We start from the raw sequence: 60,948 nt of genomic DNA on the forward strand, positions 1-60,948 counted from the left end.
TCTCTGGATTCCACAAAATTGCATACTTTTTTTTTTTTTTGAAGATTATTGGTGTATATAATGAAGAAAGGACAAATCTGTCAGATAACTGATTCAACTGATCCAGACTGATGCCCTCTAAAGTAGTTGTTAGCTAGTTAATGTCATCGAAGTCTATTTGCATTTTTCTAATTCAAGTTATACAATCTTAGTTACAAGTTATACAATCCTAATTACAAGTCTAGACCATGTGAAATGATCCCATGCATCAAAACAAAGATAAAACCATGTCACAATATTGTCCTTGGAACTTCCACGTATGACTGCTTCTGGGAGCCTATTCATATCATGAAGCCCCACAACCAACAGATTCCCAGTCTTCTCCAAATCAGAATGATAATTGTCTATCATGCATTTTCAAACATTTATAGCCATATTATACTCCTGAGAACCCATATAAATCCTAACTGCTAAACTGCAATTAACATGGTCTGGAACACACTCATTTTTAATCATCTCATTGAAAATCACCGAAGCCTCCCCTAACCTCCTGCTCTTCACCAAGTACTGAAACACCACTTTATAAGTTTGTGAATCCAGAAATGACCCATAATAAACCATCTCATCTAACAACCTTTTTGCTAAATATATACCCTTACATCGACAATATATATAAAGCAATGACCAAATTATACATCTGGGTATCGGGTCTAAAACCAATATCACCCACCATTGCGTCCCAAATCAATGCGGCTGCACGAGCGTCGTCTTTCTGTGAACACTCGTCGAGAGCAAACTTGAAGAACTTCACCCTGGATAACACCACTTATCCTTGATGTGAGGGGAGTAGAATTGAAGGATGGTGGTCATGGGGGAAAGTTTCACACTTGATCCTAGCACGTGACGTCCGTACGCCTTGCCTGACGAAACTACAGACGCAAAGTACTGTAAATCAAACTAAAGTCTTCGTTCGAACACACTGAAGACGAGGATCTCTATGATTTTACGTCCGGACAGTATTCGGATGGCAATGCCAACGAACTTCTCTGTGACTCTTCAACAAAAACCAGTTTTTAATACGTCACCTGTAACTCACAAAGAACATGTTATGCATGACATTTTGGGTTGTCAACTGCAGCTCGTCCGGACGTCCTTCAGACGAGGCTCTATGTGGCTCTACAGATACATCAATTTTTATTGGAAATTTGGAACGTCCCCATTTCTCTTCTCTGTGCTAACTTCAAATCCCCCCATTTTGACAACCACTCTTCACCACATCTGACCCTTTCATCTTCCAAAGTCCTCTCTTCCATAATGCAGCGCACCACCCTTTCTCTCTTTCTCTCATTAATTTTCTTCTTCTTCTTCTTCTTTGTTTTGTTTCAAAACTCCCCTCTCTCGCAGCCATAGCATTCGAAACCCACATTCAGTCATGGATCTGCAAAGAAGAAACAAAGATGTAGAGGCATAGGTTGGCGAGGCCTTCAAAAATGGGCGAGAACCAGAAGAGAAAGCGTGTGGTGACAAGCGAGGACTCCGCCATGGCCTCCATCTTCTCCTCTGCTTAATTTATTTTATTTTTTTACCTATATTAAATATTAAAAAGTCGGGAAATATATATATAAACAATTTATAAGATTTTTTAGGGTTATTTTGTTTATGTGGGACTCAACACTCGGCTTGTGAGTGTTGTGTCCCGCATTGAGAAAATATAAAGGAAAAGAGTAGTTAATACACTTAAGTAGACCTTAGCTTATTAGCTTAGGCTTTTGAGTTAGAGTTGTGTTCAACTATGTATATTAATATACTCTTGGTAATTTCCTCGGATGGGTGTCTAGACGCGTCGGGTTTGGAGTTTTGTCTGCATCCGCAACTCTTGACAAGAGACACTCTTGGAAATGTAAAAAGACTCACAAGGGAGGGGGGGGGGGGGGGAGTTGTGTTAATGTGAAGAGACTCACAAGTGAGGGAGAGATTGTTGTAAGTGTATTTGTGAGTGTTGAGTCCTACAAGCAAAAAATATAAAAGAAAAGAGTAGTTAATATACCTAAGTAAACCTTAGCCCATTAGCTTAGGCTTTTGGACTAAAGTTGTGTTCAACTATGTATATTAATGTACTTTTGGTAAAAACTCTAGAACCGTTTTATCTCCCAATATATAGGATGCGCAGGAGTAAAGGAAACATGGGAATCTCATATTCCTAGAAATCCTATCATATTTTTAATCATTCACAAACTGGAAATTTATATTGTCAGACATCACATTTTTAAGAATGTTGATGCTGAAGAAAATGTTAGATTCTGCGAAACAAACGCCACGTAACTTGTCACTGGTGACTGTCTTTGTTTTCTTTAATTTTTACGCCCTCTTGACAATTTAAAATCCCATTAACTCATCCTATCAAAACTTAGAAGTCACATACTGCACATACTTACCATTTTTTTTTTTTAATTAAAAAGTTGCCCTCCACCCATGGATTCAACATCAACACCATTGCCTTTACAACCAAACTCCACCCATGGATTCAACATCAACACCATTGCCTTTACAACCAAACTCCACCTATGGATTCAACATCAACACCATTGCCTTTACAACCAAACTCCACCCATGGATTCAACATCAACACTATTGCCTTTACAACCAAACCAAGGGTGCAGCAATTGGCCTACTAAATTTTTTCATTACAACATTGACATGGTAATTTAGAAGCCCTATTTAAGTTAAGCATCTTGATAATTTATTTTAAAAAATCATTATTTTTGTTTTTATTTGGAATTAAAATAGGGGAGACAACTCCCGACGTAGAATTGGTGTTAATTAACACATCCCTTAATATTAATTATCCTTTAATTTTCTTTGTATACTTGGATTCAACAATGGCATTTGACCTCACATACTAAGATATTTGCAATTCCCAGTGATCATTAAAACACTTGGGTGGCCAAAGATACTTTTAGTTGTTGTTTTGCCTACCGAATTTGACTTTTTACTAATCTAAGCTTAGGAGGGTCGATTTTTTTTCTTGGGGGTTGTGGTTAAGCATGCAGCTCACCAAATAGGTTATTTTGGTGGGCAAGATAACATTGAATAATCTAAAACAAAAACATGAATGGTGACGCTCTTAGGGCTTAACATGCATAAGATCATGGATTCAAGTCTCAAAGAAGCCGATTTATAGGTTGCATTAAAATGTATTAATATTATGTACAAGCATATGTTAAGTCAAAAAGAAAAAAGGACTACCATTGATTAGAATGATAGATTGAGGCACCGTGAACGTCAAATTTATAAGTGTAATAAAATTAACGGTTAAAGATTTAACCAATATCCAACGGTTTTAGAACTTTTGGATCAAAGGTATGCCCTTAAGATATGCATTTTTTTTTTTTTTCCCGTTTGGTTGTTTGGACAGGTGGAAAGAATGCAATGAAATGTTGATGATTTCCTTGATAGTTTTGAACATACTAAAGCATTTTCCTTTTCTTTCTTCAAGCAACTAAATGGAGTATAAATCTCCTTTGAATATAACAAGAAGGTGAACACTGAATAGCTAAAAGACACCTTAATACATGCCATGTAGTTTGGACAACAGTTTGTTACATAACCAAGTGTAGAGCAAGGCAATTGTGCTTATTATTCTACTTGGCACAAGAAATGCAAATGTGATGACCCCGTAAAAACTGAACAGTTTACATACAAATGAGGAAAATAAGTGTGCAGATAGCCATGATGTCAACCCCACACAGGAAAAATCAATTCCCAATGGTGTTTGAACCACCAGATTACCGATTTACGGCCGTACCATTATTTTCGGAAGAACATTGCAACTATAATCAGCACTTCTTCTAGCCTCCATCGCCGGCCCTCTCAAAGGCTCATGCCTGATTCATTTGAAAGGTTTCTCTCCAATCTAGGTGTTTAATCAAAAATTCATCCTCCTTGAAGAGGTAAAATAGAACACAGTAAATGTAATGATATCACACAATGGGTAAAGCATATAATTGAAGCAACCTGTAGAGGTGGTCATGAAGTCGGTATAAATATGACAATCAACAAGCCAATGAAAAGGAGTTCAAACCTTGTGGATTTCATGAAAATGAAATGCTTTCGTATAATAATTCAAGGCTCTAAACCCAATACATCTTCATCTGCTTGCTATCCTTTTCTCATATAATCCCTGTGAATGGTTATCATATCAAAGAGTATTTTTAAAAACTATGGGCACCGGCAATCAACAAGTGGCAGCTAAGACATTATGTCCAATGCTCAAACATAGACTGCCCAAGGAATTGTGATTAACCAACCATAAGGTCATAAGAACTCTTAAATCAAAGCGTTAATTTAATTGGAGTACCTTCTTAAATTCTTCACAAAATCTGGGCCCTCAGCTAAAGGTGAAGTAGAACGTCTGAGGAGAATTTCTGAATCGCGAAAATTGTGTCTTGACAAAGCCATGTGTTTTTGGTGAAAGGTCCTATATCAGTAGAAAGAAGAGCACGGGGCATCAACAAATATGGAGAAAAGAGCAAGGAACTACATAAACCAATAGGGAACTGACTATTGGAAAGAAATGAAGTCTTCATAATTCTTTGAGAGAGGAGATAATATAAGCTTTAAAATAAATGTAACAATTTACCAGTTGCAGGAAGCAATTCTGAATTGATCAGTTTGAGTATCATATGTCTCCAGTAACTTGCCATTCCAGCTGGGGTCCTCATAGGATGCACTTACTCGAATTCTCCTGAGAATTTCATCCGGACATCTTGAAGTTCTATCAAAACAGGAAGGGGTAACTGATCCGGCCGGTGGAAGTTTCTACCTGAAAAAAGGGAGAAAAATATTAGAATATATATTTTAAAATCTTGCTAAAGGTTCAGCCATACGTATATATTAACCTATGAAGGCCGAATATCTTGTCATAAACCATAAAACCACACACGTAACAGGTTTAGTGATTATATTCCTCATCACGCCATTAAGTCCATACTAGAGTCCATCTCAGACATGTAACTAGTTTAGTGATTATATGTCCCAACCAAGGCAAAAAGTAGTCAATAACAAAATTTGTCTAGTATAATGTTGTCGATATAGTGGTTCTTGATGACTGTAAACTACTTGATTTTCAAAACAACCTCCATATGACTGCATCTGTCTCATTTTGCAAATATTTACTTCTAGTCATAATTACTAAAATCCAAATTCATATTTAGGTTCATTTCTCTGCAGTTGGGTTTTTGTCTAGCTGAAACTTTACATGGCAAATCCACTAGAGCTACAGGTTTAGATTATAAAGTTTACAGTAGTGCAAAGAGTGGTATGCGAGTATGCATGCATTGAATATCTAAATAGCTGCCTTTTCTGTCACAATTCTCAAGTTTTCAGATTTACAAGCTGACTCCAAAGAACTTGGGTACATGATTGAAGCTAAGGATGCATAGTTACACGTGCAGGTTAATAATTTTCCCTAGAATACATTGATCACACGGAAGACAACCATTATTTTGCTAAGAAAAGTTTAATATTCCCAGATCGAAAGGAAAATGCTCCGTTCCCTTCAAATAAAACTTCAGTCAATTTAAGTGAACTCAACGAAGACAATAAGATATAAAAACTATAAAGTTTAATCTGACCGCTAACCCATTGAAAATGGGGTATGCATTCCCTTTAGAATCCCTTCTGGAGTTATTTTGTCTTTAAGTCACGCGGTTCTGCTGGCCGAGTTAGATTCTCAGTTGGATAGCAAGTTCAAGGTATTTTTAGGCACTTGTTTGTCCTCATTATATGATCAATGTCCTGTTTCTTTTGATCAGTTTTAACTCACAGCTGTTTCTTGAATGTGAATTTGCAGCCTGGTAGGACGGTTGTAAAGAACCGCATTGAATCTCTAATCGAAAGAGAATATATTGAAAGAGACAAACAAGACGGCAAATTGTACAAGTACCTGCCAAGATGTGGCCCTTTTGGCGATTTATGATTTGTTTTCCATAAAGTGACTTTTTTGTGATGTAATTCACATCAGTTTCACACCCGCTTTATGAACAATCATATATTTTGTAAAAGTTGCTCTTAATTGTCAAAAATGAAGCCTCCAAACAGCAAGAAATTACTATACTATGTGCAGGTTTATACCCTAATGTGGCAGCCACTGAACAAGGCATTACTGTTGTTGCTCTAATTGGGAGCCTTAAACAGTCTGTTGGTCCTGCAACACTGGGCCATCCTATTTGGTATGATGGAAGAAGAGAAGTTCACATACACCCTTCTTCTATCAACAGTAGTTTGAAAGCATTTGAGTACCCCTTCCTTGTTTTCCTTGAAAAGGTTTGCACTTTTATCCAATGGATTAATTATTTTTGCACTCCAAAATTTCATATTATTGCTAGGAAATGATCTTTTATCTTTTTTGTTTGTTTATTTGTGTTAAGGTCCAAAGATTTTAGATACTGTAAGCTAGGAAATTATGTTTTTTGCCTTTTGTTTTTATTTTTATTTTTTCTATCGAAAACAGGAACGAGGAAAACCTGAAAAAGGAAGCAACTGAAAACTTGATTAGGCACTAAAAGACTTACTTTTTTGTTTTTATCTGCACATAGCTTTATTTTACATCAGTTTGTTCTTAAATCAAGAATGGAGCACTCTGTTTAGGAATTATTGCTTAGGGCCTGTTTGAGATTGCATTTGAATAGTCTAAAAGTGCGTTTAACACTCAAAAAGTTCGTTTAAAAAAATATTTAGTAATTTAGTAAAAAATTAAAAGCGTTTTTAATGGTCCAAAAAGCTTTAAAAAAAGAAAAATGTGCAAAACACATTTTTGACAAAAGCTTAAAAATAAAGTTTTTTTTTTTTTTTTAACAAAAGCTTAAAAATAAAGCTTTTGCCAAAAAATACTTTTTGACTGAAAAACTATATTTCTCAAATGCAATCCTAAAGTGTAAAATGGGTTTTAATAGTATATAATTAAGGCCTAATAGTTTTTTTAGTGCCTAATCAAGTTTTCAGTTGCTTCCTTTTTCGGTTTTCCTTCTTCCCGCTTTCCATAGAAAAAAAAAAAAAAAAAAATCAAAAAGCAAAAAACATAACTTCCTAGCTTACAGTATCTAAAATCTTTGGACCTTAACACAAATAAACAAACAAAAAGATAAAAGATCATTTCCTAGCAATAATATGAAGGGTTCGTTTGTGAGTGCGTTTTTTAAAAAATAATCTGCATTTTTAAACCAAATCACAATTTTGAAGTGTTTGGGATTGCGATTTTAAAAACACAAATTTTAAAATCGTGGAAAAATCCGCGATTTCTATAAGTTGACTAGGGGGTGCTTATTTGAAAAAGTGCGAATTCAAACCTAAATCACGATTTCGCTTAAAACAATATTTGGTGTAATATTTACTTATTTGGCCATGAAACTGCAATTATATGCCAATGTTATCTAAACACTCAATTGATAAAAATTAAAAAATTAAAAATAAATAAAAAAACTTTTAACATATTTTACCAAATATCTATGCGATTTTAAAAAGTAGCGATTTTAAAAACACAATTTTTAAAATCGTGCTTATTGAAATCGTACTCCCAAACGGGCCCGAAGTCTCATAACTTAGTCGTCTACTTACCATCTCTCGGGTTATTACTGAATTTTGTAGTACTCTGTTTGGGAATTATTGCTTAGGACTTGTTTAAGTGGCCTAAAAGTGTGTTTAACACTCAAAAAGCTCGTTTGAAGAAAAAAGTAGTCATTTAGTAAAAAAAATTTAAAACGTTTTTAAGGATCTAAAAAACTTTTTTAAAAAAAAGCAAAACGCACTTTTGGCAAAAGTTTAAAAATGAAACTTTTGCCAAAAAAATATTTTTTTACTTAAAAATTTTATTTCTCAAACGCAATCCTAAAGTGCAAAATAGGAGAAAATTTTATTTTTAACAGTATATAATTAAGGCCCCTAATTTTATGGGAATGGGATCCTCTCCATTTCCTAATGTGTCAAGGGCTCGAGCTGCTTGTTGCGGGCTTGCACATTCCTGTCTACACGCCGCCTACGTCGCCCATGAGTTCCTTCTACGGCTCTGGTTTCCTCCTTTGGCGGGTTATACTCCTCATAGTCTTAGTGCTCGTACATTATCCTTTCGCCATACTCAGGGGCGTATTGCATGTCGTGGTTGACTAGCTCGTATGACTCCGCGTACTCCGAATACCCCCTGGCGTAAGGGTATAAATGCTTTCATCTTGGTATTGGCTACTTCTATAGAGTAGATCTTCTGGCCCACCATAGGGGTGATAATGACTGTAACCTTAGTGGCCATAGTTACTTTGGTAACCAAAGTCATCCTAAACTCTATAAGTACCCCAAGAACCGTGACCACCCTGGTCTTTGTAGGTGAAACCGCTATAATATTCTCCTCCGAGGGTTGACTCGTAGCTGTTGTGCTCACCCTGCCTATAGTACATTTCTGGTATGGCTCCAACATATTCGCGACGATCTTTGTCTTCCTGATCTTGCTCTTCGCTCCCCTACTGCTTTGGAGGAGGTTCTCTGGTGTGGGCTTGACGCGATAGCTCTTCATTCTACTGTGTGAGATCACGGACTCGCCCTCACTCCAGCTCCAGCTGGGAGGTAAGGTAGGTCACTTGGGGGTCATTGGCTTCGAAAATTCTGGCATCACCACCACTCCTGGTTCTAACAAAAGGTCCGGTTTGGGTAAAGATTGTGTTTGAGGGTGTTACCAAAGTGAAAGAGTTGGTAGTTTCAAGTTGCATAAGTGACGATGAAGCAGAAAGTCCACTGTCGTGCGCATGTTCTTCGGTGGCTGGCATACTTGTTTTAGTGGAAAAGAGCTACAGCGCTTTGCGTGTCTCTTCCCACAGACGGCACCAAATTGTTAACACAGTTTCCGGTCACCTTGGAAAACTCATGTTGGACTAAGGTGATGTGGTCTACTGAAGCGTAGTTTACAACTAGGTAGACATTTTAACTTGGGGTGGAGAAGGAGAAGTGGGAGCTTAGTCAGAACAAGAGCTTAGTTTGAATAGTTTTCCTTATCTTACTAGTGGTGCATATCTTTTATATATATATATGTCTGATTACGGCACGTCTTGCATACGTGTACATAGTACCATATCTTACAAGGAATGGTCGATATCTCTTATTTGGAGGGGCAAGGACATGCGTTTGTCAGGTTGGTCACCCTCCTTGTACGAGTGTCCTTGTGATTGGACTGGTATGGTCTTGCCTTGCCGTGGGCCCACCTCTGTTAGTGGAGAAGTGTGGCCTGTATCCCCCGTGCAGGAGAGGCGTGCTTGAGTTAGGTTTGTGCACGGTAGTTACTATGAAAGGCGGGATCATGCCATAAATGGGACGTGCTCAGCGGGGCCCTTGAGACATGTCTACTAGGCGAGGAGGACTTGATGAGCAACCTGCTACAAGCGACTCCGCGCCTCGCTCTTGGTGAACTAATTTTTTCCCCAAGATATATGTTGAGCCCAAAATTGAGATTCTCGATCTTCAATATTGAGTTACTCTTTTTGATTCAAATTCGTTCAAAATATTTTCATGAGGGACACTCAAGAAGTAGGGATTAGGACCTTGATACTAAGCAATGACATTTATTTTCTTTCAAAACCTGATATTTTTATACGGTAAAAATTAGGTTTGTATAATCCTAGATAGCTTCTATTAATGTCATATTTTTGGTACTGCGAAAAAATGGTATGTATTATATTATTGCTTCCATTATTGATTTAAGAACAAACTGATGTAAAATAAAGCAAGGTGCAGATAAAAACAAAAAAAGTAATAGTCTTTTTAGTGCCTAATCAAGTTTTAAGTTGCTTTCTTTTTCAGGTTTTCCTTGTTCTCCGCTTTCAATAGAAAAAAAATAAAAACATAATTTCCTAGCTTACAGTATCTAAAATCTTTGGACCTTAACACAAATAAACAAACAAAAAAGATAAAAGATCATTTCCTAGCAATAATATGAAGTCTCATAACTTAGGGTCTGTTTGGGATTGCGTTTGAGAGGCTTAAAAATGCTTTTAATACTAAAAAGTCCGTTTGAAAAAAAAAAAAAAAAAAGTATTTGTTTGGTAAAATTAATTAAAAGTGCTTTTAAAGGTCCAAAAAGCCTAAAAATGGCCGTAAAACACTTTTGGCAAAAACTTAAAAATAAAGCTTTTGCTCAAAAATTCTTTTTGACTTAAAAGCTCTATTTCTCAAATATAATCCCAAACATGTTCTTAGTCGTCCACTAACCATGTCTCGGGTTATTACTAAATTTTGTAGCACTCTGTTCGGGAATTACTGCTTAGGGCTTGTTTGGGATTGCGTTTGAGTGGCCTAAAAGTGCGTTTAACACTAAAAAAGTCCGTTTGAAGAAAAAAGTAGTCATTTAGTAAAAAAATTAAAAGCGTTTTTAAGGATTCAAAAAACCTAAAAAAAAAGTGTAAAACACACTTTTGGCAAAAGCTTAAAAATGAAGCTTTTGCCAAAAAAGCTTTTTAACTTAAAAGCTTTATTTTTCAAACACAATCCAAAAGTACAAAATGGGTGAAAGTTTTATTTTTAATAGTATATAATTAAGGCCCCTAATTTATGGGAATGTGATCCTCTCCATTTCCTTTGAAAGGAAAAGGAAAGGATTCAGTTAGTTTAGTTGAAAAGACCATTTTGCCCTCTTATTTTTGCCTTACCGGTTCCGCTAAATTTCAAAAGAAATGAAAAGGATCATTTTAATAATTTATGGTAATAGTAATTACTGATTAAAAGTCATTATTCATATTCATGGAAAGTCTCAACGTCCATAAATTTTTGAAAAGTTCATCATGTCTATTTTTTTTTTGAAAGTCCAATTTTTGTATGCATCAAAGTCAAACCTGCATAAAATTTTCCAACATGCATAATTTTTTCTCCATTTTTAAGTCCATTTGAGTTAGAAGAATATGAAAAGTTTCCATTTTTAAGTCTTATTATTTGGTTTGTAAATCAAGTGATAAGTCATTCTATATCTAATAAGTAATTAAAAAAAATGGTTTTAAATGAAATTTTACAAATAAAAAAAAGTGTTCTAATTGACATATTAAATTATATATATATAAAAAAATGTTGAGAGAAAATTATATAAAATATTTGATTCTTTTCTAAATGCTTTTTTTTTTTTTTTAGAGAAAATTATATAAAAAATTATTAAAATATTATATATTTATTTACTTTTCCTATTTTCAAAGAAGATAAATAACAATACTTGCTTGAGCTGATAAATAATTCACGGTATATTAAGTAAATATATTTATTTGATACACGGCCCCACCCTTCTTTACTTTTCCTATTGGGTTTGGTGTTTGATTTTCGCCGACTTTAATCTTCTTCTATAAAACACAAAGAAAGAGCCTCTGCTTTGGGTGTAAAAAACAGAGAAAAATCTGAGCCTTTGGATTGTTTTCTTCTTCGAGCCGCATACGCATTACGCACCGCTTTGAGATGTCAAACCGGCGTCGGCTTGGGCTTCGACTTCCAGTTCCAGACGATCTTTGGATTGAAATCCTGGTAAGCCTACCCGTCAAATCGCTTTTAAGATTCCAGTGTGTTTCAAAATCATGGAAATCCATTATCTCTAGTCCTACATTTATTTCAATGCACGCCCATCATAGTGAGAGCACCCACAATCACGCTCACCACCTTCTACATTGCTATGCATATCAAGAAGACGGAGTGATGGATATGCAATACCAATTATTCCATATCAATGATTCATTCAACGAGTTTCAAAAACTTGAATATCCATGCCAAATTAGTGGCGGAAGTTATAAAGTGGTCCTTGATTGCAAGAGACTACTACTTTTTGCGCCTTTGGTTAGAAAAAATGGTTTGGCGTCCCTAGTTCTATGGAACCCAGCAATTAGAATGTCTATGACTCTTTCTCAACCTTACAAGTTTGATAGAACCGACAGAAAATACCTTATTTACGGGTTCGGTTTTGATCATACAAGTAGTGACTACAAGGTGCTGAGAATGGTGTTAATTGCCGAGTTAGGTAGTAGATTATCCATGCCGCCGTTTCTATCTCATGCGGAGCTTTATAAACTCCGCACAGGCACTTGGGAGACTGTTAGGATTGCCGAAGATTTTCAATATACTATAGCAAATAGTAGGCAGGCTTTAGTGAATGGGGCAAGCCACTGGGTTGGATATCATAAAAGAGATATGGGGTCCGATTTTCCTGAATTGGTGGTTTTGTTGTTTCATATGTGTGATGAGGAATTCCGAGTGATGAAGCTTCCGGCTTGTCTAAGTAGTTTGGATGAACATTTTACTACAATTGGGGTTTCTGGTGGATTCCTTTCTTTACTGGAGGATAATTCGCAAGATGCCAACGTTTGGTTGATGAAGGAATATGGCGTAGTAGAGTCTTGGACTAAACAACTTACCCTTAAAGATGGTGGGTTGGTTTGGCCAATGTTCAGTTTTTGGAACAACAAAATGATTTTAGATTTGAAAAAGAGAAAAGGGTCTATGGGTTTGTTATATGATCTCAAGACTCATAAATTGATTAAAAATCTAAGAATAAGAAGTGATAAAGTCAACGGATCTCTTCATGCCAATAATACTTTTGTTGAAACTCTAGTTTTACTCAATGAAGTACATGCTATACGAGAGTGCGAGAATTGTGTAAAGAAAGACCTGTGGTGCGGCTCAGAGAAGATCGAAGAAGAGAAAAGAAAGAATTGTTTGAGAGGAGAAGGCTAATTAAGCAAAGCACAATATATAGAATAGGACTTTATGAAAATTCTGAAGCAATAACTTATCATTGTGTTGTTATTATTTTATCGGTTATTTAAGTTCATATAATTGCCATATTGCCTTGGCGTGAGGATCGATGCATAAAAAGAGAGAGTGCATACAAGAAAAATATGTATCGCCAAGAACTTTTAAATTGAATGGCTTGTTAAACCTTTATGCATGTATGTTTGTGTTATGTATTTATGTATTGTGTGTATATATGTATGAATTCAAGCTAAATTTTGGATTCGTAGTAAAAATTGTTTTATGGTTTCAATTGTTGGATCTATTACATTTGATGGAGGAAGATGAGGTTAGAGATTCAATGCCTATGACCTTTAAATGCCAGACTTGTTTTAAACAAAATAGCCACTAAACTATGTTAAATCTAGAATAAAAAACCATGTTATTTCATACAATTGTCGCATTTAGGCTCCGTTTCTTGATTTATGAATTGTCTATGTTTAATTTATCCTGTTCAATACACCAACGGGTTGGCTAGCAACTTGGTTGATACTTGATAGTCAAATGGTGGATATCTTAGAGAGCGGAAGAAGATAATTTAGATTGGTATTGCAAGTGTAAAGTCGGAGACTGAGAGGCAGTGAGACAGTTGATTATTTTCATTGCATCATCCTGTCACAAAGGAACATTGGTCATGACTTATGCGTATACTCGAACTATGGCAATTTCTATGATATTGTAATATGCATTTACTATGATGTAGTATGATATAATTAATATGCACTTTTAGTTTTACATTAAAAGTGTCATTTTAATGGAATATGTGCAAATTCCTGGTTAATAATTGATGATTGGTTAATAAATAGTTAATCATCTTATACCCTATAACACGAATCACATGAATGTTTGCTGAATGTTGAGTAATGTATTATGCTATGTTACTTTTTCTTGTTTGTTAGTGGAATATGGAATGGTGGAATGAGCCATAATCCGAGTTCAGGTGTACGTCTAGAGAAGTCAAATCATTTGTGCTCATGAGGTTGTTGGTACTTTTCTTGTTTTTGTCCTTTGTTAGAACAATAAAATGGAAATAATGATCCTGTGTTGGTGTATTTCATTCTCATTTATAGTACAAATATCTGAATGTTATCCGAGCTAGCTAGGTTTTGATATTATTTGTATATGACATGTCAAAGAATTTGGTTGACACCCATATAATCCCAACCCATGTCATTGTTGTCATTCTTGTAACGAGAACCATCCATTCACCTGTTAATCAAATAAGTAACATGTGAGATGGATATAACATATATAGAATCTCTGTCATGCCCCAATCCCCAAAGGCATGATAAAAGCTATATATGTCTGCAACAATGTTCATAATCAAATATATAGAACAATCGGAGCAACGAATAATTTCATCACATAAATTTCTATAACCATATATATATATATATATATATATATATATAAGATGTTGGACATCCATATTAATTACCAAAAAACCATCCCAAAGTCATCATGTTAGAAAATTAATATGCACAGCGGAATGAGTACCTTATTTGCACTGCAATCAAATTCTTCAATGAATTTCTTCCTTTTTTCCCAGTGATGGAATACACTACCAGAAATTACTGGAGTAATATTCACAGCATCTACAGTCTAAGAGCACCAATAATGAAACTATATTGAGAGAGAGAGTTGTTTTCTGTTTTTCCTTTTCATACGTACGTCTCTCAAACTATTCTTTAGGAGAGTATTTATACTATCACTCATTTTAAATGAAGATAGCAGTTTTTTCTTTTTAGAATAACTGACCATGTCAGTTTCCTACTTACAAGCCAAGTGTTGTATCACTTGGCTTTGTACACGTAGAGGCGTGCCTTTTGTGGACGCCTTATCATTATTTTCAACATCTCCCACTCGCACACAATGGGCACGACCCAGTCATGCATCTCTCAATGTATTTTTCATTATTCATACTTGCAAATAGACTGTGCGACCACCGAGTACACCTGCATAAGAAGGTTGGGAGCACTATACCAAATCTTTATCAAAAAAGACCAGCATAGCAACATCCCTAAAAAATGTCTCGTTATGCCTTAGACCCATTCGAAGACATCAGATCAAACATCTCTAATCCCTCTTGAGTTAACTCAGAATAATGTTTGACCTACCCATAAAATACCATGATGTATTCACAATTATGTCGCTATTATCATATAGCGCCTTAACCTGTCGACAGTGAATACACTCAGAAATGTGTTATCGAATAGTCTTCCCTTCGCACTCATGCCACTCAACTTTGGTCCAATCGCTTTCCCAGTTATGTCCCTTTAGACTGCATCAATCATAGCCATAGGCAACATACTAGAGCAGCAGACATAAAGACCTCCGTCTTATGACATAGTCAAAAAAGTCAACAAGGGCACAAAATATATATAGTCATGGAAAAATGACTTGTGGAACTCACATGGTGAGGAAATAGGGATTGATTCACTCACCTTCTCAATTTGGTCGCATGAGCACATGTAGTATGAAATACATGTTACAGTTAAGTTCTCTTAAAAAAAATGTATGTCTAAACTCAATAAACTGTACAGATCTTAGTCTAGTCGCTACACAAGCGCCTAACCCGAGCCCTTCATTTGCTCACCATCTTAGGCGCCAAATTAAGGTCTCACATCCGGCTAATCATAGGTTACATGAATTGTGGGTTATTCATGCATGGTCTAAACAACACTATAGACCTCATCTTAGCACCAACTAAGGCAACATTTGTTTGTGTCAACTACCTTTACTTGCTACACAAGTATCAAAGGGCACAATGTCTCATCTCAACTCGCTACCCAAGCGCCAGAGGCGATTGCTCATGTGAGTGAGCCAATCTAACCCTATTGACATACCTTTTATACCATGGAACCAATCATTTGGTAAGTGTGTGTATTAAACAATATGCCATATGATAATTCAAAAAACAAATAATGAATAACATCATATGCATTAATAAGTAAATATCCCAAAAGAGTACAACAATCGTCAACTGAATAACAAATGATTACATTCTACGCAATCCCAAACTCCTAACATGAGTCTGAAAAGCATCTCTAGCGATAGGCTTTGTCAAGGGATCTGCAATCATTTGACCAGTAGAAATGTGTTTCAGGACCACCTCTTTTTGCGCAATCATGTCTCTAATGTAGTGATATCTTATGTCGATGTGTTTGGTTTTCCCATGATACTTAGGGTCCTTAGCATAAGCAAGAGCTGCTGTACTATCACAATGAATTGTCACAGGATTTGGAGCATCCGCGACAATCTCAAGATGCTTAAGGAATCTCCTCAACCAAACAGCTTCTTGAACCGCTGCAGAACAAGCTACATACTCTGCCTCCATAGTTGATAACGCTATGCAGGGTTGTTTCTTGCTACTCCAAGTAATGGCACCATTATTAAGCAAGAAAGCATATCCAGATGTCGATTTGCGCTCGTCTAGGTCACTACCCCAGTCAGCGTCACTATATCCGACAAGACGCAAATTCGAAACCTGATAGCAAAGTACATAATCTACGGTTCCTTTGAGATATCTTAATATCCGCTTGACTGCTTTCCAATGGATCTGTCCGGGGTTAGATTGGAATCTACTAACCAGGCCAACTGCATAGCATATGTCCGGCCGAGTACACATCATAGCATACATCAGGCTACCTATGGCATTAGCATAAGGAACACGGGTCATCTTTTCTTTCTCATCCTGAGTCTTAGGACACATCTCTTGGCACAAATTTTCACCTTTAGCAATAGGATTGTCAATGGGTTTACAATCATACATCTGAAAGCGTTCAAGAACCTTCTTTATATAGGTTTGTTGCGACAAACCTAGAAGTTTCTTTGATCGATCCCTGAAAATCTTAACTCCCAGAATGTAGTCTGCCTCACCCATGTCCTTCATCTCAAAGTTGGAGGACAGCCACCCTTTAGCAGCGACTATCATATCCTTATCATTTCCGGCCAACAAAATATCATCAACATACAATGACAAAATGATGATACTCCCCTTGGACCGTTTGACATAAACACAATGGTCTTCTTCAATCATCGTAAACCCATTCAAAAGAATAGCTCGATGAAATCTTAGATACCATTGTCTAGATGATTGCTTCAGGCCATAGATGGACCGTTTTAGCTTGCATACTTTGCGCTCTTGTCCATTGGCCACAAAACCAATTGGTTGATCCATATAGATCTCCTCATCTAGTTCTCCATTGAGAAAAGCTGTTTTAACGTCCATTTGATAGAGTTCCAAATTCATAGAAGCAACTATGGCCAGAATCAGACGAATTGAGGCAAACCTTACTACTGGTGAAAAAGTTTCCTCATAATCTATTCCCTCTTGTTGGGTATAACCTTTTGCCACAAGGCGAGCTTTGTACCTTTCTATTGAACCATTTGCCTTGCGTTTGACCTTAAGAACCCATTTGTTCCCAATAGTCTTTCGCCCTGGCGGTAGGTTCACCAAATCCCAGACCTGGTTAATCTTCATTGACTCAATCTCATCATTCATTGCTTTAATCCACTCATCTTTTGCAGAAGATGAGAGAGCCTCTTGAATTGTCCTAGGCTCATCATCATCATGCGGAGCAATCATGAAAGCTTCCCCTTCAATCTCAAAACGACGACGGGGAAGATTTCCACGTTTGCTCCTACGCGGTTGAGGTTGTTGTGAATCCTCCAGTAGTGGTATGCTCCCACTAGGCGGCAAGTCGCTCCCACTATCCCTAGGAGTTTGAGGAATTTCTTCCTCATTGTCAACTAGGCCACTTAAAGCGCCTTCCTCTTGATCCAAAGCCTCATAAAGCTCTAAATTTCTTTCAACCTCACCTCTAGTTGGAAACTCATCTTCGATGAAATCCACATCTCGTGACACTATCTCAGTCACCCTTCCTTCTGTTTGTTCTCCTATCAACACATAGCCCTTAGAATGCTCTGAATATCTTAAAAAGATACATTTTTTTCCTCTAGGGCCTAATTTCCCATACTTATGAGAAGTGTCATGAACAAATCCCGCTGAGCCCCATGGCCGCAAGTAACTCAAATTGGGTTTCTTGCGGGTCCATAACTCATAAGGAGTAGAAGGTACTAATTTGGAGGGCACTCGGTTGAGAATGTAGGCAGCAGTCAAAAGTGCATCCCCCCAATATGATATTGGTAAGTTTGCTTGCGCCATCATTGATCTAACCATCTCTAGTAGAGTTCGATTTCTCCTTTCCGCCAGGCCATTTTGCTGCGGCGTACTTGGCATCGTAAGTTGCCTTTTGATTCCCTTTTCATCACAAAGCCTTTTAAATTGCTCAGAAAGATATTCGCGTCCACGATCAGTTCTTAGAGTTTTAATACTCTTGTCTAATTGATTCTCAACCATATTCATATATCGTCTAAAACAATCCAATGCTTCATATTTATGGGAAATCAAATAAACATGACCGTATCGCGAAAAATCATCTATAAATGTGATGAAATAGAACCCCCCATGTCTTGCCCTTACATTCATTGGGCCACAGATGTCTGAATGGATTAATTGCAATGGAAAAGATGCCCTAGTGGCTTTTCCAAACGGTTTTCTAATTGACTTTCCCATAAGACAATGTTCACATGTGGACATGGACACTTTAGCGAGATTGCCTAATAGGTTTTCTCTAGCTAATCTAGTCATCCTTTCTTGTCCAATATGGCCAAGCCTAGCATGCCATCTAATTGAATCAACATTATCAGAAGAAGTCAATAAAGCAAATGATTTATCATAGCTAGAATAATCCAAATCCAATATTAAAAAACCATCTGAAATAAAACCACATCCATAATATGTTGTTCCCAAATATATGTAAACACCATTATCAAATACAAACCGAAAACCAAATTTAAGCAATGTAACTACAGAAAGCAAGTTTCGTCGAATCTCGGGAGCATATAACACATCATGGAGTAATAGAGTGCGTCCACCTCGCAAGTCCAGCTTGTAGGTACCAATACCAAGTACCTCCACGCTAGCTCCATTCCCCACTTTTATATCTCAACTCCCAACAGGAATTCGACGGTACTCCACAAATCCGACCCGATCTCGAGCTACATGTTCGGTTGCTGCCGAATCTACAGTCCACATAGGAGAGGAATGAGCAACCAAAACATGGCTAGATACATAAACATAGTGAGAAAAGTCAGAGAGTACCTTCTTCGGCTCAGTGCACTCACGAGCGAAGTGGCCTTCCTTACCGCAGTTAAAGCAAAGCAGCTTAGACTTGTCTTTTTTACCAGCGCGTTTACCTCTCTTGCGCTTGTAAGCCTTTGCCTTCTTGGGCCCTGGTCCAGTAGCTCCATGTTTGTCATTGTTCTTGCGCTTAGGCCTATATGCCCTGCGCGAACTTGACTCAGCCAAATATGCAGAACTATTGGGCTTAGCAGCCTCTAGGCGCTCAGCTTCAAGTTCCAAATGACGCGAAACATCATCAAAAGTTTTAATGTTCTCATTGTGCGTCAGATTTTGGCTCATAGCTTCCCAAGAGCTTGGTAGTGAACGAATCACCGCTTGGACCTGCTGCTCATCAGTAAGTTGGTTTCCAGCTGCTTTGAGCTCGCGGATCATGGATGACATCACCCTAAGATGCAGCTTCATTGTATGATCTATGCGCATCTTGTAGGAGTCAAATCTCATGGTCAATCCGCGCAGTCTAGTGGCAGAAGTGCCACCAAACTTTATCTTCAGTGCTTCCCACATATCTTGAGCTGTTGGATATACCTCGAACTCACCAATTAGATCATTGTGCATGCTGCTTAACATAGTAAAGCGCGCAGATTGATCCTTTTTACGCCAATTTTCATAAGCAGCAAAATCTCTTATGCTTTGTTCGGTATCCCCTTGCATTGGCTCAGTCAGTGAATGGGACAAGGTCTCCAAGACCTCTTGTTCATTTAAAACATATCGAATCTTTCGATGACATATGTCATAATTTTCCCCATCCAATTTTTCCCCTTTATTCAAATCAGCAACAATACTTTTTGAAGCCATATTACTACAAAGAAATTGCGCAAAGGGATATTATACACACATAAAAAATTTGCAGCGATAATCTAAGTTAAATAAAATAATTATTAACACGTCGCGAGATCGAAAAATCGCTAAGCTTCATAATCATCTCCCGCGCCACAAGTGTCATAAATATTAATATTTAACTTAATTTTCGCACAAAATTATGTATGGGAGAAAAAATAAATTTAACTCAACCATAACTCCCACTATTTAAATTAATTCTAGGCAACAAACATAAATATCATGCCAAGAATAAATTCAATGTCATCATTTTAGGGGCTACACATGCTCTTAAAAAATTATCTCAACAAATTTTAAAAGAATAAACATGCGTTACATTTCTCCAAAGAAATAATTATGGATTTTGATATACAATACTTATATAAAAATAAATCCATAAAAATTACTTCAACCCCTAACAATTTTACATACATGCCACTAGACTGTACAAAAAAATATTTAACTAGAAATCTTTTTAACAAATGAATTTTCATTCATTTATGCATGTGTGTTATTATATTATAAATAACAAAGGGAACTCTAATTTCCAAAGAATTCAGTAGCCCACCCGTTAGGGTATCCACTACCCTAGTCACACAGCATGGGTTCAAACCCTCATGCCTCTATGTTTTTTAACTAAAGGCACACGTGGAGCATGATTTCAGTAAAAAAAAATTTTACCAAACCAAAAAACTGCGGGTGAGGGGAATCGAAACAGGGCCACAGTTATCATAGAAGCATCGCTTGACCATTAGGCCAAAGCAGACTCTTGAGAAGGTGCAACGGTTCAAATATAAAAAACGGTTATTTGAACCAGGCCTTCTTCTACCTCTGAACACCCGATTGTCGCCCTTATTTCCAGATTCACCTTTAAACTTAAATCCTTCAGATCTCCCTCATTATATGCCCGTTTTTCGCATTCCATATGTCAAATTAAACCTTATGACAAGTATAATCTTACCATATGAAAAATTAACGCATTTGATGATAAACAATTATCAGAAAAAAGAAAACAAAAATTCATGTTCTTCAACTAAGAATGTTATATCTCTCAACATACATGTCCAATCATCACCAAATTTTGTAGGCATATTCATATGAATGTTCTCTACAATATGTATAAATTTGGTGGTCTAATTCATTCATTTTCGAAATTTGCCATTAAAGGCCATATATTAACGAAAATGGTATATAAATCAGAAACTTGGTTTCATTGCAATTTCTCATGTATACAAAGGCATATATACAATGAGAAACACAGAAACCTGGCTCTGATACCAATGTTAGAAAATTAATATGCACAGCGGAATGAGTACCTTATTTGCACTGCAATCAAATTCTTCAATGAATTTCTTCCTTTTTTCCCAGTGATGGAATACACTACCAGAAATTATTGGAGTAATATTCACAGCATCCACAGTCTAAGAGCACCAATAATGAAACTATATTGAGAGAGAGAGTTGTTTTCTGTTTTTCCTTTTCATACGTACGTCTCTCAAACTATTCTTTAGGAGAGTATTTATACTATCACTCATTTTAAATGAAGATAGCAGTTTTTTCTTTTTAGAATAACTGACCATGTCAGTTTCCTACTTACAAGCCAAGTGTTGTATCACTTGGCTTTGTACACGTAGAGGCGTGCCTTTTGTGGACGCCTTATTATTATTTTCAACGTCATCATGAAAAACTCCATCAAGTAAAAGTCCACAATCAAAATTTCCAACCTCCTCTAAAAATTCACTGCAGAAAAGAAAGTCTCTAATGAGTAAACAATTAATAAATCTTGTTAGCTTTTTTTTTTCTTTTTTTTAAACAAACCTTACATTCAAAAACTTGTTAGTTTTAAATTGGCTCATTCGGTGGTCTTGTTGAAATCGTTCGAAAAGGAGTTCAAGACTGAAGAAAGATTACTAACATTGCCTTATCAGCATAACTTTGCATCACCTGTCTCCTGATTTTGTTGGACTCTGTTGCTTGTTGTTTGCTGTTATACAAGTTAAGTGACGATATATTACTCACCATATATGGCACACAATCATACATAGAACATTGTATAAATGCATAAGTCGCATAAAATTTTACTATATATCATAAGGCCTTTAACTTTAATTAGTTTAATCCATATAAATTAAAACATGTTAAAATCTTTGTTTCCATATGTATAGTTTAAAATTAAAAATATAAAGAAAAAAAAAATAGCGAAAAGAAAACTTGAATTGTGATTATTAAAGCATTAATAGAAAGTTAGTAAGAATCATTAATATTATTAATGTTATACTTACTATATTTTATACAAATTATAAAACCCATATAATTATGAGCCTTAAAAAAAGTACATAGCAAAATAATAAAAAATCTTTCCGTCAACAGCGACCCTAATAATTCAACTATAACATATAATATTATGTTATATACATATTAAAGTGATTAAACATAATAATACATAATTTGATTTGTATTACTTGTTTCCTTATTTGATTTTGATATTAATAATACTTAATTTATTGAATAATTTATATATAGAAAATTCTTCAAATATATTAAATGCCATTAATTACGCTAATTTAATGAACTTGTTTTTAAAGTAAAAATCGGTTCACTCTTAAAAAACCAGTTCACAAATTATGCCTTAAAAAACCGGTTTAGCATTAAAATAAAAACGGTTTACGTCACATGTCACAATATTAAGGCACTTCTGAAAGTGATTTGGCTTTTATATATATACTAGCCTAGAACCCGCGCTATGCACGGGATTATTTATTATAATTTGATTTTAAAACTTAAAACGCATCTCCATTGTATTTTTTATTATAGGTCAAAAAAATTATGTAAAAAAATCTATCATGTCTATTTCAATAAAAAATACAAAAGGTTATTCGACAGTATATTGTTGAACATAGTGACACAATTACACATAAGTTTGTATGAATATATAAATCACATAAAAATATACTATCATAAGAACCATATATAATTTTAGTTTTAATCCATATAAATTAAAACATATTAAAAAATTCCCATATGTGTAATTTAAAACCAACTAAAATGAGTTAAAACATAAGACCCTTAAATCATAAGACCCATAAAACATATTAAAATATTTATTCTCATAGGAGTAGTTTTAATTCTTTTATCAAAGAAAGAAATAAAAAATCGTAGAAGGAATATTGGAACACAAACAAACATAATGAACAACAAAGTCAATTAAATTTACAAAAGAACAATAAGAAATTTGAATGAAAAATAATATATAAATTAGAACAGAAAATAAGGAAAGAGTAACCCTAAACCTTATAACAATATATTGAGAATTGTATCAAAACTGAGAGTAACCCTAAACCCAATAGGTTTTTGTGTAATATCTATTATATTTTAATACAAATAAAACTCATAAAATTCTTGACATTTAAACGATAATACAAAGCAAAATAACAAATCTTTTTTTTTTTTAATGGCTACAAAAATGACAAAATCTTTCACTCAATATTTAATGCAATCAAATAAATCATTTTAATCTTCCCTTAGTCTAAAAAATAAATTAAAACAACCTAAATTCGGCCCCATATGTGTAGTTTAAAATGAAAAGCATAAAGAAAAAAAATAGGCAAGAAAACATGAATTTTGATTATCAAAGTATTAATATAAAATTAGCATAAAATTATAATATTTTTGGTGTAATACCTATTATATTTTAATACAAATAAAACTCATAATTCTAAACATTCAAAAAAGCAAATGAAAAAAAAAAAGAAAAAAAAAGTTGAACAAAAAATTTCACAAAACAAAATAGAAATATATTCATCTCTACCTAATCTCTAATTTAAAACGGTGTTTGGTACAAAAAAAAAAATTCTCAAGAAACAAACTAAAGATCATCAATTCACAACTCCTAAAAATTTATACATAAAAACACAAAGATACATTCATCTCGAATATCTCATACCTTAAATCATAGTTCGGAGTCACATATATTTCTATAAAATTGATCAAATAAACTTTGTGCAACCGTCAACTTCTATAGGAAAGAGTTTTGAAACGTTCTTGCCGTATAAGGAGAGACATGAGTTTAGAGTGAGAGAGATTGACGTGATTTAGGGTAAGAGAAATAAATATGTGTTAATAAAACGAAAGGTCAAAATGAATTAATTAAGGAAAAATTGTATTTTAATAAAGGGAGAGATACAATCTCTACCTAAATGAGGAGGAGACAGGGAGCATAAATCAAGGAGAAGTATTTTTGAATACGAATTTATGTGGGGCTGGTTTTGGTAAGAATAACGAGCAAGGGATGCATGGAGATAATATGGGGGATATTAATGAGGGGGGTAATAAAAGAAGATTTGCTAGTTAATATGGCAAATCACAAGTTGATTGATGAGGAGCTATTAAATGGGGAAAATAATGTTGCTTGGCATGGTAACGTCTCTTTCTCTCCAATTAAGGTGGTGGAAAATAGAAAGGAAACTGATGGAATTAATAAGGCACCAGTAATCAATGAGGCTGATTTGTTTGAAAATGGAAACAGCCAATCTGTATTGATGGATGGAAAATCAAGCCTTGATGACTTGGCAAAGGAGCAAGCCTCGGTGGGAGTTGACAGCCATGTGGAGGTTAATCGAGAGACACGTGAGCCCCATGGCTGCGTGGGTAACTCAAGGCTCTTGGGAAAATGTCATGGAAAAAGAGGGCTCGTGGGGGTCGGCTTCAAAACTCTGTCCAGCAGCAATCCTTGCAGCTTGGCCCACGCAAGGCAGATGTTGTGAAGTTCAATGATAGGGAATTCAGTTCGACCAAGAAGGGGAAGTGGCAGGAGGGAGTTTTCAATGACACTGAAAAAACGGCGGTGGCTGATTCTCAGCCCCGTCGAGAGCCATGATTATCTTAAGTTAGAATTGCCGGAGGCTTGGGAACCCCCGGACAGTTCGAGACCTTTGCCGTCTGGTGAAGGATAAGAAACCCAATTTGGTTTTCCTTATGGAAACCAAACTTCAAGCACACCGAATTGAAAAAATAAGAATCCGCATTGGGTTTGGGAGTGTGTTTGTCGTAGATGGCATTGGAAAAAGCAGAGGTCTGGCACTTTTTTGGACTACGGAGGTAAGGGTTGATATACAAAATTATAGCCGGCGTCATATTAACGCCGTAGTGAAGGAAGATGGAGTGGCTCAAGGGTGGAAATTTACAGGATTTTACGGGCATCCAGAGGTGTTAAAAAGAAAAGAATCGTGGACTCTTCTACGACACCTTAGCTCGTACCAGTCGTCGGCGTGGTTGAGCATGGGTGACTATAACGAAATCTCAAGTGATGAGGAGAAATTTGGAGTCCGCCGACAACCTAGAAGGCAAATGAACGACTTTCGTGATGCTATTGAAGGGAGTAGGTTGGTTGATCTTGGGTTTGTTGGGCCAAAATTTACTTGGAGCAACAGTCAATTAGTGGGGCATTTCACGATGGAACGTTTAGATCGAGCTTTGGCAAATGAGGAATGGAAGGAATTGTACCCTTTCCGTAGGGTGGAAGTGTTGGCTGCGTGTGCTTCGGATCATGCACCAGTAATGATTTCTTTTCACAAAAATGCGTCGCAAAGGCGTAAAAAGAAATTTATTTTCGGGTATGAGGTAGCTTGGCACAAATGTACAACCTACAAAGAAGTGATTAAGAAGGTGTGGAGGGTAAAAGAAAATAACAGAGGTGCTTGGTATTCGGTCTTGAATAAATTGGAGAAATGCAAAAATTCTCTTATCCAATGGAAGAAGGAGAATAAAAGCCAATCCGAAGATATCCTCAAACAGACTACAACTAAACTCTTGGAACTGCAGGGTGAGGAGGAAGAATGGGACCTAGATGAGATTAAAAATCTCCAATCGATGGCAAATGGCCTATTGGAAGAGGAAGAGATGAAGTGGCAACAACGGGCAAAAGTAGATTGGCTCAAGCATGGGGATAAAAATTCCAAATATTTCCATGCTTGTGCCACTCAGAGGAGACGTGCCAACAAAATTTCAAGCATAATTGATGCTGAGGGGATCACATGTGATTCTCCAGAGTCTGTCGTAGAAGCTTTTCTATCATATTTTCGGTGGGTACTCTCCACATCAAGTCCTACAGGGGTGGAAGAAGCTCTGGCGGTGGTGCCTAGGAGAATTACGAACCAGATGAATGTTGATTTGGAGAGAGAGATTTCTATAGAAGAAGTCAGTTTGGCGCTAAGCCAAATGACGCCTTTAAAATCCACAGGACCTGATGGTTTTCCTGTTGGATTTTTTCAAGATAATTGGGTTGTAGTGGCTTTACAATATTTTTTCTCATCTGGTGTTATTTTTCCAACAATTAATTCCACTTTCATTGCTCTTGTTCCCAAAAAATCTAACCCCTATGTGGTATCAGATTTTCGACCCATATCTTTATGAAATGTTTTGTATAAAATTCTTTCTAAGGTTTTGGCGAACAAGTTGAAAATTCTACTCCCTAATATTATATCAAGCAATCAATCTGCTTTCATACCGGGTAGACTGATCTTAGACAATATTTTAGTGGCCTATGAAACTCTGCACACTATGCATTCTAGGATGTACAGTCATGTGGGTTACATGGCACGAAAACTCGATATGAGCAAAGCGTACGACCGGGTGGAGTGGTCGTTTTTGGAAAAGGTGATGAAAAAGATGGGTTTCTCTGACAAATGCGTGGGCATGGTAATGCAATGTGTTACAACAGTGAATTACTCCATCCTTATCAACGGTGAGCCAATGGGAAAATTCACTCCAACAAGAGGACTTCGTTAGGGGGATCCTCTCTCGCCATACCTATTTATTCTTTGTGCGGAAGTTCTCAGCGCCCAGTGAAAGCATGCAGAATGTACTGGATTACTTGGTGGGGTCCCAACGTCGCCGAGAGGTATGCGGATAAATCACCTATTTTTTGCGGATGATAGCCTACTTTTCTGTAAAGCTACACTGTAGGATTGGGGGATTCTGGCGAATTTATTGGACTCCTATGAACGTGCGTCAGGACATTAATGGTTGAATAAAGACAAAACTGCGGTGTTTTTTAGCAGAAATACAGCTCAACCTGTACGTGATGGTATGTTGTCTCTTTTGGGGATCCCGGCGTCACAACATTATGACACTTACTTAGGATTACCTGCGCTTGTGGGAAAATATCGAGTAAGGGAATTCCATTTTTTGATGGAGAAGGTGAAAAGGAGAGTTACCGATTGGAAGACGAATTTTCTCTCTCAAGCGGGGAAGGAGGTCTTATTAAAGGCGGTGGTGCAGACAATTCCTACGTATTGTATGAGCATCTTTTTGCTCCCAAAAGAGCTGTGTAAGGAGTTGAACAAATTGATGCAACAATTCTAGTGGGGGCACTCTGAGAATAATAAAAAAATTCATTGGATAAGTTAGGATAAAATGAGTTTAGCTAAATCTAAAGGTGGATTGGGTTTTAGAGACATTATATGTTTTAATAAAGCTATGCTGGCAAAACAAAGCTGAGGAATTATGCAAAATCCGGAGAGCTTGGCGGCAAAGATTATTGCGGCAAAATATTTTCGCCGGGGATCTTTTATGTTTGCCATGGTCGGAAATAAGCCTTCTTATGCTTGGCGTAGTATTATCGCGGGTCGGGAGCTATTTCGGGAAGGGATCTTTTGGAGAATTGGAGATGGGAGTTTTGTGTCTATTTGGAAAGATAAGTGGATTCCAAGACCGACGACATTTTCAATCCAATCACCCTGCACAATTCTGTCTGAAGAAGCAATGGTTGTGAAGCTTTTAGATGCAAATCCGGTCAGGTGGAATGAGAAACTGGTTCGGGACATTTTTGGGGCTGAGGAGGCCGAGATCATTTGTAATATTCCCATTAGTAGCTACCATCATAAGGATAAACTGATATGGCATGGCACTAGTTCTTGAGAATTTTCCGTCAAAAGTGCTTATCATATTGAAAAGGAGCGTCAAGAGAGGAACAAAGGAGAGAGCTCCAACCAAGGCAGAGGTCAAGCGGTATGGAAGACCATCTGGAGCTTGAAGGTACCAATTTCTTCAAAAGTTTTTTATGGAGAGCTTGCAAGAATATCCTCCCCACTAAAGATAACTTGAAAAGAAGAGGAATCATTGATGAAGAGTTGTGCATTTTCTGCTGTCAAGAGAAGGAAACGGCACACCACATATTATGGGCGTATCCGTCAGCACAAGATGTTTGGGGTTCCAGTAATCACAAGCTTCAAAAGTGCAAATGGAATTGCAGTAATTTCATTGATTTTTTTGAAGAAATGGCGCTATGCCTGAATAGGGAGGACCTGGATCTTTTCGCTATAACTTCCAGAGGAATTTGGCAACGTCGCAATTCTGTTGTGCATGGGGGTGAATTCTCACATCCAACGACTGTGGCAAATCTGGCGAGAGAGGGGCTGACGCAATACACTCAGGCAAATGCTAAGGAATCGATCCTGGTAGTAGATAATATTGTTGGGACGGGATTGAAGTGGCAAGCTCCTCCACTTGGATTTTACAAGGCAAATTGGGATATTGCTCTATCTTCGGATAGGAAGTGGATGGGTATAGGAGTCATTATCAGAGATGAAGGTGTACGGGTGCTTGCAGCTAAAAATAAAACCATTGGGGCAATTTATGAATCGACTGTTGGGGAAGCTTTGGCAGCTCTACATGCAACCGAACTATGCTGAGATTTGGGTTTTTTTGATGTAATTTTGGAAGGCGATTAATTATTGGTTGTCAAGGCCATTGGGGAGACATAACAAAATTGGCTTCGATATGGGCATTTAGTGGAAGATACCAAGCTAATTTTAAGATCCCTCCGTCAATGGAAGATTAGCCATATTAAGCGAGAGGCCAATGAGGCGGCTCATGGCTTGGCGAAGGAGGCATCGAGGGAATCAAGGGATAATTTGTGGATTGAGGAGACTCCTACATGTATTTCAAATATTGTTCTTTTAGAGCTTAATGCTCTTTCTTTATAGAGCTAATGAATGCTTTTGTATTCTTTTTTTCATCTATGAATGAAGAGTATCTAGTTTTCTTTTTTTTTAAAAAAAAAACGGTTTAGATATTTAAAACATGGACATATGTCGCAATTTTAAGCACTTTCAACGTCAAAACTCGGCTTATATATATATATATAGTCAAAAGGAATTAATTAAGGAAAAATCGTACACTTAATTCATTAAAAAAAATAGAAAAAGGAAAAACCCCTTTCAATATTTGCACGGTTTAATTATTAAAAATTATGAGTAAAAAAATTTAAAATTAAAAAAAAAGGGACACGTGAGTTAATAAAAAGAAGGTCAAAAGGAATTAATTAAGAAAAAATCGTACACTTAATTCATTAAAAAAAAATAGAAAAAGGAAAAACCCTTTCAATATTTGCGCGGTTCAATTATTAAAAATCATGAGTAAAAAAATTTAAAATTTCAAGAAAATATTGTTGGTGTGAAAAAAAAAGGTTATAATTTAATTTATGTTATTTGTTTCCTTATTTGATTCGGACATTAATAATACTTAATTTATTGAATAATTTATGTATAGAAAACTCTTGAAATATAATCAACATAATTAATTACGCTAATTAATGACCAAAGGTAAAAATAAAAAAAGGTTTCAGATATTAAAAACATGGACACGTGTCGCAATTCTAAGCACTCTCAGATATTAAAAAACATAGACACATGCCGCAATTCTAAGCACTCTCTACGTCAAAACTCGGCTTTTATATATATATATATATATATATATATATATATATATATATCCACCATCTAATAATAAGTTGCACAGTTGCAGGACCAAGTACAGAAAATAATCAGTTTTGATTGGATAATAGTTGACCTCTTGATCTAAATACTCTCTCATACACAATATCTCCAAACTGACCCATCATCTTAGAATTCAATTTGAATCAAACAGCTAAATCAACAAATCAGACAGTTTTGTGGTTCACTTGAGCTACCACAAAATGCTTGCCACATGGTGGTTCTCAAAGCTTTTTTGTAACTGATGTGCAGCAGAAATAGCAACATTCTCAGGGTGACAGGAACATACAGCCAAGAAGTCACTAGAGAGGAGCCAAAACCAAGAATCCAGCTTCTTTAATGACACTATCGATTGAAGCGTTACTCTTTCCCCCTCCCAGACAATTGTTGCAGTCCAACAAAGAGAGCAATGTAAAGGATTTGAAAACTCTTTCCTTCCTAAAAGTTGCCAGAAACTAGGTAAGTTCTCTGGATTCCACAAATTAGGCATAAATCTCTGGATTCCACAAAATTGTATCTTCCTCTTTTTTTTTTTTTTTGAAGATTATTGGTGTATATAATGAAGAAATGACAAATCTGTCAGATATCTGACTCAACTGATCCAGACTGATGCCTTCTAAAGTAGTTGTTAGCTAGTTAATGTCATCGAATTCTATTTGCACTTTTCTAATTCAAGTTATACAATCTTAGTTACAAGTTATACAATCCTAATTACAAGTCTAGACCATGTGAAATGATCCCATCAAAACAAAGATAAAACCTGTCACAATATTGTCCTTGGAACTTCCACGTATGACTGCTTCTGGGAGCCTATTAATATCATGAAGGCCCACAACCAACAGATTCCCAGTCTTCTCCAAATCAGAATTATAATTCTCTATCATGCATTTTCAAACATTTATAGCCATATTATACTCCTGAGAATCCATATAAATCCTAACTGCTAAACTACAGTTAACATGGTCTGGAACACACTCATTTTTAATCATCTCATTGAACATCACTGAAGCCTCCCCTAACCTCCTGCTCTTCACCAAGTACTGAAACACCACTTTATAAGTTTGCGAATCCAAAAATGTTCAAATGACCCATAATAAACCATCTCATCTAACAACCTTTTCGCTAAATATGTACCCTTACATTGACAATATAAAGCAATGACCAAATTATACATCTGGGTATCGGGTCTAAAACCAATATCTCCCACCATTGCGTCCCAAATCAATGCGGCTCCACGAGTGTTGTCTTTCTTCGAATGCTCGTCGAGAGCAAACTTGAAGAACTTCACCCCGGATAACACCGCTTATCCTTGATGCGGGGGGAGTAGAATTGAAGGATGGTGGTCCTGGGGGAAAGTTTCATACTTGTCTGGACGAAAATTTGTTTTAACACTAGATCCTGGCGCGTGACATCCGTACGCCTTGCCTGATGGAACTATTGACGCAAAGTACTGTAAATCAAACTAAAGTCTTTGTTCGAACACACTGAAGATGAGACTGCAGACGAGTGACACTGAGTTTTCTTGAACCATCTTGTCCGGACAGAATGTAGACGTAACTGCAGACGAGGCTCACTGTGAATCTTCAAGAGCCAAGACCATCCGGTCCGGACGGGATACAACCGCAAATGCAAACGAGACATTCTGTAACTCTTTAAGTTTGGATCGTCCGGACATGTTTCAAACGAACTAGCCAACAAGGATCTCTATGAGACTTCATATAATTTTATGTTCGGACGGTATTCGGACAACAATGCCAACGAACTTCTCTGTGACTCTTCAACAAAAACCAGTTTTTAACACGTCACTTGTAACTCACAAAGAACATGTTATGCATGACATTTTGGGTTGTCAACTGCAGCTCGTCCGGACGTCCTTCAGACGAGGCTCTATGTGGCTCTACAGATACATCAATTTTTATTGGAAATTTGGAATGTTCCCATTTCTCTTCTCTGTGCTAACTTCAAATCTCCCCATTTTGACAATCACTCTTCACCACATCTGACCCTTTCATCTTCCAAAGGCCTCTCTTCCATAATGCAACGCACCATCCTTTCTCTCTCTCTCATTAATTTTCTTCTTCTCCTTTGTTTTGTTTCAAAACTCCCCTCTCTTGCAGCCATAGCATTCGAAACCCACATTCAGTCATGGATCTGCAAAGAAGAAATAAAGAGGTAGAGGCATAGGTTGGCGAGGCCTTCGAAAATGGGCGAGAACCAGAAGGGAAAGCGTGTGGTGACAAGCGAGGACTCCGCCATGGCCTCCATCTTCTCCTCTGCTTAATTTATTTTATTTTTTTACCTATATTAAATATTAAAATGTCGGGAAAAGTGTATATATATATATATATATATATATATATATATATATATATATATAAAATAAATAAAAAACAATTTATAAGATTTTTTAGGGTTATTTTGTCTATGTGGGACTCAACACTCGGCTTGTGAGTGTTGAGTCCCACATTGAGAAAATATAAAAGAAAATAGTAGTTAATATACCTAAGTAGACCTTAGCTTATTAGCTCAGGCTTTTGTGTTAGGGTTATGTCCAACTATGTATATTAATATACTATTGGTAGCTTCCTCGGACGGGTGTCTAGACACGTCAGGTTTGGAGTTTTGTCTGCAGAACTTACAAGCGAGGGGGAAAGTTGTGTCAATGTGAAGAGACTCACAAGTGAGAGGGAGATTGTTGTGAGTGCACTTGTGAGTGTTGAGTCCCACAAGTATAAAATATAAAAGAAAGAAATAGTTAATATGCTTAAGTGGGCCTTAGCCAATTAGCTTAGACTTTTGTACTAGAGTTGTATTCAATTATGTATATTAATATATTCTTGGTAAAAACTCCAAAACCATTTTATCTGCCAACATATAGGATGCGTAGGAGTAAAGGAAACATGGGAATCTCATATTCCTAGAAATCCTATCATATTTTTAATCATTCACAAATTGGAAATTTATATTGTCAGACATCACATTTTTAAGAATGTTGATGCTGAAGAAAATGTTAGATTCTGCGAAACAAACGCCACGTAACTTGTCACTGGTGACTGTCTTTATTTTCTTTATTTTTTACGCCCTCTTGACAATTTAAAATCCTATTAACTCATCCTATTAAAACTTAAAAGTCACATACTGCACATTCTTACCATTTTTTTTTTTTTAATTAAAAAGTTGCCCTCCACCCATGGATTCAACATCAACACCATTGCCTTTACAGCCAAACCAAGGGTGCAGCAATTGGCCTACTAAATTTTTTCATTACAACATTGACATGGCTTGATTACTTTTTGTTTTCTGTGTTATTATGGTAATTTAGAAGCCCTATTTAAGTTAAGCATCTTGATAATTTGTTTTAGAATCTTGCTAAAGGTTCAACCATATGTATATATTAACGTATAAAGGCCGAATATCTTGTCATACACCATAAAACCACACACGTAACAGGTTTAGTGACTCTATTCCTCATCATGCCATTAAATCCATACTAGAGTCCATCTCAGACATGTAAGTAGTTTAGTGATTATATGTCCCAACCAAGGCAAAAATAGTCAATAACAAAATCTGTCTTGTATAATGTTGTCGATATAGTGGTTCTTGATGAATGTAAACTACTTGATTTTCAAAACAACCTCCATATGACAGCATCTGTCTCATTTTGCACATATTTACTTCTAGTCATAATTACTAAAATCCAAATTCATATTTAGGTTAATTTCTCGTAAGTTGGGTTTTTGTCTAGCTGAAACTTTACATGGCAAATCTACTAGAGCTACAGGTTTAGATTATAAAGTTTACAGTAGTGCAAAGAGTGGAATGCGAGTATGCATGCATTGAATATCTAAATAGCTGCCGTTTCTGTCATAATTCTCAAGTTTTCAGATTTACAAGCTCACTCCGAAGAACTTGGGTACACGATTGAAGCTAAGGATGCATAGTTACACGTGCAGGTTAATAATTTTTCCCTAGAATACATTGATCACGCGGAAGACAAGCAATATTTTGCTAAGAAAAGTTTAATATTCCCAGATCGAAAGGAAAATGCTCCGTTCCCTTCAAATAAAACTTCCGTCAATTTAAATGAACTCAACGAAGACAATAAGATATAAAAACTATAAAGTTTAATCTGACCGCTAACCCATTGAAAATGGGGTATGCATTCCCTTTAGAATCCCTTCTGGTGTTATTTTGTCTTTAAGTCACGCGGATCTGCTGGCCGAGTTAGATGCTCAGTTGGATAGCAAGTTCAAGGTATTTTTAGGCACTTGTTTGTCCTCATTATATGATCAATGTCCTGTTTCTTTTGATCAGTTTTAACTCACAGCTGTTTCTTGAATGTGAATTTGCAGCCTGATAGGACGCTTGTAAAGAACCGCATTGAATCTCTAATCGAAAGAGAATATATTGAAAGAGACAAACAAGGCGGCAAATTCTACATGTACCTGCCATGATGTGGCCCTTTTGGCGATTTATGATTTGTTTCCATAAAGTGACTTTTTTGTGATGTAATTCACATCAGTTTCACACCCACTTTATGAACAACCATATATTTTGTAAAAGTTTCTCTTAATTGTCAAAAATTAAGCCTCCAAACAGCAAGAAATTACTATACTATGTGCAGGTTTATACCCTAATGTGGCAGCCACTGAACAAGGCATTACTGGTGTTGCTCTAATTGGGAGCCTTAAACAGTCTGTTGGTCCTGCAACACTGGGCCGTCCTGTTTGGTACGATGGAAGAAGAGAAGTTCACATACACCCTTCTTCTATCAACAGTAGTTTGAAAGCATTTGAGTACCCCTTCCTTGTTTTCCTTGAAAAGGTTTGCACTTTTATCCAATGGATTAATTATTTTTGCACTCCAAAATTTCATATTATTGCTAGGAAATGATCTTTTATCTTTTTTGTTTGTTTATTTGTGTTAAGGTCCAAAGATTTTAGATACTGTAAGCTAGGAAATTATGTTTTTTGCCTTTTGTTTTTATTTTTATTTTTTCTATCGAAAGCGGAAATAAGGAAAACCTGAAAAAGGAAGCAACTAAAAACTTGATTAGGCACTAAAAGACTATTACTTTTTTGTTTTTATCTGCACATAGCTTTATTTTACATCAGTTTGTTCTTAAATCAAGAATGGAGCACTCCATTTGGGAATTACTGCTTAGGGCCCGTTTGAGATTGCGTTTGAATAGTCTAAAAAGACTATTACTATTACGGAGTGCTCCATTCTTGATTTAAGAACAAACTGATGTAAAATAAAGCTATGTGCAGATAAAAACAAAAAAGTAATAGTCGTTTTAGTGCCTAATCAAGTTTTCAGTTGCTTCCTTTTTCAGGTTTTCCCACTTCCCGCTTTCAATTAAAAAAAAAACAAAAAGCAAAAAACATAACTTCCTAGCTTACAGTATCTAAAATCTTTGGACCTTAACACAAATCAACAAACAAAAAAGATAAACGATCATTTCCTAGCGATAATATGAAGGGTCCGTTTGGGACTGCATTTTAAAAAAATAATCTGCGTTTTTAAACCAAATCACAATTTTGGAGTGTTTGAGATTGCGATTTTAAAAACACAAATTTTAAAATCGTGAAAAAATTCGCGATTTCTGTAAGCTGTCTAGGGGGTACTTATTTGAAAAAGTGCGAATTTAAACCAAAATCACAATTTTGCTTAAAACAATATTTGGCGCAATATTTACCTATTTGGCCATGAAACCGCAATTATATGCTAATATTATCCAAACACTCAATTGATTAAAAAAAAAAAAAAAAGCTTCGTAACATATTTTACCAAATTCCTATGCGATTTTAAAAAGTAGAGATTTCAAAAACTTAATTTTTATAATTGCACTTATTGAAATCGCACTCCCAAACGAGCCTGAAGTCTCATAACTTAGTCGTCCACTTACCATCTCTCGGGCTATTACTGAATTTTGTAGCACTTTGTTTGGGAATTATTACTTAGGGTCTGTTTGAGATTGCGTTTGAGTGGTATAAAAGTGGGTTTAACACTTAAAAAGTCCATTTGAAAAAAGTGGTCATTTAGTAAAAAAAATTAAAAGCGTTTTTAAGAGTCCAAAAAACCTAAAAAAAATGTGGAAAACATACTTTTGGCAAAAAGCTTAAAAATGAAGTTTTTGCCAAAAAAACGTTTTTTTGACTTAAAAACTCTATTTTTCAAACGTAATCCCAAAGTGCAAAAAGGGTGAAAGTTTTATTTTTAATAGTATATAATTAAGGCCCTAATTTATGGGAATGGGATCCTCTCCATTTCCTTTGAAAGGAAAGGAAATGATCCGGTTAGTTCAATTGAAAAGACTATTTTGGCTTCTTATTTTTGCCTAACTGTTCCTCTCAATTTCAAAAAAAATGGAGATGATCATTTTAATAATATAGTAATAGTAATTACTGATTAAAAATCATTATTCATATTTATAGAAAGTCTCAACATCCATAAATATTTGAAAAGTTCATTATGTTTATATTTTTTTGAAAGTCGAATTTTTATATGCATCAAAGTCAAACCTGCTTAAAATTTTCTAACATGCATAATTTTTTCTCCAACGTCCATTTGAGTTAGAAGAATATAAAAAATTTCCATTTTTAAGTATTATTATTTGGTTTGTAAATCAAGTGATAAGTCATTCTATATAGGGGTGGGCAGATTAACCAACCGGTTACCGATTACCGGCCGTGTATCGATTTCGACCGAACCGATATTAACCATAACTGATATACTGATATCCTTATCGGTTAAATTTTTTATACCAGTATGCTTATCGGTTCGGTTCCGTCCGGTTAGAAATTTTATATTGGTTAACCGTTTAACCGATATAAACTGTTAAGTAGGGACGACAAAACGACGTAGTTTTGTGATTATATATATACCTATGTAACCTTATCTTAATTTGAGTTTGGGTAAGTTTGATTTTTTTTATAGTGATGGCATTGGATGAGATTTCTTTGTTTTGGTGAAAGCATTTTTCATTAACTAGTTTTGTTAGTTTAATTAGCATTTATTATGTTAATTAGTCTATTTGCTTTGAAAAAATGTATTTTATAATATATAAAAAAAAAAAAGTTGTGGTGGATCAATATAAAAAAAGCATCAATTTTTAGCCCAAAAAACAAATATTTGGGTCCTAACAAAAAGTATTTGGGCTCTCAAAAGTCTAAAAAACTCATTTTTGGCCCAACAAAATAAATCAATATAAAGCTCACGGTTAAATTGGTTAACCGGTTTAACCGTGTACCGTTATAACCGATAATTTCGGTTAAAATTCTTATTGGTCCGGTATCGGTTAATAAATCGTTTAACCGAAAATTATCGGTTAATAACCGATAAGAGCTAAAACCGGACCGTTTTGACCGATACCTAGGCCTAATTCTATATCTAATAAGTAATTAAAAAAATGGTTTTAAATGAAATTTTACAAAAAAAAAAAATGTTCTAATTGACATATTAAATGATATAAAAAAAATGTTGAGAGAAAATTATATAAAATATTTGATTCTTTTCTAAATGCCTTTTTTTTTTTTTTAGAGAAAATTATATAAAAAAAATTATTAAAATATTATATATTTATTTACTTTTCCTATTTTCAAAGAAGATAGATAACAATACTTGCTTGAGCAGATAAATAATTCACGGTATATTAAGTAAAAATATTTATTTGAAACACGGCCCCACACTTCTTTACTTTTCCTATTGGGTTTCGTGTTTTGATTTTCGCCGACTTTAATCTTCTTCTATAGAACACAAAGAAAGAGCCTCTGCTTTGGGTGTAAGAAACAGAGAAAAATCAGAGCCTTTGGATTGTTTTCTTCTTCGAGCCGCATACGCGTTACGCACCGCTTTGAGATGTCAAATCGGCGTCGGCTTGGGCTTCGACTGCCAGTTCCAGACGATCTTTGGATTGAAATCCTGGTAAGCGTACCCGTCAAATCGCTTTTAAGATTCCAGTGTGTTTCAAAATCATGGAAATCCATTATCTCTAGCCCTACATTTATTTCCATGCACGCCCATCATAGTGAGAGCACCCACAATCACGCTCACCACCTTCTACATTGCTATGCATATCAAGAAGACGGAGTGATGGATAGGCAATGTCAATTATTCCATATCAATGATTCATTCAACGAGTTTCAAAAACTTGAATATCCATGCCAAATTAGAGGCGGAAGTTATGAAGTGGTCCTTGATTGCAAGAGACTATTACTTTTTGCGCCTTTGGTTAGAAAAAATGGTTTGGCGTCCCTAGTTCTATGGAACCCAGCAATTAGAATGTCTATGACTCTTTCTCAACCTTACAAGTTTGATAGAACCGACAGAAAATACCTTATTTACGGGTTCGGTTTTGATCATACTAGTAATGACTACAAGGTGCTGAGAATGGTGTTAATTGCCGAGTTAGGTAGTAGATTATCCATGCCGCCGTTTCTATCTCATGCGGAGCTTTATAAACTCCGCACAGGCACTTGGGAGACTGTTAGGGTTCCTGAAGATTTTCAATATACTATAGCAAGTAATAGGCAGGCTTTAGTGAATGGGGCAAGCCACTGGGTTGGATATCATAAAAGAGATATGGGGTCCGATTTTCCTGAATTGGTGGTTTTGTTGTTTCATTTGTGTGATGAGGAATTCCGAGTGATGAAGCTTCCGGATTGTCTAAGTAGTTTGGATGAAAATTTTACTACAATTGGGGTTTCTGGTGGATTGCTTTCTTTACTGGAGTATAATTGGGAAGATGTTAGTGTTTGGTTGATGAAGGAATATGGCGTAGTAGAGTCTTGGACTAAACAACTTACCCTTAAAGATGGTGGGCGGTCAATGTTCAGTTTTTGGAACAACAAAATGATTTTGGAATTGAAAATGAGAAAAGCGTCTATGGGCTTGTTATATGATCTCAAGACCCATAAATTGATTAAAAATCTAAGAATAAGAAGTGATAAAGTCAACGGATCTCTTCGTGCCAATAATACTTTTGTTGAAACTCTAGTTTTACTCAATGAAGTACATGCTATACGAGAGTGCGAGAATTGTGTAAGGAAAGACCTGTGGTGCGGCTCAGAGAAGATTGAAGAAGAGAAAAGAAAGAATTGTTTGAGAGGAGAAGGCTAATTAAGCAAAGCACAATATATAGAATAGGACTTTATGAAAATTCTGAAGCAATAACTTATCATTGTGTTGTTATTAATATCGGTTATTTAAGTTCATATAATTGTCATATTGCCTTGGAGTGAGGATCGACGCATAAAAAAAGAGAGTGCATACAAGAGAAATATGTATAGCCAAGAACTTTTAAATTGAATGGCTTGTTAAACCTTTATGCGTGTATGTTTGTGTTATGTATTTATGTATTGTGTGTATATATGTATGAATTCAAGCTAAATTTTGGATTCGTAGTAAAAATTGTTTTATGGTTTCAATTGTTGGATCTATTACATTTGATGGAGGAAGATGAGGTTAGAGATTCAATGCCTATGACCTTTAAATGCCAGACTTGTTTTAAACAAAATAGCCACTAAACTATGTTAAATCTAGAATAAATTTCATACAATTGTCGCATTTAGGCTTCGTTTCTTGATTTATGAATTGTCTATGTTTAATTTATGTTGTTCAATACACCAACGGGTTGGCTAGCAACTTGGTTGATTGTCAAATGGTGGATATCTTAGAGAGCGGAAGAAGATAATTTAGATTGGTATTGCAAGTGTAAAGTCAAAGACTGAGAGGCGGTGAGACAGTTGATTATTTTCATTGCATCATTCTGTCACAAAGGAACATTGGTCATGACTTATGGTTACACTCGAACTATGGCAATTTCTATGATATTGTAATATGCATTTACTATGATGTAGTATGATATAATTAAGGGAAATCATATATAAAATCCTTAGGTCGACATGCTTTTTTTAAAAACTCTCTGAATATTTTTTTTTTTTTGAAATAAAGTCTCTGGGTAACTCGAAACTACTAGAAAACTCTTTACTGTCAATTTTTGTTAACTACCGTTAGTCCACTCAAAACTTCCCGTTTTATCTGATTAAAATATTAATTTTTATTAATTTAATTTAAAAAAATTAAATCTTAAAAAAAAAAAAAAAAAAAAAAAATTTGAAGCCGCCACCCCTGGGGTGGCTTGTGGCCACCCCCAGGTGGTTTGGGGTGGCCTCCGGGCCACTCCAAGCCACCCATGGGGTGGCTAGAGCCACCCCATGGGTGGAAAGGGGTGGCTTACGGCCACCCCTTAGGGGTTAGGGGGGGAGGGGGGTGGCCAGGGGTGGCACTTCAAATTTTTATTTTTTTTATTTTAATTTTTTAAAATTAAATTAATAAAAAATTAATATTTTAATAAGATAAAACAAGGAGTTTTGAGTGGACTAACGACAATTAACAAAAATTGACGGTAGGAAGTTTCTAGTAGTTTCGAGTTACCCATGGACTAAATTTTCACAAAAAAATACTCAAGGAGTTTTTAAAAAAAGCACGTTGACCTAAGGATTTTATATATGATTTCCCTATAATTAATATGCGAGAATAACTGCAGTTCAGTTGTGGCAAAAAACCCTCATTATTTGCCCACCAATGCAAATGTGACACCTCAGCATGAAACAAGTTAAGAAAATAAAACAAAAGCACCAGATTATTTCTTCATCCCCTCCACACCTCAGATGCACAGCACCCTTCACGACCATCACCGCCCGCCGCCGCCTGGTCCCACCGGTGCTGCCCATCTCAAATTACGCCACTGCCATGCAGTCTCGACCATCACCGCTCAAATCTATCGAGAAGAGAGAGAGACGGAGAGAGACTGAGAGAGAGGGAGAGAAAGCCCACACAAGGCCAAGAAGGGCTGCGCTGGGGGTGGCCGGCGAGCCACCCCGTGGCCTAGGGGTGGCCCGCGCGGCCAACCCGTAGCCTGGGGAGGTTCAGGTTGGGCGGCGGCGGGCGGGTATCTCTCACCCTCTCTCTGTCTCTCTCCGGTTGCTTTGACGGGTGATGCTCAGAAATCTCGGCATGAGCGGCGGGATTCCGGTGGTTGCGATGGGATCAGATCTACAGTGATCCGAGTCTCTCTTCGAGTATCTCTCTCCCTCTCTCTCTCTTGGACGCCAGGGGGGGGGGTGTTTCTTGGTCTTGTGGTCTTGTGGGTTTTCTACACCAGCACCGCGCGGGCCACCTATGGCCATGGGGTGGCCGCCACATATGGGATGGTGGTCCTGATCCTCGTGGCTGCCCTTATTTTGTTTTGGTGTTTTGATCTCATTTTAAGTTTTTGCATATTTCTTGAATGGCTGATGTGCCATGCGGTGATTGGTGGGCAGAAAACCCATTGTTTTCTGCCACGACCGAATAGCAGCAGCTCTCTTAATATGCACTTTCAGTTTTACATTAAAAGTGTCGTTTTAATGGAATATGTGCAAATTCCCTTACACTTCACAGAGAATAAGTGTCGTGCCACAAATTCCAGGTTAATAATTGATGATTGATTAATAAATAATTAATTATCTTATGCCCTATAACATGAATCACATGGATGTTTGCTGAATGTTGAGTAATGCATTATGCTATGTTACTTTTTCTTGTTTGTTAGTGGAATATGGAATGGTGGAATGAGCCATAATCCGAGTTCTGGTGTACGTATGGAGAAGTCAAATCATTTGTGCTCATGAGGTTGTTGGTACAATAAAATGGAAATAATGATCCTTTGCTGGTGTATTTCATTCTCATTTATAGTGCAAATATCTGAATGTTATCCGAGCTAGCTAGGTTTTGATATTCTTTGTATATGGCATGTCAAAGAATTTGGTTGACGCCCATATAATCCCAACCTATGTCATTGTTGTCATTCTTGTAACGAGAACCATCCATTCACCTGTTAATCAAATAAGTAAAATGTGAGATGGATATAACATATATAGAATCTCTGTCACGCTCCAATCCCCAAAGGCATGATAAAAGCTATAGATGTCTGCAACAATGTTCATAATCAAATATATAGAACAATCGGAGCAACTAATAATTTCATCACATAAATTTCTATAACCATATATATATATATATATATATATATATATATATATATAAAAGATGTTGGACATCCATATTAATTACCAAAAAACATCCTAAAGTCATCATGAAAAACTCCATCAAGTAAAAGTCCACAATCAAAATTTCCAACCTCCTCTAAAAATTCACTGCAGAAAAGAAAGTCTCTAATGAGTAAACAATTAATAAATCTTGTTAGCTTTTTTTTTTTTTTTTTTTTTTTTTTTAATAAACAAACCTTACATTCAAAAACTTGTTAGTTTTAAATTGGCTCATTTGGTGGTCTTGTTGAAATCGTTCGAAAAGGAGTTCAAGATTGAAGAAAGATTACTAACATTGCCATATCAGCATAACTTGTCATCACTTATTTAATGCATCATCAGTCTCCTGAATTTGTTGGACTCTGTTACTTGTTGTTTGCTGTTATACAAGTAAAGTGACGATACTCAAGATAGGTAACTTTTCAAATCTATAAGCTTAAGTTTTAATTTAAGTGACATGCTATATTTGAAAGACGCACTAAGATGTTAATCTCCATAACATAACATAACCTATTAAATTACTACTTGTTCCAAAAATGTAAACTAAAATATTTAATTGAAATCGAAAGATGGATGGTTTTGGCCGATGTTCAGTTTTTGGAACAACGAAATGATTTTGGAATTTGAAAAGAGAAAAGGGTCTATGGGCTTGTTATATGATCTCAAGATCCATAAATTGATTAAAAATCTAAGAATAAGAAGTGATCAATTCAACGGATCTCCTATTGCCAAGAATATTGTTGTTGAAACTCTAGTTTTACTCAATGAAATACATGCTACACGAGAGTGGGAGAATTGTTTAAAGAAAGACTTGTGGTGCGACTCAGAGAAGACAAAAGAAGAGAAAGGAAATAATTTTACGAGAGAAGGCTAATTAAGCAAAGCACAATATATATAATAGGACTTTATATATATTATTATGTATATAGATTAACATTCTATATCATGAATTGTACTGAACATAATGAGTATTCCAGAAACTCTAGTGTATAAAACATTTTATGGAGTAAAAGTAAGGATTCATTTCACTAAAATGGTCCGTCACATCACGAAGTGCTTCAAAGTTGACTTCTATCTTTTGAAATTCAAAAATATATAAATTTAATCTACACATTTACCAGTTTTGAGTAATATATAGAGATCCATATGATCATTATATATTTAGCTATTATGTTATAAATAACAAATAAAGTATCTAGAACACGCATACTACAATACAAGCAACTAGAAGAACCACATGATATTGGACATAACCCATAACATGAGACAGAAAAACAGAAAGACAGAAGTATAAAAAAATAAAAAAATAAAAAATAAGAAGGAGGTAGATCATGAAATGAGGAGTTGATCAACCAATGAAACAGAAATAACCACTTCAACTAGGATGTACATGAAGGAAGACAACTTAAGACCATGAGACTTAACAGTCCACCCTGTGAGTGGCACTGGTTTGGAATCAAATGCGTCCCAATTATAGAACCATTAAAAGAGGTTATACTAGAAAAATAACCTAAGACAATGAAATGATAACAGAATAAACATACTTATTAAAAAAAGACAACAGAGAAAACAAAAATTAGCCAAATCTAATTAAATGCAAGAAAAGTTTCTCTACTTTCTCAAGGTAACATAGCCTCACCTTAATAGAAAAGAATGGTCACACTATTAATTTACGTATAGAGCACCAAGAAAATAAAAAATTATAACCTTCTACTCAATAAGTTTCCCACCTCATCTCAATTTTTGACAAAAGGAAATCAACATCTTAGTAAATATGTATAATCCCCATCAATTGCACCACATAATCAGTGGCTTTCCATGTTCCAACAACCAGTTTCCAGAATTTGTACCCTCAACTCGCCGCCTAGCAAGCAAATAATCTACTCCATAGCCCAACTGACTCCAAACTGAAGATGATAGACTATAGATTGCAATTTAGAAACAGTAAATTTAGCATATAAATGGGACCTATTTACAGAATTCAACTGGTCAGAAAGAGCATTTTAATCAGATCCTTACAGTTTTACAAGTGAAATATATCCATGTAGATTATGAACATAAAACCCAGCAATCAAATTACAATATTCCTAAGATGATGGTCAAGGAGACTGGAAATGTGTTACAAATTATAATTGATGAATGGTAGATTCTCCATAAAAAGGATCCATAGATTAATATGAGAAAATGACAAGTACAAAGATGTGCATTCCTCACCACCAACAGCAAAAAATCTTCAGAAGAACGCTGCCTTTAATGCACTTAATAATAAAGCCTGTTATATTTAGGCGAAGATCAATAAACAGCAAGCGGCAACCCGAAGAGTATTCTTTTCTATGGCAAACAAATTGACAAGCTCATATACATGAAAAAGAAAAGGAAAGCCAAATGTAGATAAACACAATTTCTACTTTGATAGAATGTCTACAGAGATAGACAACCAAAATTTCTAAGCGTTGTCTGGCAATCGATCATAAAAAATCCTTGTTCTCCTCCAAATCTTTTTTCAATCATTAATCATGCATCTGCAAAATTTTGCAGCGTCATGAGGTCCCAGATACCAATCACCTTCTTCCCAAAAGAGAAGGGAACTAAAAGGAGAATAGATAAAAATCAACTTTTGACGAAGTATACAGAAGTGTTTATATTGCAATGAACACAGACACTTACAGAATTCGGGCATTCTAATGTAAAGGCTCCATCTGCGGCCATGGTATTTATTTACTTGGAGATCTAAACAGTGCAATATTAGCGTCAAATGATGCAAACAATAGTTCTATATGCACTTCCAGTGGTGAAAAACACTCAACACCAACTTGAAACTTATTGTTTTTTATGAATAACACCAAATTGCACCTTACAATATAGATTTTCCGCTGGATTAGTAAAAACCAAGCAATAACTAGGAAGAAATCCTATGCATTAACTTTCCAATTCCAACCGATAAACTTGCAAGAAAATTTACTATGCCTCATTACTAGAAACTTCACTCTGACATTGAGCACTGAAATCTTGTAAAAATTTGTCCAACTGAATTTTTAGATAAACTAGTTTATAACCTGCGCAATGCGCGGGATTCTTCATTACAAAATTTGGGTGAGATTCTTTGTTATAGTTTAATTTCAAAATTTTAACACACCTCTATGGAACTTTTCATCATAGGTTGTAAAAAATAAAATAAAATAAATAAAAAATAAAAAAATTATTGTGCCCTTTTAAATAAAAAGACATACTAAATGTTATACACCAATATATTACTCATCATAATGGCACACAATCATACATAGAACATTGTATAAATGTATAAGTCGCATAAAATTTTACTATATATCATAAGGCCTTTAACTTTAATTAGTTTAATCTATATAAATTAAAACATGTTAAAATCTTTGTTTCCATATGTATAGTTTAAAATTAAAAATATAAAGAAAAAAAAAATAGCGAAAAGAAAACTTAATTGTGATTATTAAAGCATTAATAGAAAGTTAGTAAGAATCATTAATATTATTAGTGTTATACTTACTATATTTTATACAAATTATAAAACCCATATAATTATGAGCCTTAAAAAAAGTACATAGCAAAATAATAAAAAATCTTTCCGTCAATGGCGACCCTAATAATTCAACTATAACATATAATATTATGTTATATACATATTAAAGTGATTAAACATAATAATACATAATTTGATTTGTATTATTATGTAATATGTTATATACATATTAAAGTGATTAAACGCTGCATCTGCAAAATTTTGCAGCGTCATGAGGTCACAGATGCCAATCACCTTCTCCCCAAAAAGAGAAGGGAACTAAAAGAAAAATTCATAGATAAAAATCAACTTTAGACCCCGTATACAGAAGTGTTTATATTGCAATGAACACAGACACTTACAGAATTCAGGCATTCCAATGTAAAGGCTCCATTTGCATGTGGCCATGACATTTTATTTCCTTGGAGATCTAAACAATGTAATATTAGTGTCAAATGATGCAACCAATAGTTCTATATGCACTTCCAGTGGTGAAAAACACTCAACACTAACCTGTAACTTATTGTTTTTTATGAATAACACCAAATTGCACCTTACAAGATAGCTTTTTCGCTGGATTAGTAAAAACCAAGCAATAACTGGGAAGAAATCCTATGCATTAACTTCCAATTCCAACAGATAAACTTGCAAGAAAATTTACTATGCCTCATTACTAGAAACTCCACTCTGACAATGAGCACTGAAATCTTGTAATTTGTGACCATTTCCAACTGAATTTTTAGATAAATATCCACCATCTAATATGTTGCACTGTTGCAGGACCAAGTGCAGAAAATAATCAGTTTTGATTAGATAATAGTTGACCTCATGATCTAAATACTCTCTCATACACAATATCTCCAAACCGACCCATCATCTTAGAATTCAATTTGAATCAAACAGCGAAATCAACAAATCAGACAGTTTTGTGGTTCACCTGAGCTACCACAAAATGCTTGCCACATGGTGGTTCTCAAAGCTTTTTTGTAACTGATGTGCAGCAGAAATAGCAACATTCTCAGGGTGACATGAACATACAGCCAAGAAGTCACCAGAGAGGAGCCAAAACCAAGAATCCAGCTTCTTTAATGACACAATCGATTGAAATGTTACTCTTTCCCCCTTCCAGACAATGGTTGCAGTCCAACAAAGAGAGCCATGGAAAGGATTTGAAAACTGCTTCCTTCCTAAAAGTTGCCAGAAACTAGGTAAGTTCTCTGGATTCCACAAAATTAGGCATTGCCTTTATAAAAATGTGTTTGCAGAACCTTTAAAGCAGTCGGGGAAGATACCCCAACCTCAACATAACTTTTGAAGAGGTGGGGGAGAGGGGCTCTTTACTAGTGACCATTACTAGACCAGCATGCTGCAATCACAGTATCATCTGAGAGAGATTGAAATTGATTTAAAAGGCACAGAGAAAATTAGATGCTTATCTGCAATTTCATGAACCTAGAAACTGGTTTTATGGAACCAACAACCATTACAAGACAAAGACAACCGAATACTGCATTCAAGCATATGAAGAAAAGCAGCACAGCCCCGGTTTTGGAATTTCTAGGAACGGTGGTTTCTAATACCTAATTGCCACAAGGATAAGTCCTAATAACCTATTTGAGGCACAAACCATTTAGGTCTTCATCTTTTTTTCTCCTTGAAGATTATTGGTGTATATAATGAAGAAAGCATAAATCTGTCAGATAGCTGACTCAACTGATCCACATTGATGCTTCTAAAGTAGTTGTTAGCTAGTTAATGTCATCGAATTCTATTTGCATTTTTCTAATTCAAGTTATACAATCTTAGTTACAAGTTATACAATCCTAATTACAAGTTTAGACCATGTGAAATGATCCCATCAAAACAAAGATAAAACCATGTCACAAGGTCCTTGGAACTTCCACGTATCACTTGGCCAAAAGCATTGTTTTTTATAAGTACTTGGCCATAAATATCAAAATGCATATAGGAGATTACCTACCTACTGATATTTCAACTTTCTTAAAAGTTCATCATACACAAGTTGCTTTCCTGCTTTGAAAAGGCTCTGTTTCAGCTTCGACAATGTGGAAGAGTTCAACTTGATTCTTCTACCAATCATATCCTCGGCATACTTGACTGCTTCTGGGAGCCTATTCATATCATGAAGCCCCACAACCAACAGATTCCCAGTCTTCTTCAAATCAGAATTATAATTCTCTATCATGCATTTCCAAACTTTTATAGCCATATTATATTCCCGAGAATCCATATAAATCCTAACTGCTGAACTACAATTAACATGGTCTGGAACACACTCATTTTTAATCATCTCATTGAACATCACCGAAGCCTCCCCTAACCTCTTGCTCTTCATCAAGTACTGAAACACCACGTTATAAGTTTGCGAATCCAGAAATGACCCATAATAAACCATCTCATCCAACAACCTTTTCGCTAAATCTATAGCCTTACATCGACAATATAAAGCAATGACCATATTATACATTTGGGTATCGGGTCTAAAACCAATATCACCCACCATTGCGTCCCAAATCAATGCGGCTCCATGATAGGTCCCAAATAGATATAGAAACACAATTAATATTTAATATAATATAAAGATAATACACGTTACAAATCTCCACTTATGGCTGGAGTTCTACCACAATACAAACACATAAACAAGATAATACGTTCTGATACCCTAGTGGGTCCCAGTCAGAACAAGATAAACAAAATAATACTCCACTTAGGGTGGGAGTTGAACCACAACAGAATTAGGACTCTACACAAATCATCATTTTCATAACATAATACAAAGACCCTTAAATACTCTATTACTAGCAGTTACCTAAACCACTACCACTTCTCTCACACTATCTCACACCACAACATATAACTGCCCATACTAAATAACCTTCTAGTAAATAAACTTCCCACTAACTCCTCTTATAAGATAAACTCCATTACCCAAGCCATGTTGCACATCATGGCCCATGGCAAACACCACTACTGCCCATGATCTTCATGTTGGTTCTCCTTAGCCATCTCCATGACCAAATAATGTTGGTTCTGCTGATGTGTATGATGAGTCCTACGTGGAATCCTATCATTCGCCCCCCCTTAAGAGAACCTTGTCCTCAAGGTGGAATGTGTGAAATTGACGTTGACGATATGTAATTGCCCTCCATTGAGATGTTGATAACATGGGGAATCCTTCTTAAGGTGCTTCAATGGGGTGTTGCTTGCTGCGACTTGTCTCCGGTGGGGGAGCCTTGAGATATTGTTGATCTTTTTTCCTTTATGTTGTTGGTGCTCTTCTTGGAGAATTGGTTAACTCCAGCCAGTAAATTCTTGATCTCGTTCAAGGAATCTTCATACCCTTGCGCTCTGATACCAATTGATAGGTCCCAAATAGATATAGAAACACAATTAATATTTAATATAATATAAAGATAATACACGTTACAAATCTCCACTTATGGCTGGAGTTCTACCACAATACAAACACATAAACAAGATAATACGTTCTGATACCCTAGTGGGTCCCAGTCAGAACAAGATAAACAAAATAATACTCCACTTAGGGTGGGAGTTGAACCACAACAGAATTAGGACTCTACACAAATCATCATTTTCATAACATAATACAAAGACCCTTAAATACTCTATTACTAGCAGTTACCTAAACCACTACCACTTCTCTCACACTATCTCACACCACAACATATAACTGCCCATACTAAATAACCTTCTAGTAAATAAACTTCCCACTAACTCCTCTTATAAGATAAACTCCATTACCCAAGCCATGTTGCACATCATGGCCCATGGCAAACACCACTACTGCCCATGATCTTCATGTTGGTTCTCCTTAGCCATCTCCATGACCAAATAATGTTGGTTCTGCTGATGTGTATGATGAGTCCTACGTGGAATCCTATCACTCCACGAGCGTCATCTTTCTTTGAACACTCGTCGAGAGCAAACTTGAAGAACTTCACCCCCGGATAACACTGCTTATCCTTCATCATATAGAGGAACTTCATGGCCTCGCGAGGGCCATCATGGCCCTTAATCAAAGTGCTCAATAACGAATCATAAGCAGGCACATTGCTCGGGTCCCAACCGATCTCAAACACCATCTCCGTGAATGTCTGCCTAGCGCAATCGGCATTGCCTTCCTTCTCCCAACCTTCCAACAGGATCGCATATGTATCCACGTCCGGACTGATCTTCTCCTTCGCATCCTGCAAGAACTCAACCGCATCCACAGTCTCCCTGTCTCTACAAATCGTGCTCAGAAGCGAATTCAACGCCACAATATCACGCGGAACGCCATACTGATCCATGACGTCAAATGTCATGCACGCTTCTCAGACGCGGCCGGCAATGACATAGCTGCTGAAGACGGAGGCAAAGGTGGCCAGGGAGAGCAAGCGGCCCTCCGAGCTCATGGATTTAATGGCGTTCCACAATTTTTTTTTTCTAGAATTTTAATTACTTAAAAATTAAATAATTTTTAAATACAAGGGTATAAAAGGATATTTCACCTATACTTCGTCTTATTTAACCTCAAATCATAACAGTAGAGATGACATGGCAAACTTTATAAAATTTTGATAAACTAAACAGAGAGTTTTTAAAGTGTAGGGAATGGTAAAGTTAAGTTTTATAACTTTGTACTCCCACTACAGTTCCTACTCATGCAATAAGCTACCAACTATAAACGCATAATGTAGCCAAACATTTAAGTTGGTTAAAATTCTCTTGTACCCAAGGGAGAGAGATCATATAGTAGTTGTATAATTTATTTTCTTTTTCAGATATTTTCTTGGCAGCCAAACTGATAAACGAAGAGACAAAAGAAAATATTAAACTGGGGTTAGCATTCTGCGAATGAAGCAGATGGGCGTTCGCAAAAAATGCTAGAAAAGAGTGATAATAAAGAAGGAAAGAGTAGAGGGAGAGAGAGTACCTGAGAAGATGGGTCGGTAGAAATCGGGACCCCATCAACAAATATCATGATTTTTTGGTGCAAAACCTCGGCTGATCTCAGAGAAAGGGACATAGAGAGAGTAGCAAAATGAGAGAAGAACATGCTTTGAAACAGGCACAGGAATCGGATACTTTTATTCACAAGCACTTGTCTTTTTTATGTCAAGTGCTATTTGTCATTTCCTGCTCTTCTTTGATATATATATATATATATATATATATATATATATATATATATATATATATATATATATTCACTTTTATATTGCATTGGAACACTTCTTAAACTAAAAAGCCAAAAATACCATCTAAAATTGTTTATCAAACAATCCCACTATTAGTCTTTAGGGTGTAAAAAATTTGTATGGCAAGCAAAATTGATAAATAAATTTTTGTTCTCAACTTTTGTTTGAAATTTTGATGGGAATAGTTAATCCGCCACATCATCAACAATAATAAAATGACAAACGTCCCATATAAGATAAATTCATGAGCCAATACGCATTTTTAAATTTCTCGTTGAGCTTTTGTTTTTTTAATTTTCCATCGCATTAGTTTATCGTGAATTTGAAATGCATTCTTCCGTGGGTTTTTCGGCCAAACTTTAAATGTCCATTAAGCATCAAATTGCCACATATGCAATGACACAACACTTCACACATTAACAACCACTTCATCGTCCACTTCCACATGTCACACTTGTCACACTTGCCACATAAGCCAAAAAATTTTCTTATTTTTCCGATCGAAGTAATTGATCATTCAATTTTCTTATCAAAACATAGTCATCGAATATAATTGCAGTACTTCGATGATTGATAAACAATAGATAGATAGATGTGGAAAAAAAAAAAAGAAAAAGAAGATGAATGTGATAGGATATCTCGTCTCTATGAGGAGGAAATATGATATCCCCGTTGGATGTCATGCTTGTCATATATTCTAGTTGAGAAATTTTTGATGAAATACATTCAACTCTCATTACACTAGTGAGGTTTTGAATCTTTAACAGGAGAAGGCAACTATATATCTATTGCAAAATGCCTGGATCGGTTCAAAGGAAGCAGAGAACATCTTTGAACAGAAGAAAAAAAAAAGGAAGGTAGATTAATTAGAGATTAGCAGAGAACATTTGCACTCTGTTTCGAAGTTGCACGATGATGTAAACACTAGGGCAAAGCTAACAACAATTCTATGTATATTTATAAGCAAAAACCTCCCCAAACAATTTTCCAATCGGCTTGCATCTTGATCAATGAACTCCAGCAAATTTGAGTCACTTTTCCTGATCCCTGAAAGGCTTAATAACCAACCTCTGCAAGTTTAAAGCTTTTTACATGAAGTGCATGAGGATGCCCAATATTGACAATGATGTCTGGTCAACGCTGCAAGAATCAGTTTCTAGGAGCTGTATCATTTCTGAACTGTTCTACCAGCGGAGGAAGGAGAAGAGCAAGCCTACTTTTATACCTTGCAATTCGCAGTAACCGTTCATCCCTTAATCTGCACCAAAACATTGAATTGTATGTCATTTATAGCATTATCCCAAATGTTCATAGATAGATTCTAAGGATCTACCTTGCATGTAGTAGTATAAAGTACAGCATGCATGCTGTAGTGGAAAATGGTATCATTTTTCACGGTTAAAAAAACCTAATAATAAAAAATTCATTAAAACTTAAAAAAGGCTTGCAAGCCGGATCCAGATTGTAATACTTCTTTTGGACATCTCATGTATAATGAATACCCCTTCTAAATTTACGCAAGCTATTAGGTAAAAGAATGGAAGCCATTGCAAAAATAACACAAACATATGAAATAATATCATTTTAAGAAAGCCTATATATCCATTATAATGATGGGCTTTCTTAAAGAGATTCCAAGAAGGTTTTAAATTGACTAGTCTTTTTAAGATGATAGCGAAAATGTGACTAGAGCTTTTCCTTGGGCCGCTACAAAAGGTATCAAAGCCACCTAGTAACGTCATGTTGTACTTGAGCACTACATGACGTGATCCTAACGAAGACATCAAGGATTTAATGGGAGGAGTTTGTAACATTCTGTTCCCACATTGGAAAGATGAAGAGTAGCCCATATAGAATAGGTGGTTTATAAAAATAGTCATGAGAATTAAGTCTCACATTGTTTAGTTACTAGGTGAATAAGGAATTTTAAAGAAGCTTCAAATTGACTAGTTCTTTTGGAATGATAATGTAAATGTGGTTAACGTTTTTTCTTGAGTTGTTGTATGGAAAATAGCCCCTTTGTGCTTAAAGTGGTGCATTTGGAGAGTACAGATTGCGAGGATCCATGCATATTGCGAGAGATTGGTGTTTAAAAGATGTTATGTTCAAATCTCTTTATGCTTGGTGATGTATAATAGTCAACACTTTTTTAGTTTTGCAGAATTTCTGGACTCCTTGAGAGTGAGAAGATTGTTATAAAAAACAAAAAACAATTACAATGGTAGTAAAAACATGTCCTATAGCAGTCTTACAGTCTTTACCTTTTAACTTAAATGAGTATTCTAAGATCACACAATACTACCGATGCACTTCTTCGTTTCATCCACTATGCTCTATTCTATGAGCCCCATTTTTCAATCTCCCAATCTTTATAAAATTAATGATCTGAGATGCTGAAAGTAATCATTCTTTAGTGTCTTTTGACCATCAAATTATGCTATCCTGACCATCATTTCTATTTCGAGGTTAGTCTTACTAACCTAAAACCTCAAGATTCTAAAATATCCCTCTAAACATCCAGCTTGAAGTAATATTCCACTCAAGTCTCGTCATAACATGATATTATTTGCAAGAACATACACACCCAGAGACCTCATCCTGGATCGATCTAGTTAGCTATTGTGATAGGAAACTCGCTTAGATACTTTTATAGTTCTCACACTAGTTACAGCTCTATCATAATATCCCAAATAACATTACATACTCTATAGGGAACCCTTCTCTTTTCCAAAACCACCATATTATCTCTAGGTGCCCTATCATATGCTTTCTCTAAGTCGATAAAAAACATATGAAGATTTTTAATCATTCTCTATATTTCTACATTAGATGCCTAAGACGGTATATAGAGAATGAGTAAAGAACTTCAACACAATCATTTAAAGGTGCTATAATTCCTTGGACTTATTTTCCAAGTTAGACGAGGACATTTAATTTCATAATCCATCTATGAATTCTCATAGGAAGCATTATCAGATTGTCCTACTTCAACTACAATCAAGTTCAAAATTTTCTGCATAATTTCGAATTAACTAAACCATGCCTCATTCTGACTAGAAAGAATAATATTTAAAAGATGAGAGGTTAAAAAAAATGACACCAAATAGGAAATATAGAAACTTACCGTGCTCGAACCTTTTTAGCATGTTTGATGTGTCCTTTCAAAGATCTTGCGGTGATAAATGCTCAACAGATTCCTCATCCTGAAAGCAGAAACAGGTAAGTTAGCTTGGAGGAGTCAGAGGAGCATCTACAACAGATCAAAACTTTCAATTGAAAATGCACATATGTATGCATGTCTCTATCGATGTACTGTGCAATGAAAATAAAGCCTTATTTCATTTCCTAAGCCCCTTAAAAACACAAAGGACACTTGAAGGTTCAGTAGTATAAATATTCAACTCTAAAACATATCCATGTCACTTAAAAATCATATATTCTGTAAATATATGTCAAATAGTGATATTCCATGGTGTAGCAACTTTATCATATGCAAGCCTCCCCAATATACACTAGTCAAAAACTTGTCATAGCTTTCTATATTTTTCCTAGAATTGCTTTTTAAGTCTGTACTTAACAAGTTCATATCCTAATATTGAAAAATCAAAAGTCACTCACCCAAGAGGATACAAGAATTACCGAATATGGTCTCCAAAGTTAAAGTGCTAATTTCAATATGCATACCTAATGGGTACAGCTCCTACATGCCATAGAAGAAGAATGACCACAATTAAGTTTGGTCATGAAGGATGATTATCAGTCAGAGAACATAAGTTATAACGTAGAAAAGTGGGCTGACTGACTTGCAATAAACCCCAGATAACATTTGAATTACCCAACTAATCTACTACTAAAACTACTGCCTGGTTTTCAGTTTAAAAAATAAATTACATCATTTCATGTCATGATATCAGTGGATTATTTAAGAAATACCCCAAAACAAGATAATTGATTCAGGGTTCATCCAAAAGCCGACTAAAATGAATAAACAACAGTAACCTCGTTTTTTTTTTTTTTTTTTTTTTTTGATAAATATCTATAATCTCATATTTGTGGAATCTAAAAGAAAATAAAGATGCTTCAATGGGTTATATTGTTTTATTCTACTAAAATCTTTGCATGCAAATGCATCTAAATATTGAGTAAAAACTCCTTTGATCAAAGGGATAAATCTTAATAATTTCCAAGCATAGAGGTAAAAGATCACCACATAAATGAGGATATTTGTGGCACAGATCAAAACTCTGGCTAGATAATATGTAAAAACCATTAATCTGAAGGGAAAAGTGACATGCAAATTTTCACGACTGAAAATTCACCAAACACCTTTTGGCATTTCATCTGCACGTCTGCAAAGACAAGCAGACACACACATATGGATCTAAACATTCTCATTAAATTTTTTGAAGTTCTCCAGACGCTACTATGGCCATGTTTCCTCATACGCCCATCAAGTGCATTTCTTTTTATTTTATTCTAAAAATATTATTCAATTGATTAATCATACTAAAAAAAAAAAAAAACAAACAGTAATACTGTGGCAGATGAGCGCTAAAATAGAAAAACAGTAAAAATAACAACAAAAAATTGATAACCCAAAAGACAACCTCCTTATCCTCTGCCTCTTCTTCTTCAGCTTCCTTGTTCTTTGGCAGATGAGTGGCTGACACGGGTATAGGCAAAGGTTTTGGAAGAGACTTCACAGCATCCCCATACGGTGGCTGCCAATAGAAAAAATAAAACCAAAACATTTATTAAGGGCAGGGGGTGAAAAGAATAAAGTCTCACTCTAGTCTCCGAACATTTTAACTCCCACACCCAACTCAGATGGCCCAAATCACAATGAAAAAGAAGCCAAAGGGCATATTCGGCATATACTATATATTGATGTAAGTTTGTACTTAAAAGCAATTACAAGGAAATTACTACAATGCTAATAAAACAGGAAATGACAAGAACTGCTTTAAGAATAATATTGACTTCAACATTTCAATGGTGACAGATGTTTGACAAGGCATTTAATAGTCAACTTAACCATTCCTCCACCATCCACCTTGCTTGGGATACTCTATATGAAGAGATTAAGATGGAGAAAGAGGGGGTGGAAATTTCATTTTCCTAGCCAATGTCTTACACATAAATTTGAATTACAAATTAGAAAATAAGTTAAAAGTGAGAAACCACACTATTAAATACTTTCAACAACAAATATTTTCAAACAAAAGCCAAAACTGTCAACCATTTGACAGATGGAAATAAAGTGGCTTTAAGCAAACAAGATGTGTGATCAGGTTCATGTTAAAAGGCACTATAAGGACAAAAGGACAGTAAAAAAGAACATGACTTCAAGCAGTGGGAAAACTATAGAATAGTGATTTCAACAGAAGTTGATCCCAAGATAGAACTGAATGAAAAATTACTCATGTAAATGTACTTAAGCAGAATATGAATCTTTTTACCCAAAAACTAGTTTGCTCAAAGACCCTCTAACTACAATGTATGAACTTCAAATAGAAGTTATGACATATTCATCTTTCTAAATCATCAGTAGAAAAAAATAATAATAATAATAAGAGACTATATTCATCTTTTTAATCAATGTTTTCTTTTCTTTTTTTAAATTTAAGGAAAGAGAAAATTGAAACCCATATATATATATATATATATATAAGAGGAAAGCCAAAAGAGAAGATTCAGTTTCCAAGTTCACAGCAAAGTCTATGAGAGATCGGTTCTGAGTCAAAAGGCTAATGGTAAGTAATAGTAGTCTGAATTATTATAATTTAAAAAAAACAGTAGTCACATTTTCTCTCTTTTGCTTAGATCATAACACACATGCCACAAACTTCAAGCCCATGAACTTGTGAAGATCAGAATAGAAAACTGCCTATGTGTGTTTATGTGGTCGGTCTTAAGATTTTTGAATTGAGGTTGCAAAAGAGGGTAGGAAAAAGGGTTCAAGAGGCTGTTCTTCAGCTGTGAACCTGCAACAAGGAGGAGGAGGAGGAGAAGAAGAAAAAGGGGAGAGAGAACACTGCACACATGCCGCCAGATGAACAAAATACTAGCACTTTTACTATTAACAATCTGATATCTTTTAAGTACAAATGAAGCATATCTTTAAGATTCTTAGAAATTAATTTTCCCTACTAGAACCAGGTTCTCCAATGCAAAAAGTACCAAACTTCCTCTCATTGGATTATCCCAAAAACACACACAAGTAATAATTCAGAACTGCTCCAAATCTTTCTATAATGCGCGCACACGCAAATGCTAGCTTTATGATTTGCTTATCCCAAAATCCACAAAACTAGCCGATAAGCACACATGCCATCACCTTTTCCAGTAAGACTTGACACATTTACTTCTCTGTGCAATCAAGTATGTTAAGTATCTACATGTAAAGCTTCAAGTAAATTCATTAAGAATCTATGCATGTTGAAATTTGTTACAATATGTTATGCAGGAAAGAAAGAAAAAAAATGAACAAAAGAAGAAGGCAGCACAGTCCAAATGCACAGAAAGGGAAATTCCCATTGTAATTGATGCAAACCTGACTTTCTTCTGGATAACCATTCCTCAACCATGATCAGCAAAGTGCATATAGAGAAGCCCCATCTATTATTCTGACCTACAAACATAAACAGCAACAAAAGAATTAAGACCAAAGGCCAAATACTCGATGTCTTTTTGACATTCTACTTATAAACTATAGACTGCAAAAATGTTTTCATAAAAGATCAATGCTCCAAATGATAGAACTTAAAACACACTACAACATGTGTTTGTCCATTTCTTTTTGTAGTTATAGTTGACTGGTGTAGAATTAGGGAGCCTTAGGGATGCCAATGGGGTCGCAGCGAGTATAATTCCTTTATCCTGTCTGGCAAATAGAAAAAATGTAAACAAAAGAACAAAAATTGACATTGAAGGCTTTTGTCGTCAAAATTAACTAGAACATGGGTACAAAAAAGTACAGCTCCTTTGCCCATTCCAATTCCAGCCAAATCCAATCACTTTGGGCAGAAGATAAGCTGTGTGGATTTCTTTCCAAATCCTTATAATTAATAAATTCACCGATTCTAAACAAGGGAACTCAAACAATTTCTTTATCCATGCCCTAAATCCCTTTAAGTGAAACAACATAAATGACCCCTTCTACAAGAAGGGTCAACAAAGTAATTAAAATATTATCACAATGCCTTCTTTAAACAACTTGTAATGATCAACAAACAAAAGCATCGACTTACTTTCCGATCTCTGACATGACAGTGGTCAATGTGTCATCTCTGCTTCTATCCCTACGGGAAGCACAACAAAAGATCCATTAAAGTGATAATTCTGAATTTACAAAACAAAATGATGCTAATTTGTACAAAATTACCTCTTATCTCTATAGCCATTAGAATCAGCGACTGATGATGGAGGAACACCCTAAAACAAGGAGAACCCAAAGTGAATGGACTACACAAACTCCCAAAGAATAAGAAAAGAACACCAAAAAATTTCGAAAAAAGAATCACCAACAAACCAAACCAAACCTTGGATTGCGGAGGCGAAATCGAAATGCCCTTAACCGGACCCGGACCCGGACCCGGTTCTGGTTAACATACTTGATAAATTCGTTTATGGGGTCAATTCGTTCAACATGCTTGATGTCAATGGTAAAAGAGTCAATTACAATGTTTAAAACAAAAAGAGCGGGTATTCTAACAAAACAAACGAGAAAAGACGAAAAAGCCCACATAAATTGCACTAACATGAACATCCGCTCGTTTGTCCAAACGACTAAACAGCCCAAATGCCACTGTTTTCTGGTGAGTTTCTCTCCCAGCTATCTCTCTCTCTCTCAGACTCTCTCATTCCTTAATCATTTCTATACATTCCCTTGAATAACATTAGGGATTTCACGACCATTGAAGAGAAGCAAAGCTGCATTTTTATACACTCACGGCCATTGAATAACATCAGCGATTTCACGGCCACTGAAGAGAAGAGAAGGTGCATTTCTACTTGCGGCCATTGAATATTAGGGATTTCACAGAGAAGGTGCATTTCTATACACTCACGGCCATTGAATAAAATTAGGGATTTCACATTAGTTGCCAACAAGGAAACGTTTAGTTAAGGTGAAACGTTGTTCTCAATAATTGCATGCCCTTTCTTTCAAATAATTCATGCTTGTAGTTTCGTTCTCAGTTGTACTCCGAAATTTGTAATGGTATTTTTTTTTTGAAGCTTCAAACGTTAGCCTCTACTTAAGAACAATTTTATTTTATTTTATTTTGAGTGCATTAATTGTTTATTTGTTGCTGTATATGTGTGTGAGTACGTACTTACATGCCTCACAGTTCAATAATGGTGGTTCGTAAGGATCATCGATCTATCCCAGCAAAACCTGCAATAGTGTGTGAGCACTTTTTTTCTTTGAGGCAGGGTGCTCTGATCTGTAAATATGCTTCTTTCCGTTTTTATATATGTCATATGTGGTTAAGTGACAACATGAAAATTTTGTACTTGTTATAATCAAATCAAAGCACAACCAACGCCTTAACAAGTCTTTTCCTGCTTTAAACAAATTAATATCAAAAAATTTTATTTGATTTGAGTTTGTCTATCTCCTTAAGAAGTTTACATACATATATACATATATACATCAATCATCTTTTCCTCTTTTATTTCATCGGAATTTTTCAGCATTCCTCTGAACTCTGAACTATTCCGGATGCCTCTGACTATGACCAGCAGCAGAATATATATATATTTGGTGTACTTCTTTTATATATTTGGTGTACTTCTTTTATGTCCTGGATTTAGTTTTAACGGTGCATTTTATTGGTAATGTTGGTTCTGCTCTTTTTTAGCAATGCCTGTTTATCCACCCAACATACTTGATCTACCTTGTACATTCAACAAATTTTCTTAGAAAATCTAAAAGAAGATAAACTTCTGAAAAATTCTGGGATTTAAATAGCGCTAGAATGGTGATTTAGGAGAACCTAATTCTACATGGATGGTTTAGTAAAGCTGGTTTTTATGTGCAGAACAGAATCAATTGAACATGGAATAAGAAAGAAGTAATTCATGTACCATGGTACCATAATAATGTGCTAACAAGCCATACCACATAATGCCTGAATCTTGAAAATAACTATTAAAAAATAAAAAAGATCAGGAGACCGCAATATTGGAGCAGTATCCAAACTCTAAGCTTCCCCCCATGTATTCTTGAGTTCCTTAATTTCAAGCTCATAATGCAGAGAACAAGAAGCTTATAATGGAAGGGAAGGCAAATACTGTATTGATTTCATGAATATGTTATGATTTCATGAATATATTTTCAATTTCAATTCTGTTTTTTTCTTCTTCAATGTTTTAGGTACTTACCTGAATTGGGTTGTCACTTTTTTTCTTGTTGTCATTTTTGATATAATGGTACTGTTATATATGCAGGGGACTCCCTTTGTTGTTAGTTCTTAGCTAGGGAATTGCGTTCGTTTTCTCTACTGGGGTTCTTTAAAATATGCAGTTGGTCATTATGGATATCTCCTTGGAGGTTGTCAATGTAGCATTTGTGATAGCTTTTCTGACATGGGTTTAAGTTTCGGTGTATTGTTTTGCAGATTTTGGGTTTAAGGTTCCATCTGTTTCAATGAGTATACCAATGTCACTAAGACATGAATTTTGGCTGATTCTTAGGAAATACCATTTGAAATATGGAAAGAGCGAAAATTGTCTCCTTTTCATTAAAGAAGGCCCCACCGAGAGATAAGGTCACAGTATGCCCATCCAATTTAGAAGGTACACACATTCTTCTTTTGTCTCCATTCAGTTTTCTTCATAAAATACACTACTTACATAGGCCTCGTAAACTGTAGAGGCAATAAACCTTTGAGTGCAGTTATCGGCTCAACTGAGGGTGATATGACTTTTGATGTCATTGACCAATTTGTAACTTATCCCATGATTTAGATTGTGTAGATATGGAGGGTCTATAAAAGGTCAAATTTCATAAAGTCTATGAGAGGTCAAAAAAAGAGTTATACTAGGTCATTGAATATGATCACTCTCTCATAATGATTAATGGATTCTAGATATCCCTACCCTTGAACCCAACGTAAAGGTCTCCGTCAAAATCACATTAAATTAAGATTATTCGGATGTTTTAGGTTACTTCACAGTAAAGTTCTTAGAATCTTAACTCATATTTAATCAAATTGTTTAAATTTTACCATCCTAGTATATAGTATATACTATATACTGCCTCTAGAGAATTCTTAATCTTTCTTTAATGTATTTTATCATCTTACTTAAGTTGTATTTTGAGTTATCAAAATCTAGTTTAAGAATTTAAAAGCTCCACAGTAAACTAAAAGATCTTGATTTAACTGCAACTCTAGGGGTCGGAAAAACTCTACATTATTTTAGTTAATTTATTCTTCGCTTGCTATGATAAAAGGCTAATAAACCACCTCTTAAAGCAATGCACTTTGTCTGACCTTACAAAAGAAAGGAACACAGGCATATCTAT

At 35.5% G+C, this 60,948-nt stretch overlaps 5 protein-coding genes and 1 long non-coding RNA gene across 6 annotated transcripts; 3 read left to right on the plus strand and 3 right to left on the minus strand.

Annotated features, from left to right (window-relative positions):
• Nucleotides 1-11,871: 11,871 nt before the first annotated feature.
• On the plus strand, nucleotides 11,872-12,714 carry LOC132177923 (F-box protein CPR1-like). The gene has a single exon (XM_059590401.2). It carries the CDS (start codon nucleotides 11,872-11,874, stop codon nucleotides 12,712-12,714), a length of 843 nt encoding a protein of 280 aa, XP_059446384.2.
• A 6,071-nt stretch (nucleotides 12,715-18,785) lies between these two features.
• Nucleotides 18,786-19,258, minus strand: LOC148586192 (uncharacterized). The gene is made up of 2 exons (XM_088515103.1): nucleotides 18,938-19,258; nucleotides 18,786-18,858 (listed from the first exon to the last, which is right to left on the minus strand). Exons 1-2 carry the CDS (start codon nucleotides 19,256-19,258, stop codon nucleotides 18,835-18,837), a joined length of 345 nt encoding a protein of 114 aa, XP_088371229.1. The 3' UTR covers nucleotides 18,786-18,834.
• Nucleotides 19,259-27,804: 8,546 nt separating this feature from the next.
• On the plus strand, nucleotides 27,805-28,485 carry LOC148586193 (uncharacterized). Its single transcript, XM_088515497.1, has one exon. It carries the CDS (start codon nucleotides 27,805-27,807, stop codon nucleotides 28,483-28,485), a length of 681 nt encoding a protein of 226 aa, XP_088371623.1.
• Nucleotides 28,486-37,851: 9,366 nt separating this feature from the next.
• Nucleotides 37,852-38,688, plus strand: LOC148586194 (F-box protein CPR1-like). The gene has a single exon (XM_088515498.1). The coding sequence runs from the start codon at nucleotides 37,852-37,854 to the stop codon at nucleotides 38,686-38,688; it is 837 nt and encodes a 278-aa protein (XP_088371624.1).
• An 8,485-nt stretch (nucleotides 38,689-47,173) lies between these two features.
• Nucleotides 47,174-47,716, minus strand: LOC132177926 (uncharacterized). The gene has a single exon (XM_088515499.1). It carries the CDS (start codon nucleotides 47,714-47,716, stop codon nucleotides 47,174-47,176), a length of 543 nt encoding a protein of 180 aa, XP_088371625.1.
• A 3,505-nt stretch (nucleotides 47,717-51,221) lies between these two features.
• On the minus strand, nucleotides 51,222-57,885 carry LOC132180041 (uncharacterized). The gene is made up of 6 exons (XR_009440010.2): nucleotides 57,802-57,885; nucleotides 57,668-57,718; nucleotides 56,971-57,048; nucleotides 55,025-55,138; nucleotides 53,542-53,620; nucleotides 51,222-51,675 (listed from the first exon to the last, which is right to left on the minus strand). It is a non-coding gene; the product is annotated as an uncharacterized LOC132180041 (long non-coding RNA).
• Nucleotides 57,886-60,948: the final 3,063 nt, after the last annotated feature.

The sequence above is a fragment of the Corylus avellana genome, chromosome 4 (genome assembly GCF_965113065.1).
Source record: "Corylus avellana chromosome 4, dhCorAvel1.hap1.2, whole genome shotgun sequence".
Lineage (NCBI taxonomy): Eukaryota > Viridiplantae > Streptophyta > Magnoliopsida > Fagales > Betulaceae > Corylus > Corylus avellana.

Bases quoted from the DNA above. Each gene is read 5' to 3' on its own strand.
- LOC148586194 (XM_088515498.1), top strand. From the start codon at position 37,852: ATGTCTATGACTCTTTCTCAACCTTACAAGTTTGATAGAACCGACAGA.
- LOC132177923 (XM_059590401.2), top strand. From the start codon at position 11,872: ATGTCTATGACTCTTTCTCAACCTTACAAGTTTGATAGAACCGACAGA.
- LOC148586192 (XM_088515103.1), bottom strand. From the start codon at position 19,258: ATGAGCCAAAATCTGACGCACAATGAGAACATTAAAACTTTTGATGAT. The intron at 18,859-18,937 runs GTACTCTCTGAC...TGTGGACTGTAG, and splicing joins AGTGCACTGAGCCGAAGAAG to ATTCGGCAGCAACCGAACAT.
- LOC132177926 (XM_088515499.1), bottom strand. From the start codon at position 47,716: ATGGTGGGTGATATTGGTTTTAGACCCGATACCCAAATGTATAATATG.
- LOC148586193 (XM_088515497.1), top strand. From the start codon at position 27,805: ATGGAAGACCATCTGGAGCTTGAAGGTACCAATTTCTTCAAAAGTTTT.